The 72,089-nt window shown below is 45.5% G+C and overlaps 2 protein-coding genes across 2 annotated transcripts; both read right to left on the reverse strand.

The window, feature by feature from the left end:
• Nucleotides 1–218: 218 nt before the first annotated feature.
• Nucleotides 219–49,619, reverse strand: LOC135379013 (paramyosin). Its single transcript, XM_064612249.1, has 14 exons — nucleotides 49,390–49,619; nucleotides 29,082–29,138; nucleotides 26,544–26,797; nucleotides 24,590–24,668; nucleotides 23,374–23,619; nucleotides 20,264–20,460; nucleotides 17,770–18,119; nucleotides 16,343–16,583; nucleotides 6,273–6,468; nucleotides 5,581–5,709; nucleotides 4,723–4,887; nucleotides 3,765–3,971; nucleotides 1,987–2,187; nucleotides 219–660 (listed from the first exon to the last, which is right to left on the reverse strand). Exons 1-14 carry the CDS (start codon nucleotides 49,495–49,497, stop codon nucleotides 466–468), a joined length of 2,625 nt encoding a protein of 874 aa, XP_064468319.1. The 5' UTR covers nucleotides 49,498–49,619; the 3' UTR covers nucleotides 219–465.
• On the reverse strand, nucleotides 9,290–10,236 carry LOC135379014 (uncharacterized). The gene has a single exon (XM_064612251.1). It carries the CDS (start codon nucleotides 10,131–10,133, stop codon nucleotides 9,519–9,521), a length of 615 nt encoding a protein of 204 aa, XP_064468321.1. The 5' UTR covers nucleotides 10,134–10,236; the 3' UTR covers nucleotides 9,290–9,518.
• Nucleotides 49,620–72,089: the final 22,470 nt, after the last annotated feature.

The following is a 72,089-nucleotide window of genomic DNA, read 5'->3' on the forward strand; positions in this document are numbered from 1 at the left end:
GTTGTAGTTTGTCTGCGAGTTGGCACAGCAAAAAACGAGAAAACAAGCGTGCCAAACAGCAGTTGGACGAACATCGTCTATGTTCCTCTGTTGACGACATTGCCAGCGAAATGAAGGAATATGAACGCGGAGATAAACCGTCCTTCTACCACCAGATCGAAACAACACGGTAAGGTCGGGTATCGGGGTCGGCTAGGTATTAATGCCAAAAAGATCGATTGCACTTCCACTTTCATTTTAATGCACTCTCCAGTTTGTTCCGAACAGTTCGTCATGTCTTCTCCGTTGTCCAGTCGCTGGAACGTCACACGAGGATCAGACGGGGTGTGGAGATGACGGCTTTGTCAAGTACAACTCGAAGACCGGTAGATTAGGTGTGTGTGTGTGTGTTTTTTTTCTTTGTTTTTTTTTAAGGTAGGCCGTTGTGCGGGTAGGTGCTTCGGCAGTTGTTGTGGTAGACGTCTCTTAGTAGCCGGAAGTCTCTTCGGTGACGAAGATCTGCCTGGTTCCACCGGGGACCTGGCTGGTGGTGACCCAGGAGCGGTGCTTGGCGCGGATCATGGACAGGTTGCCCTCTGCGGAGTCGGCACGGTCTTCAGCGGCCTCCAGTTCGCGTTGGAAGCGGCGCACGCGGGTCAGGTTCTGCTGGCTCAAGCCCTCCTGGAATTGGGGAGACGCAACAGAAAGAGGCGGTGAGTTGTGTGACCAAATGAGAAGGAGTTACCGTAAATAACGGAATATCCGTTGAATCAACCTACAGCCCAGTTAACCTATATCCTACCAACGCGCGCTACAGTAAGCTCAACACTACAGAAACACGAGCAAAACACGAAGATCACAATGTTTTCCACACACTATATCACGAGGATAGCAGATTTTCTGTCAATGACGAATATAGAGGATCGGTGAATTTCTAAAACATACTTTCTGGTTTGTAAGAACAGTGTGTTTGACATACGGAAAGACACTCGCAGTTTCGCAAAGAAAAGACCATTACTGCAAAGGAGGTGTACAGAGTTGTAAGATTTCGCGACAAAATACAACATGAATTACGAGCCAGCTTGTTCATTTCGTACACATTACATATGCATCGCCATCTGCCTGTGTTTGTACACAGCCCTGTATACATTGCTGACTCGCAGCGCTAACACCGGATCAAGAAACGTACCAAAATAGTTCATCTCATTATCGATGTTCATACAAGACATGTCAATATATTGCTGATCACCTGACAAGGTGTGGGACAAGCACTAGCACTGGGCTCGACGTAACCACAACTTTCACTCCGCAAAGGGAAATGCTTAAATTAGGCGATGAAGTGTCGTCTAGAGTCACTGAATTGCTTCGCTCAGAGTATTGCATTCCTTTTCCCCGGCACTATGCCGACAGCCGTCCTGCAACATTGAGAGCGCCGCTCTCCCATTGGGCAAAATCTGCAACTCGGCGGCATTTCGTTGACACGCCAGTGGAACCGCATACTCTTCAAAAAATGAACTTCGCCGCAAAAGCACGCTCCTAGCCAACCATCCTCCCGAATGACACCGGTCTCCCCTCTGATTTGTTGAAAACGGGAGGCGCACGCCTTTTTTGTACCGCTTCATAAGTGTCACAAAAAGGCGTACGCCTCCCGTTTTCAACAAATCAGGTCACATAACGGTATCATTCGAGATTATAGTTGGCTAGGAGCGTGCTATGCGACGAAGTTCATTTTTAAGAGTGTATGCTGCGGCAAACTTATTTCACATCGCGAATTGCAGCACGCGCAATTTTCTTTAGAGCGCCTGGATCCATTGTCGTCAGGGAAGGCGCAAAAGCGTGGTAGAATAAAGAAGAAAGAACGAACGTCTACAGACGGGATCCGTCATTAACATAGCAGACGAACTTAATGGAGCCAATATGGCGTCCCCACACGGCGCCCCCTGTCGTAGACCTTGCAGTTTAAGACCTTGCAGAAGCTATTTAGTGACTCTAGTGTCGTCCACTTACCTGTTCGTTGAGTTGCCTCTTGTAGACCTTGACCTTCTCGGTGAGTTTCTCCACAGAGTCGTTGAGCATGGTGACAGTCTTGTGGTCCTCTTCGCTCTGCACCAGGAGTTCCTTGACGCGGTGATCTTTCTTGCGCAAGATCTTCTGGGTCTCGGCATGGCGCTTCTTCTCTTCCTCAAGCTCGATCTCAACGTCACGGATCTGAAACGTGCAATGCGGCATCAGCAACTGACTGGTAACCGCCACGCGGTGGGGGAGAGCCCCGTGAGCTTGGAGGGCGCTCTGAGACATTAGAGTTTGTAATGGGGAATTCGGGTGGTCATTTCGTGGCAATACGGCCTACAACGCTCGGAAATTGCTAGGACGACGCCCGCGTTGGATCACGTGACCTTTGCAACCTAACATGAGTGCCAGGAATCTAGCGGTTTTGGTCGCTCATCTTCGCGTTCCATCGTCTGCTAACCCATCTGGACTTCGACGTGCGGGCCAATGAGGGCCTTCGCCACCCTCACGGTGCGGATGTGACGACGACGCCGGATATGATTGGGCAGTCCGCTGCCCGGTCGCTTCGAGGCCAGGCGGAAAATATGCAAGCTAACAAATACCTGGCGATCGGAAAGCACCACTGGAACACGCGCGTCTGCTACGTTTTGACCAAGAGAGCGGAGTTGCTCTGAATCTCGGGGAAAAAGAAACTGCCAGGAAATGATCACGCGAATTCGTCATTAGTAGACCGTTGATATAGTGTCGCAGTACCGTACCTATAGACGACCTTCTGTTTACAAGCATATGACGCGACGAGAAGACTGGTTCGAGGTTATATTTTGCTGTGGTGGGGAAGAAGAGGGAAAAACGCGTCTGCCGATAGACTGATAAAGCTGACAGTGCCCACCACCATGCATCGCGGGGCGGCGTTACGTAAGCAATGGCGTAGGGGCTCAGGTCGTCTATATCGGAACCAATGATAGCGCGCATGGTCCAGAATCTTATCACTTGATTGCGTATGGTAGACACGGCATTTCGGATTCCACGTTATCGACGGTGTACCAACACTGCCCAGGCAGCACAATGTACTGAAAGTCGAGTGCAATGGGGGTGGACGATGTGCGTCTTATCAATGTTCTTTAGTTTTCACAGATCTGTTCAAGGCCTTCCACCTACCCGTCCATCCCCATTGCACTCGACTTTCAGTACATTGTGCTGCTTGGGTCACTATTGAGTTTCGTGGCTAATACGATAATTTCTCTCTAAAATCGCACTGAACGTGCGCGCCACTGCGTCAATGTCGAGCTTTTAGGGTGTTTTTCAAAGCGTTACAGATTTGTTAATAAAAACGTTATCAGAGTAACACAGTTGCCGCTTTCGCAGGGGAGTTGTACGCCTAGGCGGACATTTTGACAGAAGAAGTATGTAACTACTAGATGACTAATTACCAAAAGTGATTCACTAGCCGTTTTATTGGATTTTTTTTCGCGACATGTAAGGTATCAAAATTCGATTTTATTTATTTATTTATTTATCGCCGCACGTACTTCGAGTATTTTTATCAATCCCTCTCGTCATCGAGCGATTCCATTGATCTTCGGAGATTATGTAACACTGTGTCCTAGAAGATACCCCAACCACTCAGAAAAGAAAAGAAAAATCCTGGCTATGTTCTTGCACTGAACAACCTTTGTTGCTTCGGCAACGCTCTCCTCTCCGTTAAGTATTGAGTACACGTTCTCCACTAAGCCGTCTCCTTCGATACCGTGGCGATAGCACAGGATGGGACTTACCCTGGCTTCCAGCTTGGCAATAACTCGCTTTCCACCAGCAAGTGCGTTCGCCTCAACCTCCTCGATGCGGACCTGGAGGCTGCGGACTTCCACTTCCAGGGACTTCTTGATAGACTCCACCTTGATGTAGCGTTCCTGTTCCTCCACAAGCAGGTCCTTGGTGCTCTTGAGTTCAACGATGGTGCGCTGGCAGCGTTCATCAACCACCTGCGGGACGACGGGCAGGGTAAAAGTCAAAAATAGGGCGGGGCAAAAATAACGTAGCGCGTATAAGGCCCTGTCCACACACACGGCAACGGCGTAGACAAGTAGCAGAGACAAAAGCAAAAAATAGGGCAAGGTTTACGTTATCATTGAACACTTCTTGCCACCGTTTTGCTGCGAATGTACGCTGGGATATTTCCGCTTACTGCGCCATGGCACCGCCTACTCCTTCAGCTATTGCAATATATATATTTTTTTAATATCACCTAACAGTTTGTATGTTCTCTGTCTTGTGATTCACGTTTGTTCTAGTCGAATACCTACACACATCGCGTTTGCTCGCGCTGTGTGCACTAAAATATATTGCACCGAGAGCGTACTATATACATTTTATAATGTAGAGATATATTAGCTGTAATATATGAATATATATTTGCGTCCATGTGCCACCACATAACTCTGACGTCACTATAGTTGATTGCCAGACTGTCTTTGCAGTAAGCTGAAAGAGCTTAACGACAGTTGAAACACAAAAAGAACGGAAAAGGGATATTTTACAAAGCAATAAAAGGCTTTCAATAAATATTTCCTAGCTTTTAGAAAGAGTTTACAACTTACTGCCGACAATGTCTCTGTAAATCTACCGCATCTTAGCGCAGCAGGCACAAAGCCCAAATATAGGCCGTCAAGTTAACAGGAGCGTTATTTTTCGCATCAATGTTTTAGATCAAAGTCAAGCTTCATGCAATTGTACCCTGAGTTCCTTGTGCAGCTCGTCGTAGTCGGACTGCAGGGCAGAGAGCTCGCTCTCCAACTTGTTCTTGGCAGCAGCAATGTTGACGTTGATGGTGGTCAGCTCGTTTACCCTTGTCTGGCTTTCTTCCAGGCTCTGTTCCGCGACGCGCTTCGAGCGAAGGGCCTAAAACACATCGCAGTATAAAATATGCGCTCAAACTATTGTGTTACATCACGCGGAAATTCATTGAATCGACAGTCGTGTTCGACGAATTGCAGTGTTGGCATGCGGCAAATCCAATAGTGAGGGATACTTCAGCGCAATCTTGAGAGCGAAAGCTTAAACAGACAGACGATGTTTCCTGTGTGCGCTCACACAGCTTTCGGTCCCTTCTTGGTTTTCGTTTACTAATTCGTAGTGTTGCAATTAATTTTGTTTATTAATTAGTCCTGTATTATTGTTCTTTTTTTATTGTAGCGACATTCTCCTTCTCTGGAACTGAAGTATACTACTACTACTAACAATAATAATAATGATAATTATGATTATTATTAATATTATCTGTATGTTTGTACTGTATGTATCAATATGAATATCTTCCTGTTATGTTCTGCCTAATCTGTATATGTATATATATGTGTAAGTACTGCATCGTCTACGTGCGTCAATACCAAGGCTCTGGCTGTTCTTGGGCACGTCAATAAAGTTGTTGTATTATATATTATATTATATTATTACTATAATAAAGCTTTTATCTGCTATCACACGCACTTGTTTTCCGGATCCCAACCGGCATTCGCCAAATTATTGCTCCTTTAGGTGCCTATTCCAGTATTTTCTTCCGTTTTCCTACTCTCATTTTTTTTTCGCACTTACAGATTCGAGAGCAACGCGCTGTTCGTCGAGTTCGGCCTGGAGACCCTGGCAACGCCTCTGGGACACGCTGAGCTGATCGGCGCACTGCTGGAGCTGGCGGTGCACTTCGTCGTAGTGGGACTGGAGCTCCTGTGGGCAGAAAATCAGAATGTATAAGAGGATTACACACCATCTAGCAGCATAGTTTTATTTGTACAGTTGCCACGGCCAGGCCACGGCCAGGAAAAGCTCTTTTCTCTTCTGTAAGTTCCTATGAATAACCAATGCGGTCGAAAACTAATGCAACAGTTCTTTCACGGCCATGCTTCTGGGCTGCTTGGAACCCACATGCTGCTATTAGGTACGTGAGAGCGAAAGTATTTAAAATTTACCGGGTGCATCAAACAAATAGCTTGCGCTGTCTTTGCTGGCGCTCATCCTCAATAAGAACCTCCCGAACACGATAAGGAGCAGCATGGCAACACAGAAGGTGTTATGTTTTCGTCCTATTTCTCATTCTAAAGGAACATTTTAGGCATACGGTGTACTTCCAAAGTTCCCGTTCTGTACACTTTGTCCTTTCATTGTTCAGGATTCATTTATCACGTCAGTCGTTGATCAACTCTCTAATCAACTCTATGATGAACACTATCAGACCAACTACCTTGTCGCTTCGGACGATCTGTTAGAATGTCAGAATGTCAAAAACGTACGGTGATCTGGAGGGCCTGCTTCTTGATGACCTTCTGGAGATCAATGTTCTGCTTGTTGGCAGCGTCCAGGGACATCTCCAGCTCGGTGATCTGGACCTGGAACTTCTTCTTGAGACGGGCAACCTCGGTCTTGAGCTTAGCCTCAGCTTCGGCAAGGCGCAGGCTGAGCTGCTCAACCTCGAGCTGGTGCTGTTTGCTGCACAACGGAGAGGAAGAAATAATTTTACAACATGCGATTGAAGGCCTTACTATGCTGTATTTAGAAGGACCCAACAAGAGCTCTACCTGAATGCGCACAATGACGTCTACGCGGTAGCCCGCAAGAATAACAGACACTAGGAGACCGGGACAAGCACGATGTGACTATGGTTTAACCCGATAACTGATTCACTTCGCAGCTGTGATAATGCATATGGGCCTATTTCACTACAGTGCCTACACATCTATTTTTTGTTTCGGAACTTTGTTCTTGATCCAGACAATCACGCGAGAGGGATGCATTAGTGGCATGGAGAGAGCTGCAAAGTGCAGAAAAGGTGCCACTGTCGCATAAGGGTTTGGGAATCCGTTTTAAATCGTTCTACACTGTTAAAACAGAACTTCACCACATAGCACGCTCCTAGCCAACCATCATACCGAATGCTATCATTCTACGTAATGATTTGTTCAAAACAGGGGGGAGGCGCCTATCTGGGACAAGATAATCTGTCCCAGATAGGCGCCTCCTCCCATTTTCAACAAATCGATGCACAGAATGATATCATTCGGAATGATGGTTGGCTAGGAGCGTGCTATGTGGTGAAGTTCTGTTTTAACAGTGTAGAGACGTAAAAGGCGGTTTCTAAACATGATTGGTCACGCCCATTGGGCGATGCAACACCCCAGTCATCATCTTGTTATAAAGTTGTTGCTTGTCACGCTCTTCCTGGCTCCCAGGTCGAGTGCTCTCCCCATTGCCCGACGAGCGCGGAACTGCTCATCCTTCTTTTGTCTGTTTCCTTTCCGTTTTCGAACAGCTGTACTCTTCGCTGAGGCGTATACACTGCGTTGGACACATCCAAATGCTGCTCGCATTTACTAAGCAGGAAGTATAGATAAACTGTTGCTCAGCCTCATCAGCAACATGAACCTGAGCACTGTCCTTTGAGGAACACTTTCTGAGGCCAGGGAATATCTTCCAAGCCACTACAGCTCATTGGATTCGTGCAGAAGAACAGATTGGTGTGTAAGACGCCACTAGACGGCGGAATCGCAGCAAAGTCATTGTCAACACGTTAAAAACCTCGTGTAGAAAACGAAGAAGCGCAAATTCCTGCTTTACTTAGAAAACGAAGGCCCATGAGTTCTTGTGATCTAGTTCACAATGTATGGGATCGACTGCAGGACTCAGTCTGTTTTGTTCGATAGATATTTTCCAGCAACACATGTCAATGCATTCAGGGCTGTACGTCTCAGCATGAGCCATATGTATGTAAGGTGAGTAAGCGTTCCAAATTAGGCGGGACGTATCCAACCCTTACTGCCGTAGTTCATCGCTCCCATTAGCGAGATTGACGGAGACGGCGTTGTGCCACGCTTTCGCTGCACCGAAATGAAACAGCGAACAGATGCGGGCAGAAAAAGGAAGCGCTTTGGAGTTCCTGAGCAGATCAACGGCGACTGGTTACGGACCACTCCAGACTCGCATCTTTCCTCCGTCTAGCCAATGGAACTACTCGACGAATTTTAAATTTGGTACTGGCGAATTTTCGCGGTGTCCCCTCTACAAGTCCCCATTCCCGTCGGCCTACATTCCTAATTCTTGTGAGTCAGTCCTATCGAGCACTACCTATCGAACTCGGAGATAACCCTGTCCAGCGTCCCCATGGCCATGCGCGCCGCAGTGCATGTCCATAAGCAGTTGTGAAAAATCTCCATTCTATCGTGTGTTGAGGATGCCACCTGTCCAAAGTGCCTGTTCCAAAAACTCGTCGTCTGTCGGGCACAGTCTTATTTTACGCAGGTCTGCCATTGCGTCACATCATCGTGCACATAACGCTGGGAGTGAGGAGGTGCGATTGCGCTTAGGCCAGCATGCGAAATGTACATTATCAACCAGATGTGTCTTAGCTGCCATTTACATGGAGCTCGCCGGAAAAAGCACGTTTGCTAAAACCCTCAGCAGTTACAATATATTAATTTATGTCGGCATTTGCCATTTAAAGTGGTTCCTAGAATATTTTAGGTTACGAAGAAGGCGGGATATCCGCCAAATTATAAATAATAATGCGAATTCGAATCAGCTGCACAGTAATTTCTGTTGTGTTTCTTTTCGGTAAGAACGGACAGAAAGTGGCAGACAAGAAGAGTGCACAGTTTAAAGCCAGATAATCCTTGTTTAAGAAGCCTGTGAGCAGCTTAAGATTTCAATTCCATTCTTCTTGCTATCAGGCACATCGTTCACCGGATGACGTAAGCTACGCGACAGAAATAGTGCCATAGCGAAGAAGGTGGTTCTGTGCCTTTTGAAGTGTTACATCTCAAGCTCCCCGCCCTATTTCAGGGTTGTACGAAGAAGGGTTTTTTTGTTGGTACGTCAGAAGCGACAGCCCATAGTGCAAGGACGAAATAGTCTGCAAAATCACCATTGTTCTTCTTTGAAATACGATCAGCTGTGCGGTTAGCCTTCGCGATAGTTCCCGAGTTAGCGCTCGACATTTCAGCAGCTTCAGCAGCAGCAAACACAGTTAGAGCCAGGGCACGTCGGTTGCCAGATGTCGGTGCAGGTGTCACCTTCACGCACGCGTGATTCAGCGAGCCGTTTAAAGCAGCCATTAATTCCACTCCAAGCACCAACTGCACATTAGGGTTACCCGTAAGCGATACCGTATGCCACCTTCCGAAAAGACCAGCCATGTTAACTTTCAGAAAGTAATGAAAGCTTCAGTAAAACGTAACGATCAGCTCACCCATGACGGACGAAGTACGAAGCCTGTCCACCGTTCCCTCCTTCGCGTAAAACACACAATCACACAACCTTCCGTGAGGAGGAGAGAAACCAGCTTCGACGATTTATTTGGAATAGCAAGTGTTCACGTAGGATACAGACCATCCAGCTATTTTGCCGATCAAAATAAAATGAAACTAAGCAGCTACGTTGCAGACAGGGTTTTTAACAAAAGCTTAGGCAGCCACACATATGTAACAGTCCACAGCAACATATGACATACGGACGCTGCAGAACACTTTCGAGGGTTCGTCGTCAATCTACCACCACCACCCTAATCCAGGACCGTAGCCGAAGCCGTAGTCAAGGTCATAGATAGAGCTCAAGGGCCTTCTGCGACGATACACATCCACAAGAGGAGCAGAAGCAGACGCAGGAAGATCCCGTTTGATAAGGTCGGGGTGGAACCACTTGCGGTTGTGCTCTCGAGAGAAAAGTGCCTCATCCTCTTGCCTCTGAAGCTCAGCCATTAGTGCACGGTGGTCGTCGATCAAACGTCGGTGCCGGTCATGAAACGAGTGGACGTGGATCTTGTTCTGCGGTCCGAACCTCTTCGGCCCGTGCAGGGGCGACGACATAACATCGTGGGCGTATTCGTCAAACCATTTGCTGGAGTCCAAGTCAGACCACGATACACTTCGCCTCAGTCCTTCGGATCGGTCGTGTCTTTTCGAAAGTCGGTACAGTGAGGGAGCCCTGGCGTACCGGTTGTAGAAGTAGGTATCGTCGAACTTGTTCCTCGTCGCCAGACGAACACGGGGAGGCAGGATGCCCTCGCGTCGGTACAGGTCGTCAACCACATCCCTGTAGAGGCTGTCACCGTATCTCTGGTTGAGATCGTACACCGCGTGAAGGTAAGGTTGGCGTCGTCGCATCCTGTAGCGGTGGAGGCAACAGCTTCGCCGGAGCTTCGGAGTTGCGACTGAGGGGAGGGAGGCTCCCCGGTGTATTTCGGCCGCTGCCCAACAAGGTTGTGGTGGCAGCAGGCGCGCTCGCTCGGTGGGAAGGAGAGAGGGGGGGAAGAGGGCTATTTATGGCCCACCCCGCCACGAAGGTGGGGAGTCAAGGCTAGGGTATTTTGCCTCGTGCCTTTTTTATTATTCACGGTGCGGATCAAGTTTCTCGCGGTAGGGGGGAGAGGTGTGCAGTGATCGCAGTGCGACCTGCATGTCCTCTGAGGCTTAGCAACGCCGCCGAGAATGTGTCTTTTTTCTCACTTTTCAATGTGAACTGTGCATTTTGGCGGTATCCCCCAACATGAGATGGTATCCGACAGTAATTCTGGCGGTTACGTGTGCATCAGGTACGTCGTACGTGATCTCGCAGTATAGCTCGCATATCTCAGCACCATATGCAGTATGGCAGCGACGTTCACGAAGGCAGGTGTGGAACAATAGTGGACTTCGTGGGAGCTCTGCTGCAGAAACTTACAGCGCTTGTGTGCTTCAAAAAGCATTTTCCACTGGATGTGAGGAGTTCTTTTTTTCGCACTGTATGGTTTTCCTCGTTCACAGCGGTTACGCATCCATTGTATCCTCATAACATTGCGAAACCGCAAAAGCTGCTTGCGGTCCAGTCGAAAACATTATGCTCATGTGGAGCCTCTTAAGCATCCAACGGTTGTTCGTAGCGTTGCTGTTCAAGTAAAAGCATTGTTCCCTAAAAGACCTCACTATCTTTGAGTGCGTTCCTTCTTGTTCTCCTCCTTTTGTTGCTTTAAGCACCTCGTGGGTCACGTGCATTGGTATGAACCTTAATGCGAAGCGGTGGTGGTTGTGGAAGGGCACGCCGTTGTCGGCCTCACAGAGGTGGGCAACGCCACGGACTGACGCGCTGGGGGAATGTGCGTCCTGGGCGGACTTCTAGGGGAACTGTGCCGACATATGTCTGAAAGCGTCCGATGAAAACCTAGGAAAAAACCCAGACAGCACAGCCGGCACCGGGATTCGAACCCTGGTACCTCCCAGTCTCGACATGGCCAGCACGCTAACCACTGAACCGCGCGAGCTAGTGAGCCAAGCTAGCTGCTGCAGCAACGAATTATCTGGCATGTGAAGCGCCATTTTGTTTAGTGACCTTGACATTGACCATTGTGCGACATCGTGACTATGCTATTTTGTTTCTTGTCGCGCGCCACAGGTCGCACAAAATCTCTTTCGCTAGACTGAACTGCCTAGTTAAAATAGCGTCCAAATGTGTCAGTTAAGGTCGCGAGGCCCTGCAACCGCGGGAAGACAAATTGCAGAGCTTTGCCAAATGTTGGCACTTGCAGCAGCGGACACTATATCGTGACGTCGAATGCGCATACGTAAGCGTCTACACCGTGCGACAGAGTTTCAAGGATTTTGATCTGGCAGCAACCTTCTTGGATGAGATCCAAAAAACATCCCAAATTACGTCTTTTGCGTTCTCTTGTAAAAAAGCAAATTGACGAAAATAAACAAAATATCCAGTACACAATTTTGATATAGCTTTTTCGCTACGTGGAGGTTTACTTCAAGTTTCTTTGCTACACTTTGCACTACACTTTCTTTGCACTACAGAGTTACGCGGCCTGACCTTAATCTCATTGCAGCTGGACCATAAAAGGAAGCCATCAGAGAAGCCTTGATTCTCTGAGAGACGTCTGTTGTCCCGTAGTAGACGCCCCATGTATCCTTGAAGGCTATGTGCCAGACATTAGATTGTTGACGTAACAGAGAAAGACAGGTCCTGTGCCAAGAATTCGATAAACAATGGAAAGCCTCGGTTGTTGAAAGCAGTGCCAAAGGACATTCTTTTTGTTTCGTTGGTAGAGTAGAACACCGAAGTTCAGCAAATGGAGCCCAGATGCAACAGACCCTGTGCTTTCACATACTCAGGGCGTGGTACCACAGGGTTTTGTGGATCAGGTTGGGAACACCCCATGCGTTCGGGTGGGATAAAAGTGAAGCACGCTTATGCGCTTTATCTCGTGCGGAATATTATAACCGCTTCAGCGCGGGTTTCGATTTGCTGCTGATTTTGTGCTTCGGATTTCCCCAAACGGAGCAAAAACGTGCTGGACACGAACGGGATTTCACCTCCGAAGCAATCAAATATGCCACCAATGCCCCCGACAGTGTCTCATAGGCTCCCGTTCCTTGAGAACCCAAACCATTTCTAGTTCATTGCGCATGCATGCTGGCGACCAGAAAATCATTGAACAAAATGAAACATTTTGTACTACCATTTTGAGTGTTAGTCTCGATGAAGGTGTAGGCTGACACACGGCTGTCCAACCCTCTAGTTCCGTATATCCTAGAAAATGCAGACTTGTAATCTACACTCTTAGAAATGAACTTCACCACATTGCACGCTCCTAGCCAACCATCATCTCGAATGATATCGTTATGTGCCCTGATTTGCTGAAAACGGGAGGCGTACGCCATTTTTGTGACAATTATGAACCGCATAAGTGTCACAGAAAAGGCGTACGCCTACCGTTTTGAACAAATCATGGCACATAGCGATATCATTCGTGATAATGGTTGGCTAAAAGCGTGCTATGCGGTGAAGTTCATTTTTAAGAGTGTAGGTGACTCGCACATGCATTGTTCTCCACCCCTGAAGCCCACATTGCATTTTTTTTTATATGTGTATAACATTTCCAAGTATTTTTGTTAAAGTTTGGTTTGACGACGTTCCAATTTTTGGCGGATGCCGTGCGCTAATGCTACTCCCTAGCATAATTTAAAATTCATCGCAACATCACTCCTGGCACTCTGCTTCTTTGTTGGATGAATCTGAATTCACGCAGTTCCTAATGCTTGCGATGCATTGGAAAAGACTAGCATCCTTTCAGTCGTCAAATGGGGCAGCGAAAGAATGAAAGGCCTTGAAAAAAAAATACATGCCAGGAGGAGCACCGCGATATAAGCCCCGCGATAGATATTCGCACTAAAAGTGCGAGTGTAGGACGCAGTCCTAGTGCGCGAGAGTGCTTTCAAAAGGACAAGTCGCTTCCTTCGGCAGGCAGTGTGTGACACCACATCAGTTGCCCAATAGGGTTTGTTAGATGACGTCGTCCACAGTAGGGCACTACTGTCGCTAGTGGATTTACCGCCATAATGTAGATCCTCGAGTTTTGACTCTCCACGCCTTCACCAACATCCCACTCGCCGTACATTTCGTGTTTCGAAGTTACTGCAACGTGTGATGATTATTTGTACCATATCTAAGTAATTTCAACGTTTTCAACGTTAATAGTCTTGTAAATAAAATATGGTAGCGAACGAAAACCGGAACCAAGCTGCGAGTGTCCTACAAGATGGCAGCGATTTCGCCTTTTCGATGCTAGTGACCTCTGGAGGGATGACGTCAGTGAATAAACTCTATAATGGCGCGCCTTCTTTTCCTTTCTTTCTGCTTGCGATTGTGTTTGGCGCACCCCGTCCCGCGGACGAAGCAGAGCACTCCACTCCTCGCTTCGCTTCTTTCGGCACCAATAAAAGTGCTGCGCTGGTATGACGTCACAGCATGCCAGAAGACGCTCGGAGAGATCGCCGCCGCTGCGCGCACTCTCGTACATTAATTTTCCCAAGGCATGCGAGATCCTCAAAAGAAAAACTTTGCTGAACAGTCCTGAAGGTGTTGCCCTATCTCCATACAACGCGCTAAAAAAAGATGCGCGATGTGCCTTTCAAGCTCCACTCAAAATGGGGGCGTTTTATACCGCGCACGCGCGGCCTTTATTGATCATTGAAACACGTTACCATTGAACCAGTGCCGTGTATTAAAAGGGAGTCCGGCCATTGGGAGGAGCCTAAAAAGGGGGCTCGACCTATCAATGAAACTTAGGCGCATTTCATTGGTTGCCTTTTTCCATGGCGGCCGCCATGACACCAAAGTTTCTCCAAAATGGAGGACGGTGCTTGGAACGGCGAAGCGGAGATTTCATGATAAAAAATTTTCACAGACTACTTTAATTTCATACTGTGAGCACCTATATATCCTCATGTACGCATCTGCAAAATCAGCTTCAGCTTTCACTCCGCCATCATTGCTTACGCGAAAATGAGACGTTTCGTCGTTAACGTTAGGCCTAGTTAACAACGTGATTCCAAGATAATAGCAAGAAAGACGCCCCTGATGTGTAGGATTTTGCATTATGTCATTGAATTTTTTTTATATATACATCTTTGCTCATTTTTGATTCGATGTACTTACGTTACGTGATTTAAGAGTTCATACCGGCAGTCGTCTGCTACGAAGAGGCGGTTGTACCGCTCTCCTGGCCAATCACTTCTGCCAGCAACCATTTCTGCAATTCTGAGCTTTCCCAACATGCCTCTCTCCATGCAGATGGCGCTGATAAAAGTGGGCGCAAAATCCGCCGTTTTGGTCTGTCACCAGTTATATCCGTTTCAATCCAAATCCATCCAGTTTCTCCAAAATGGTGGCACCCAGTAAATAAGGGTGAAGTATAAGTACTGGATGGATATAATAATAGAGAACTATACTTCGACTTGTGATTGGAAGGAGAGCTCAAAAAGTGGGTGGAGCTTCAGGTATAGGCAGGTCCCATTAATGGCCAGACTCCGTTTTAGTACACGGCACTGCATTGAACATGCGCCTGGCGCCACCAAGCGTGCAACCTGTCAACCTATCAGGGAGCATTGGATACAACGTTCTTTGAGAAGTTGACACTTTATACGCATGGTGGCCCTACGCGCATCTTCAATGACCATTCGTTTCATTGAACGTTGAAGACTGCCTGTGTGACAAGTGTATTACGCCTCCAGCAAGTCATGTAAGAAGGCATGTTTTCTTCTAAAACGCATTTCTGCGGAGATGCTGTCGCTCTTGCGATACAGATTTCCATCCAAAGTAGCGCACTAACTGGAGCTCATCACGCATAGAAGGGGAACTTCAGCATTTCAGCCTATAGCAGCAAAGTTTACGGAGGTAAAATAACGGAACTTTCTCCATGGCCTTCATCAGTTCTTGTTTCATTCGAATCTGGGGTCCAATCTTGAACTATCACGTAGCGAGCGTTAGCATTATTTTTTTCAAGTTCGCGTTGTCCAAACGCCACGCGATGGCACGTAACAAAACATTTTCATAGGCCGGGGTTTCAAACAAACCTTGCGATTGGCTCTCGCACGTAAGCTTCTTAACAATCACGGGCAAAGGATGCATTTAACGCGTGTTCCCGGATATGGACAAGGTCAAGCTTTGCTCCGGGTCCCATCGAGGAGCCCCCCTAATAGACTTCGCTTGCACGTCCCTCTCCCAACGCTCTCTCCCCGAGAACACTACAAAGTGCAAAAGAAAGCAGCAGATGACATAATATTTCTTACATCGTTCGTCTTTTCTTTTCGGTATTTAATAGTCTAGCCCTACACGATAGCTCTCTAGCGTCTACATCGGAAGACTTCCTAAACACGATATTTTAAATTATAACTCTTATCCGTGACTTTGCGACTCCCCGCGTAGCCCGGGAGTTTTGAATCATTAGGTGACCTAGCAATAGGGCTGTCACCTGAAGGTAGCTTGCCAACGACTACTGGGAAGCCCATAGGACGACTGTCCTAAGGTCTCTCCGCTTTTCCCATTGATCGCTACTCCCTTTACGTCATAGGACTCTTACCCAGAAACCAACGCGCCTAGGCGGACATCTCAACAACTGAGCCGTCATGATAGATACGATATCCCTTACGAGTTTACGAACGGTATCTCCTGCAAGACCCGTATACTGTTCTCACATGTCGGTGCAGTAGGTATACACGGTATACAATGCCCCTCTCTTGCGGATTAGGAAGGAACCCCAGGACACCCAGTGACAGCACACTAGGCGAACGCGCTTCACCCACTGAGGTCAGAGGACAAACAAGGCATAAAGTGTATGGGATATCAGGAACGCCTAAGCAGAGCGGCGTCGAAAGGCATTTTAAAGGTCGTGGCCTTATCTCTCGTGGCAGCTTCAGGACTGGACGATGGGTGACAGCATCGCCTCCTTACAAAACCTTTGCTTTCCCCCATTTTTCTACCTCGCAGCATTTCTTCTAGCCTCTCCCTCTACGATTTACACGGTATGTCTTACGTAAAGTCATGCTTCACTCACCGCAGTGCCTCAAATTCTTCTTCCTTGATCTGCAGGCGACGTTCGTACTCGTGACGAACCTGGGCGAGTTCAGCGGTGAGACGTTGGCACTTGGCTTCCTCCTGGCGACGCAGGGTCTCGGCCTCCTTGTAAGCGGCAGCCAGTTCGTCCCGTTCGTTCTCCAGACGCTTGATCTCAATCTCGTACTCGTGCAGGCGACGGTTGGCGTCGGCGAGCAGGCTCTTGGCCTCGCCGAGGTCCTCTGCGATGTTAAGGAGAGACGAGAGACGCTATAGCCCGTAGATAGCACATCGCCCATCAGCCAACTTCCTTCGCTGCTCAAGGGGACGCTTCGCCTTCTAACTTAGCGAAGAGTGCACCCAAAGCAGGAGCGACTGCATCTTCTCCTATTTTGAGTGTTCGTAGGCCAGACTGCCTTGTGAAGGGGAGCTACAGCGATGGAATACTAAGTAGGACGCGTCTTATCATGACATCTTGTACCACATGCCCTCAAACTATTTAAAGACGTTAAGTACCGCGATCAGGGGGTGGGGATCGGGACAGCGAGGTTACCTATAGACTGGGGCCTGCAAGCAGAAAACCGTATCAGCCAGAGAAATAACGTGGTAACGACGAAGTCTGACCGCCTCAATGGTTGGGGTTGGAACGAATTCAAACAGCTTAGGGAACGGTTTCTAAAGATTAACGTCAATATTATTTAAAATACTAGAACAGACACTTCTCCACGGAGGAGAAAGGAAAGAAGAGCCTCTGCATCTGAGTAGCCACTTGGCTTCAACGAAACGGCGGCAGTGCCGTGTAGTACTCAAGGATTACTTCATGCAGTACGACGTTTCGAGCTCACTTGGAACGTGTAGTGAAATTTCGTTTCAGAATACGGTTTCTACGTTACGGCTAAGTTACTTGAAGCGGCATAAAGGTAGAAAAACTTCACCTGAAATGAAAGATACAGGTACCATCGCATCAACGCAAAAGGAGCGGAACTCATCGGTTGCATCTTTCCTGATTTATGAGCGAGAGAAACCGCAATTCACACTTTCCTTCTCCCTCTCTAGGAGTATGTTCTTTATCCTGTGGCAGGGGAAGCAAACGCCGTTAGGAAGGGTGTCCTTCTCTGGAATGGCCTTTAGGGTGCCAATGTGTCAGCGTATTAGATTCGTAACATTAACGTTAAACCACGATATACACTTGCGCCTGCAGTTCCAAGTGTGCTCAACAATACTTCGCGAAGGGTGCCCTGAAAGCAGTTAGAGTTCGCGCTCAACTAGTGCCGGAAGAAATACACGACAAAATGAATACATCTAAGCAAGGAGATTGCCCTTCTGTTTTTCCTAATACACCATGGTCCTTCCACCACGATATTACCAATACCACACGTTCTGATATTCCCCTGCAGGACCCCAGTACACCGCAACAAGGTAATTTACCAGCGAGCTTCTTGTTCTCCCGGGTGAGAGCATCCCTCTGTTCGCGCAGTTTCTCGTATTCGTGTTGCAGCTTCTGCAAGTCAGCCACCTTCTGCCTGAGTTCCCTCTGGCTCTGCTCCAGCAGAACGGACAGTTCCTCGACCTTGGACTTGAGGTCGAGGTTCAGTTTCTCCAGCTGGGCAACGCGCTTCTCCAGGTTCTGGGCGTGGGCGGTAGCCTTCTCCAGGTCCATGATGAGGACCTCGACCTCGCTCTGCAGACGGGACTTCTGCTTCTCGAGGTTGCTGCATCGCGTCAGCAGGGACTCGAGCTGCTCTTCGTATTCAGAGACCTTCTGGGCGAACTTGCGCCTGGAGAAGAGAAAGGCAAGCTGTAGTGTTGTAAATGAGACCATAAACGTCGTAACAGAGCTCGTGAGTATTAGGGTTGTGCATTCACGCGGAAAAGTAAGTGTAAAAGTGTAAAGTGTAAATGTAAGTGTAAAATGTAAGTGAGTTTGTTGTATACTAGAATAGATATAAAGACAGCCGCAGGAGCAGACACAGAGAATTAGAGAGCGCAATAAGGGTGTCTTTTTGGGGGGATAAAGGAAATATTAACTATACAAAAGATCAGCTTGCTATTCCTAAAAAAAAAACTCGATTAACCATAATTAAAGTTAGGTGGGGCAAGCAAAGAAAAGTATGTAAGCGAATGAAACCTCGTTCGCCACTGTTCCCCTACAGCGTTCACTGTTCACATGACTGTTCATGGTTCAATGCTTCTCAATACCCAACTGTTGTAGAGAATGACGGCAGTTGAAATATGTAAGTGGTAGTGAGGCTTCTGTTGTGTTTGTCCTTCTCCGTTCAGTTGTCTGATCCACTACAACGCTGTAGAGGACTCAGACAGACTGCTAGCAGTACGCCTAAAATATTAATGCTTAAGAACGTCGAGATGTACGGTGCAATGACAATGTGCGTCAATATGTTTTGTGCTAACTCCTTCGACTGGGATGAAGTTTGCAATAATGAGAGTTAGTACGGAATACAATAAAACAAAGTTGAGTATTGCAGTACTACAGTGCAGTTTGCTTCAACTACGTGCGCCCACTCTGCGGAATTTTGCTTTGACGTGCAGATACGTGCAAAACTTATTGCACCCCGTGGTTTTACTTCCACGGATTTGTGCCTTCAATTTTTTTTGCGAGGCATTCGAAAGCGAAAACGAAGAATTGCTAATTGCTATCTACATTAAAGGGATGATTCGCTCTTTAACGAAACTTGAAAAAAAAAAAAAAAAAAGAAGTGTTGGACGTGGGAAATAGAGAACGAACAACTCCCCGTCAATTCCTTTCGTTCAAAATTGGCGTATTTACCGAGTTTTTAGTATTTTCCTGTCAGCATCAGCAGCGTGACCAATCGCCGGGGAGGAGCATATTACGGGACGGGGCGCTCGGCTCGCGTAACGTTTCGTCAGGTTTGTCGGGGCTCGCGAGAGGCTGGGTATAGAAAGGGGCGGGGCTTGATGCCTGGAGATATCAGAAAAGGGACCGCCCTCTTCAATTCTGAGAGTGCAGCTCTACCGGGTGTTTCAGTTAAATCCCCGGGCTAAATAATTCGCGAACCGGTGCACCAATCGAATAACTTTCTTTTTTACAAGTATCTGTCCAATACCGCCTACAAGATGCGCACCGCGTGAACGAGCGGGAGGCGCTCATTATTTCAATAAAAATTCAAATGAGTTTCGTGAAAAAAGCTAATTTCTAAAGCAGGGCGCCGCCGGCATTAAAATGGGTACTACTCCTTTCGGGACCTTCAGTGGACACCTTTTAGAGAAAAATCTGCCACCGAAGCGGGTCATTTATTGCAGTAATTAATTGGTTTCGGTTTACGTATTTTTGTCGCGGCTGGTCGCGGCGAAGCGCAAAAGGACGTAATTCATTGGTGTAATTCATTGGTGTAAGGATGTAATTCATTGGTGGACATGGGAGTGAAAGAGCGTCCTTTTGCGTTTCACCGCGACCAGCCGCGACAAAAATATGTAAACCGAAACCAACTAATTACTGCAACAAATGACCCGCTTCGGTTGCAGATTTTTCTCTAAAAGGTATCTACTGAAGGTCCCAGAAGGGATAGTACCCATTTTAATGCCGACGGCGCCCTGTTTTAGAAGTTATCTTTTTTCGCGAAACTCATTTGAATTTTTATTTAAATAATGAGCGCCTCCCGCTCATTCACGCGGTGCGCATCTTGTAGGCGGTATTGGACAGATGCTTGTAAAAAAGAAAGTTATTCGATTGGTGCACCGGTTCGCGAATTATTTAGCCCGGGGATTTAACTAAAACACCCGGTATACTGCTGGGCTGTACCTATAATGTCCCCCTGATACTTAATTTGTTTGAGTGCAAGTGATTTGAGTGCAAGTGATTTTTTTTTTTTTTTTACTGGTCGCCTTAAGAATGATAAGTGCTCGTGCACTCTTACTTGTACATTCGTATGCGCCTTCGGCTTACCTGAGTTCCTCGACCTCATCGGCGTGGGACTGGCACTCAGCCTCGTACTTGCTCTTGAAGGAAGCGGCGTCAGTGTTGGCCTTGGCCAGTTGCCGTTCAACCTCGAGCCTAAGCTCGGCCTCTTCGTCCAACTGAGCCCTCAGGGACTCGACTTCGACTTCCAGGGTGTGGACGCTGCTCTCCAGGGTAGAGCGTTTCTGTCGGGGCGATAGAAAAATTAAAGGTAAACATAATTTCCTGCCCTTATCTCATTTATCTTTGTTATCGGATCTGCCGTTTTCTCTGTGGATCACACGATAATTCCCGGGAAAACTTTACTGCTGTGTACGCTAGTCTATGTTCCAAAGCGTGTGATAGAGCTTTGGCGCCACTGCACATGCGCCGTACGCAAAGTGATTTGCGTGCATGCTGCACAGACTTTATTTTGTCTTTTAATTTTGCGTGCTTGCGGTGTGCCGCCATCCTGCCGCATACTCGATAACGTGACGCCCCGGGACCTGGGGCGATATCACGTAGTAAGCGTGAATTGTGTCGCTTCGCCCGTCATACGGCACGAGGTTGCGCTCCAAGGCCAAGCGCAATGTTTGTTTAGTATGCCACCTTATCAAAACGCCCTTCACTTGCAGTCGCATAACGTCTGTGGCGCGCTAACGAGCTAAAACGCGCGCTAACGAGCGCTAAAAACGAGACAACACTGGCATGTTGTTTGACACGTCATGTTAAGAAACGAGGTGTTACTTGGGTGCTTAGTATATCGTGAGAGGGGTCAGCCTTGGAAAAGGCTTGCTAGGAGGTGTGTCATCTTGCTCTGTACGCGCTCAAGATTCGTGCCTTGGCCCTTTTCTTATTAACCTTGACACTGCAACGATGATAGTTTGCTCGCCGTCTTTCAACCGCAATGCTTCGCGTACACCTGCCCCAACGTGCACTAAAACCATACACTAGTATCGCAGGGCACATGTCACGAAGCGCTAACGCATAAAGTACCTAAGGGACGAGATCGCTATACTAAACCTCTTTATTGGCAGCTTTCCTGGCACGTCGGCATGGTGTATAGATGATGGCTGAATGGCTGGATTCGAAGGTGATCACAAATATCGTTGCTGAATTTTGGTAAGCTAAACGATGCGCGTTTAAGATGGCATACGTGCGGGCTAGCTGGTGGGCGGACTCCATCGTGGCGAAGAGCCTGAGTCTGGGTAACGCAGAAACACACGCACAAACACACATGAGTCTAATGTGTGTTTGCCTTTCTACGCTTTCCCAGCTCAGGCTTTTGTCCATGGTGCGTTTCTTTTACTTGTTCTTTTTGTGGTTATAGACATCCATATAAGTTATACATAAGTCCTCGTTAGGGTGCCTCCAATTTCCCATTTCCCAGAAATAGCAGACGCCCACGTTCCTGCGTATGTGCAGTGACTACCCCTATTTCATCGTGGCGTAAGCGCTTGGGTACCCTATATGACACCCCCCCTACCAGCAGGCCCTGTACATGTTATGCTGCTCACTACTCCGAGAGCCCGAACATCGATCGAAAAGCAGACTCCCCATATTTTCGCCATCAGAATCTCTGCCCTATAGTCCGACCTTGAGAAAGGACACGGACACTGTCCACTAAGTCACGAAGGCCCAACGGTTTCGCCAACGCTGGTTAATTTAGAACTGAGATCAAGGGTTGCTAAAACTTCAACTGAACACTCAATTCTTTTTTACAAGTGTTAGTTGGTGACGTGATGGATGTTTCAGTGACAATAACTCCCTTTAGTGAAGCGGGGTTAAGCGCTAAGTTCAAATTAAAGGGGCAATAAACAGGTATGCAAGGTGCACTTCTTTTCTAATGCAGTGTGATTCATTTCCTACAGTGACGTTTAGCAAACATTTTTGTGGCAAAAAGTAAATAACCGACCGAATATTCACTGCACTCTTTCGCGCTCATGCCCCGCCCCGCAATGCCCTTGCGACAATAGCCACACGTCACTCTGACGTTGTGCACCATCAACCATTCAAAATGCCTGACTCCTATACATTGATTTTGTTGTAGTATCGAGAAATGAGGTCAATTCTAAATATATTTACACTTGTCACAAGGCAGCCAAATCAAAGGGTACCAAAAGCCCACAATATTCCATTTCATGTGCGCACTATGTTTTCAGCGCTGTATTGCTCCGCGAGATCACAGCCATGTTCGCACAACCGGTTCTCCTCGCACGCCGCTGCTTGTGTCAACGAGGCCATTCATTGGCTAGGAGTCCGAAATCTCCCCCATCTCCAGTGACTGGAATGCAGCTTCGCTACACGCGCGAGACGTATGACGTAGGTGCTCTCCGAGTAGGAAGGAGAGACTCACTCGGATTATGCTCTCTGAACGGCATTGTTTCGCGGTAAGGACGCTCGCTAGAAGTAAATGAATTTCATAATTGGATATCGTGAGCCACGTTCTTTCATAGAGCGTAATAATTGGAGAATATTCGTGCAGCTGTTCGGTTCCCCTTTAAAGGAGCATGGAAGTGACCCCAAAAATATTTTGTTTTTCGCTGCAACGTCTTCTACAACAAATAAAATGAGCTGCTGCGAAAGAACGATGAGCGCAGACAACCCAGACAGCACGCGCAAGGCTCTGTTCCGCACACCTTTAAACAACCCTCTCCACATCCGAAGAGCGCCGAAGGGAAGCCGAAGACGGCGTGACGTATCACGGGCTACGGCACGTGACCAGTTACGTCCAACGGCACAGCTGAAACATGTGTTAGCGGCACGTGAGCCGAGATGAAAAGACAAAGAAAAAAGGAACCGAGCAGCTTCTACGTCACGCGGGGCTCGTGTCTCTCGCCCGCGACTGCCGTTCTCCGACTGTCTTTTGTAAATTTTATTGCGCAGTGACAATACGCCGCAGATCGGAAATATTTTGCATGATGACTCCTTGTGGACAGCTGCAAAAAAATGAAGCAGGATCTCGAGTCATGTTAATTGTCACTTCCATGCTCCTTTAAGGGACCGTTGACCTCGGTTCAAATGTTAATCGGCTTCGGTCAAACCGGACCAACGACTCGCGACTTCAGAGTTTAGTTGACCAGAGCTCACGCCTATAGAAAGAGGGAAAAAACACTTACGCGTTCTTCATCCTCAAGCCTACGCCTGGTGTCCTCCAGCTGGGTAGCCAGCTGTCCCTTGAGGTGGTTGACATTGTCCAGGGAGACCTTGAGTTCGTGAACTTCCTTGATGTACTCTGCGTTCTCAGCGCTGAGGCGGCTTCGCTGGGCGGTCACCTCAGTCACGGTGCGGTTGATTTCCTCGATGCGGATGTTCAGTTCGTAGACGGTGTGTTCCAGCTTCTCAACGGTCTTCTGGGCAATAAGCTGCGCAAAAACACGGGAGCTTGTCATCAACTCCATTTCCTCTTACTCGGGGATGACGCCATGAAGTTTTGGTATTCACATCTTCATTTTTTTTTTGTCCAGTTCTGATAAGCAGCATATCAAAACCTGTCAAGACCACGCGACATCAGGTGCGCTTCGCCTGATGATATGTAGACTTTACGTTGAAACAAGGTGCTCCTAATCGTTTGAACTCTGTTGCGAGTAAACTCCAATGCGCAATACCAACATGTGTTCGAAACTTTTTTGTTTTACAAAAAGGTGCCAGAAAATGTTGTCCCGTGTCTGACACGCCTGGCATTCACAGAGAAAGGTATGGCTCGCGTAAAACTTAACTGGAACGTCGTTCCAGCCCGCGAATCGGGAAGAGAGCCACCCTGGCAGCGCCTAGCAGAAAACAACGCTTCCATAACCGATAGTCAGTCCTCTACCCGTAAATAGAATCACCCTGAGAGGTTATTTCTACTAAGCGCCACCCGGGTTCGCAGGCCGGGATGGTGTTCAAGTTAACTCTGACACGTGCTGTACAATGTTCAAGACAGTGGGCAGCGGACGCCTCTTGCTTGTTGTACTGTTTGCCCCATTCTCATATGAATTACCGAGGTAAGGGTGTATGTTTAGCGGAGAAAAAAAAGCTTTTTCCTATCTTTTAAGAAAAATTGTTTCTGGTCGACATGTATATTATTCCGGTTCATACGGGAAATACTGATAATATTTTTATCTAGATAGTTATGGTGTTTAGCTATAATTATAGTGTTAATTAATCAAATACTGCGTATAAAGAAGCACATTCTCAATATCGCCTATGCAAGGTTCGGGGTTCCCACCTGTATCGTGACTTTCTTACCCATAGTGCTATAAAACAGCATGCTCGAGTACTCTATGTCAATAATGGTAACAGGAAAATAATAAGAAAAAAAATTCAGCATAGGTAAGCAAAGAGAAACATTACCTTTTCCTTGTTGACATTTTCGACTTGGGCGAGCAGCTCGTAGACCTCAGCCTGGAACTTCTGCCTCTCCTTCTCAGACCTTGAGGGAGAGGAATGCCGCTATGAGACTTAAGGAAAATATTCTGCGAGTGGCAGCTTATGTACAGAGATGATCACAGGTCGCTGGATAATTGCATTAAAGAAAAGAGAGTACGCGACAGAGCAGAAATGCTTCCAGCACCGCCTGTAGGAGATTTCCGGAGCGTGTTGCAAAAACCTTTGGTGGTCGAAATTATCAGCAGTCCTACACTGCGGCACGTGAAGCATTTCGCCACGCAAAAAGGCGGACACACCTTACGTGTGAATGTACTCCAATTACCAATTAGCAGAAATGCTATCACAAAATTGCCTATTACGAAGTTTTCGTTCTGCCTACTCGAAAGTAAAAGTTGCACTATTCGTCCCCGATACCGAAGAGTAGCGATGCGGCCGCGAAGCAATTATGCGGAATATGTTTCTGACACATTGGTTAGTTCGCTACCGGGATGGAACCCGACCTCAAAGGACCTCAAAGACCCAGTGACATGGTGCAGGTTTTTTTGAAAAAGTCGTGTTCCTGGATTAATCCTGTTCCAGGCGCTGTGTAAGTGTAATTTTGGGTTCGATCTATTCATTTTCGGCAAACAGGAAAGCTAAATGATTCATCGAAGCAATTCGACGTGAGATCCCAGGCCGCAACCCGTAGGACGAGAACAAGGGCTTTTTTTATACGGTGCCCGTTTACGCATTTCACACTTAATTCTCGTTGTTTACGTCGTTTACACCTAATCGACCTGCTTCGTGTATGAATGAGTGAATGGGAATAGCGTGAGTGGTTGTTCGTCCCCCCTGTACTTGAGCCACTCTAGCTCGAGGAAAGTCTGCTGTCGTGGTGGAGCGATAGCATATTTGACCGGAAATCAGAAGACCCAGGTTCTATTCCTGGCGTCAGCACCTTTTCCTTGAGTTGCTTAATGCCACAGATTGAGAAGTTACCCGTCAAAAAGAACTCGTTACGGGTCAAGTTAAGGCTGGTTTAGAGTCCGACGGAGCGGGGCGTAACGACGCGCAGCGCACCGCCGCGCATCGCGAACCGCCGTCGGTGAGTTCATAGTTCGGCGACACTCGGCAAAGCGCGGCGTGGCGGCAACGCGCGTTTCGTCAGCCGCCGTCGGGGGAGTAGAGCAGTGTTCTACATCTGGCGGTGGCCAGCGAGCTGTGCACGGCGTGGGCTCCGGTGGACTCGCAATTCCAAACATGACTCTAAACCAGCCTTTACCGTGTGAAAAATGTAACTAAGTTAATAACGAAGTTCTTCAGCCTGAAGTGTAACTCCCAGTTACGGAGTTACTTGAAGAAAAAAAAAAGAACGAGATACTTCCAAGTTACTTCGGACACAAAATAGCAGTACACAGGTGCAGCGCGCGTGAGCAGTTGAGTTCGACTTTGAGTTGCCTGCGGGGGAGTCCAACACGCTTAGATCATTTTTGTTTATGTCCAACAACTCGAACGCTTTGCATCTTAGTCCCTGTGAGCGCACAATGGTTAAATGGCAGCGGTTCTTACTTCCTGAATAGAATACTGTCATTGGTTCAATATCACGTTTTATGGCATGAAATGCCACTGAATGAACCGGGAAGAAAGCAAGAAAATAAGTAATTAAAGGTAACTTGTAACTTAGCTCAAGTTACTTTGGCAAAGTTACCCGAAAAAGAAAAAGAAAGTTCCCCTGAAAGTCACCACGGCGCAAAAGTACCGAGTTAAGTTACAAGTTACCCAAAAAGGAGCTTAGTTACAGTAACGAGTTACCTCGAACTCTGCTTAATTCCCTAATTTCGTTGCGGTTTTGAGTTCGGAACAGGAATTCGGCCGGTTTTCGTGCCGTGCGGTTTGTGCTTTACTTCAGTCGCAGTTGAAGGCGCGCTGCAGTACTCACTTAGCCTTAAGCTTGGTGGCAGTGTCCAACTGCTCCTGGAACTCGGCGATGGCTTCCTGGTGCTTCTTGCGGAGGTGGTGTGCAGTCTCCTCGCTCTCCAGGTGCACATCTTCCAAGAGCTTCCTGAGCTTGGACAGTTCAGCGTCCCTCTTCTTGTTCAACTCAACGTGGCTCTCGGACGAACCTTCGGCTTCTTCCAGCCGGTCGCTCAGCTGGATGAGCTGGACCGTCAGGTCGCTCCTCTCACGTTCGATCTGTTAACATAGACAATGCAATCAGCAAGGAAACAACAAGAAAGTGTGGTCATAACGGAGGTATCCGCATGCGACTCTACAGCATCCTAATGGGGGTACACCGATATCACACAGTTAGGAAACCACTGGTTCAAAATCCCCGTCGTTTAAAATCACAGATCGGCAGAGTGTACTTCCGGCACCGGCTATAGAACACGAGCGGGGACATGTAGTCAAGAAAAGTAACCTATGTCTCACCATATGCAATATACAGGTTGCCTTTTTACTGGTACCACAGATTTTTTATTCAAAATCTTTGAGAGCCCCAGGCATGCCGTTTGGACGTGTAAAATACCTGGCCTGGCGGACCTCTTTCCTAGCCGGTCGCATCAGTGTTCGATGACTAATTAACTAAAATCCGATAATTAACTTATTAATTAACGAGTTTTAGGAAAAACTGATGTGGCAGGATTTATTACCGTCGTAGTCTAAAGCTATTCCTGCTGTCAGCGATTTCGAAATGTTTTCGCGCTTCAAGACACGCGCAGTTTTTGCTTGCTATGCAAATGAGCCCAAACAGAATCTGTGCGCTCAAATTGCGCCGGAAGGGACGTTCCCATTTTTGCTTCGGGGGCCAAAAGCTTTTTTTGCGTTTTTATTTTTTTTATTATTATTTTTTTTTTCTGATAGCGGAACACAACACGGATCATATCTACAACGCCGACCTGTTTATCTCTTCAGTGCTGTTAAACCCTCACCCAAGGTCTCGATGTCATCTGTATCAGAGTTGTTACAGCGTTTTGCCGCCGAACGAAAAATGGGAACCTCCCTTCCGGCATAACTTTCGGTTTCGGCTCATTTGCATAGCAAAAAAAAAACTGGTATTAGCTCGAAGCACAAAACCATTTCGAAAGCGTTCACAGCTGGGATAGCTTTCGATTGCGACGCTCTTTAATCCTGCCATCTGAGTTTTTCCTAAAACTCGTTAATTATTAAGTTAATTATCGGATTTTAGTTGATTAGTGATCGAACAGTGATGCGAACGGCTAGGAAAGATGTCCACCGGGCCCGGTATGTTAGACGCCCAAACGGCCGGCATATCTGGGACTCTCATAGATTTCGCGAATGTAATGCGAAATGGTTTCCTTAAGCAGCTAATTATTTCGCCGGATCTGCGAAGGAAAACGGGATCAACCTGATAGACCGCCATCAATTTTATACGACGGCTTTCTTTTAGAAAGGTTATGGTTGCAGCTAACGACTCAAGTAGTTGCCTACTGTTTTGTAACTTGGCCTCAAAATTATGCACAACGCAACACACGGTTGCACTGGACAACGGAAAACAGACCCAATAAGACCCTTTTATTTCTTAGTTTTACCCCTTCCCACACTCTTTCAAAGAGTGTACGTCGATTTTGAGGTGAACTTCCTGCCGTACTCAATTTCCCTCTTTCTCTTCAAAGGTTGCGGTGCTAGATGCGATTATTCGCTTGTTGAAGTTCCAAAAATAATATAAATAAAACGAAAGCGGCTCCTGTTTTTCCAAATCCACTAAAATTATAGAGATAAAATGGTTGAAAAGCAAGCGAGCTAGCTGGTGGCTAAGATCCATGGCGAAAACCCGAGACTGGGAAAAAGACGAAAAACAGACGACACAACACAAGTCTCAAACACAGCTCAAAGCTGAGCTGTGTTTGAGACTTGTGTTGTGTCGTCTGTTTTTCGTCTTTTTCCCAGTCTCGGGTTTTCGTCATGGACACTAAAATTATCCGTGGCCTGTTGTCACCCTATAAGATTACCCTTCCCTACCGACACCTTTTCGCAGTTATGTGCCCCAGTTAGCTGTTCTAGAAATTACCACTTCCAAATAATGTTTTGGCTATCCACTCTTATTAGCAGCTTTAGAGCTTAGCCGGGCAAATTAGGGCATGAGGTCCCCCAATTATGAATATTTAATAGTTATCATCCTCTATTTACGATCTTTCAAGATTATCCGCCCGAATTAATACATTTTACAGTTCAGTAGTTATCCGTCACTATCTTTACTTTTCCTGGTATGCACCGCCTTCCGCCTTCTTTGGCCAATAAAAAAGAACCAACCTCTTTCCTCTTTAAAATATCGCTTTCGAACGCGGGTAACCCTAAAAGGCGCGACGGCGGTAGAAGAGCATCCACCGCAAGAGGGCAGCTTCCGCGGCGCGAGCGCCCGCCGTCTATCACACGCGGGGTGGAAGGCTTATTTCCGTATCACCCTTTTTTTTATTTGCGAGCGCATATTTTTGGCGACGCTGTTGGAGACACTCACCCTCTGCCTGAGCTCGCGCTCGGATTCCAGGTCTTCTTGCAGCAGGCGGAGCTTGTCCTAGAAAGAGAAAAAGAAAGAGAAAAACAAGAAACGATCAGTGTCATGAGCCGTGAAACTTGCTATTTCGAGGGATGCGACAGCGAGTTTTAATACGTCTACGGTTTCACACAGCAAGTACGACAACAAGTAGGACGGAGACGACGTGAAATGAAATAACAATAATAATAATAAATAAATGGCGGTATTCAAAAATAAGATTGCATGCAAAGGTACACTCTTAAAAATGAACTTCACCGCATAGCACGCTCTAAGCCAGCGATCATCTCGAATGATATCGTTACCTGCCCCGATTTGTTGAAAACATGAGGCGTCCGCCTTTTTTTGTGACACTTATGCTGATCATAACTGTCACACAACAGGCGTACGCCTCCCGTTTTCAACAAATCAGGGCAGATAACGATATCGTTTGGGATGATGGTTGGCTATAGGAGCCTGCTATGCGGTGAAGTTCATTTTTAAGAGTGTTATCCGTCCTCAGATTGATGCAGACTGCTCAGGAAATACGAGTAAATACCGCAAAAAAAAGAAAAAGTACGGGTCTTGTAGAGCACTTTTCATTTCACATTTTCTTCTTAGCTTGATATTATTTTGCTCCCTGAACCTTTATTAGCGGCTTGAGTGGCTCAGCAGGCAGCGTGGTCTTCTACTGTCTGTCTTCTACTTCTACTTCCCAAGTATGCGGGTTCGAACCGGGCCGAGGACGCCAGCAACTTGGTGGCAGGTTACGAGTTGCTTACACACGCTGTCTTCTGCGACGGGATGTAAATATGGTGTGCCGTGTGTTGAGATTTGAGCTCACGTTAAAGAAACCCTCCGGTGCGCAAAATTAATCCACGCGCCGACAACTGTGGCGTTGCTCATAATCGCAGTTGCCTCACGACGGATAGCCACGAATTATTATGATTTTTTTTTATTTCTAATTTCTCGAAGAGAATCTTTTATAATTCATGAAATTGTTATAGTGTCGCATATCTCATTAGTATGTGCTTCTGAGACAGTGCGAGATACGCATATTGATCATGTTAGTACACCAGGCTTTTCCTCTACACAATGAAACATCGGTTTCCCGTTCCACTGCAATCACCCCCTACTTCCCCCGTTTTCTTTCCTTTATTTCGTTTTCTCCCTTTTTTTTTCGCTTTCTTTCTTTCGTTTTTTTTCGTTTTCTTTCTTGCCGCCTTCTTTCCTTTTTTCGTTTTCTTCCTATCTTTTCGTCCCCTTTCCTTTTCCGTTCCTCTTTACGAAAGGAATAGCAAGTCGGCCTTTGCCTGACTAACCTTTCCTTGTTTTTTTTTTTTTCTCAATAAACATATCCCCCCCTACTTCTCCCCCCTCACGCTATACTCTCTCCATATGTCTACGTCTGCACACCGGTCATAGCGGTCATAGCGCTCACAGGAAACAATTTTTAAAAAAGTAACGAGAAACACCCGGTCGATCCGTCTCGAACAAGGGACGCTTTGTGAAGCGTCCTCCTCTCTCTCTCTCTCTCTCTTCTTTTCTTTTTTTTTTTTTCGGAAAAGAAAGCCATCCAAAAAGCAAAAGAAACATACAAAGCAAGTATCTTTCTGGAAAGCGTTCAGCGGCGTTCGGGTCTTCGTCTGTGTGTGTCTGCTACTGCAAATTGTCGCTAAACTTCGCGAATGGTCTCCTGAATGCATGAGTCTACGTAAATATGTGCCCTTGGTCAATTTGAACGACATAAGGCTGTATAACTCAGACAACGTAGCAATTTTCCAGACACACAAAGTAAGAAACAGTAAGAGCATCTTTCTACGCAAAAAACAAACGAAATAAGACTTCTTTTTTTTTTTCTTTCATCAAATGAGAACACCACCCACATTTTGTAGTTCTTCCCATTGCAATCCCATGTAACCAGTGCATGTTTTCGATTACGTGAGCGTTTCGAACATGATTTCACCATGTTTTGCCAATTTTTAAGGGGTTGACCCTATTCGCGGGTATTTACTTCTGGCAATTTCACTCGCAAGATCGCTTGCTCTTTTTCTTTTTTTTTTAATTGTATATGATCGTCAAAGTAAAAATGAAAATATCCGCGAAATATATAAAAAATGACCACTAACTAAAATAACGTTACGCTCACGTACCGCGATTGGGGCGCTATCCACGCGTGCTCGCAAACGGAGACCACATGACCTGCGAAGCCTTGTCACTTTTTATTAAACATCGCTGTTCATCTTTTTTAAAAAAAAAAAAATAATAGTAATAATAAAACGCAACTAGCTTGTTTGAAACACGTCGGCCAGATGTTTCGCGACGTTACTTCGCTACGAGACGCTTCCCAATTGGCATCCCTACCCTTAAAAAAGCGAGTAAAAGGTTAGCTTATTCGCAGCGTCTGAAAAGGCTCAAGGCACAAAATAAAAAAAAGAAAAGGAAAGAAAGACACGGGCGACTAGGGGGGGGGGGGAATATGTTTATTAAGAAAAAGAAAGGAAAGGGGGGCGACTAGGGTACATCGCTGCCAACAACATACAGGTTGTTTCACTATCATAGACCTTCCCCGGGTTTTTTTTTTCTTTTTTTTTTCTTTTTTTTTTCTTCCTTCTCCCTTCTGAGTCAGCTTTCAGCTGCGTTTAAAACTTTGTGGGTTTCTGTTCTCGGGTTCTTACCGCAATTTATTTTTAGGTCGGAAGAAAAAGGCCACACAGAGCTAACGTTGTCGCAAACACTTAAGTTTCTCGCGCAATTCAATCGTAATTGGCAACTCGACGCTTTGATTCAACATTTTACAAGCTAGCTCATGCTTAGTCATGCGTAATTAATTATGCACAACACAAGAAACACTGGGGGCTATGATATGCGTCCGCTGACAAGACTAGTTTGAATCACGTAGATAGCTCAATCCGTATCATGTTATTCGTGCACGGTAGGTGGGACACCCTGTGTACCTTAAAGGGACAGTGAAGTGCGGAAATTTTTGCACTCACAGAATGGAAGGTGGCGTTACCTTGACACCAACACAAATGAACGGAATTGATCAGGCGCGTCGTTCGTGATTTATGATCGATAGAAAAAAGAAAAAGAAACGCAATGTACACTTTACCTCTCCTACTCCATCTGAAGGAGGCCCACATACGGAGCATGCTCTCATTGGTCTCCTCAAACCATTTGTCCAATCATCGCAGGATATCGTTTGAGGATACAAGAGGCCTCTCTGCGTTTCTTGAGAAGTAGAGGGAAAGCGGCAACCGCGGTTTCTTTCGCTCGTAAACCGCGAACGAATCCGGTTCCTTTGGCGTTGGTGTAAACGTAACGCCATCTTTCATACCGCGAAAAGAAATGTTTGCGCTTTAGTGAGCCTTTAGGGTGAACATATTCCGAACCTATCAAGAAAAGGGAAGAAGTACGCGAAAACATTTAACGACAGGTTGTCATGGAAACGGTTCCGAACGGTGAAAGGGCGCAGACTATAGCTAGTTCATCAAGAAAATGAGGAAAGACTTGTCGAGTTTTGTCGAGAAATGGTTGTCTGTTAATTTTCCCCTTTCTCGGGTCTTCTCATTTTCATGGAAACGGTTATTTTGTTATGTCCACTTGTTGCGTTGCAATGTCTATCGTGTACGTACTGCTACCTATATGCACGTTGTCATGCGTAGCTTTGCTAATCTGCTATGTTATGATGCCCGACGTAACTCAGCCTAACGCTAACTTACTATACAGGGTGTCCCAGAAAATTCAGTCATTTAATTATAATAAAAAAACTACACCACCTAGAGTCCTGCGGTCAATGGCGTTTGTTCTTACTGGGTTTTTGCCACCTCCTCATGTGAATGTCGTGCAACGTAAGTTTAATTATGTAAATTTTTGCGAGCTTAAGTCGGAAATTTGCCTAGTAAAGGTTACTTTTTTACCCCACCGATGTGAAGAGAGTGTCTAATTTAGTCAATTTAATGATAATTGACAGGGGTATTCAGGAGCTATCCCATTGGAAAAAATAGCCGAACATCATGCTCTACGGAGGTCGCACAGAATAGCGCACGATGAATTTTTCAGCGCATTCTTTGTTAGTCCAACGAAAGGAGGTTGGAAACCCAGCCCTCTCCGACATCGCAGAAAGAGATAACACAGGCACGGCTTATCACGTCCGACTTTCGCTGGAATAATGCTTTCCCTCTCCCAATTTTAGGAACTGTTACTTTTTCTACTATCACTCTGTGGGCTGGCTTCGGAACCTCCTTTCGTCGCACTAAGAGCGATTGCGCTCAAAAAGTCATCGCGCGCTATGGTCCGGTGCTCCGATAAGCATGATATTCGGCTATTTTTTCCGAAGGGATAGCTCGTGAATATCACTGTGAATGATCATGAATTTGGGTGAATTCGGCACGCTCTTCATATTGGTGGGGTAAAAAAGTCACCTTTACTTGGCAAATTTCTGAGTTCAGTTCACAAAGATTTACATAATAAAACTTGGAGTACATGACATTCACATTAGGAGGTGACAAAAACCTAATAAGAACAAATGCTGTTGACCGCATGATTCTAGGTGGCGTAGTTTTTTTTTATCGTAATTCAATTGACACGTTTTCTGGGACACCCTGTATATAATACATAATCGGGGTTTTACGAAACACAAATTTTAAATGGTAAGCGCTACCGCACTCGAACATTACAACATAGATATCCGTATCGCCATACCACAGATAGCATTCGCTGCCAGCCGTGTCACTCTGAGGGAGGAAGTGCCCCGGAGGGTCTTCCGTAAACTTTTGTCCAGCACTGTACATACATGGTGAAGCAGGAGTTGCGCTGGGTTATCACATTTGATTCGAGGAGAGAGGGAGGCGTACGCCTTTTTGTGGCAATCACCATATACACAAATTGCCGCAAAAAGGGCGTACGCCCCCTTCTCTCCTCGAATCGGACAGCGATAAGCCCTATTATTCGTGGCAATCGTTGGCGCACAGCGTGCTATGCGGTGAAGCTCGGTTTTTAGAGTGTAGGTTCTCCAGACTCGCAAGCACGGGGGGGGGGGGGGGTGCAAAAAACGGGAGGAACATTATTACTGCTACGTTGTGAGAGCTTAATGTGTCACTGGGGAAATGTACGTGTTTAGAGCTAAAGTAACAGAGCCCCCCGCAGAAGGTACACATGAAAAAAAGTTGGGGGTACTGCGAAACATTTGGGTTTGTGGACCAGTGTGTCGAACCGAAAGCTTTTTGGTTCTGGCGTTCGTTTCGCTTCAAGGAAGGCTGTTCAGTTCGGATTCAACTCTGGAGTGCAAAAATATCCGTTCGAAACCGGTTCGAACCGGTTCAGTTTCACACGGTGCAAGTATAATTGATTGCAGCGAAAATAATCCCCCTTATTCTTTCCAATAGAGAGAGAAAACAAGAGACAGGTTACAAGCTCCTACAATGTGACTTATACACACACACAAAAAAAAGGAGCCCGTTTTGTGCCCTGGCACGTTGTTGTAATGTGACGTTTCTAGAGTTTTATTCCCAAACACCTATGGATGCCCATGTACGTATTGTGCCCTTGAGGTCTTGCGTTACGTACCCTTCAGGGCAAAATAGTTCCATTTGAACCGAAAATCGAAAACATATTTCCGGTTTCCTTCCGGAGCATGAAATTTTGTTTCGCTGCTCGTTCCGTTCCGGTTCGCCCAAAAATAACGTTTTTTTTTTTTCCGGTTCTCTCCAGAAACCTGGACTGCGTAAGTCATTTCTTGTATATGCTCCCTGAGTATGTTCAAAAATTACTCCCAGTCTTTCTGGCGTTGTTGCCCCATGTTTCACCACTGGCGTGCTTCCTGGCTTGATACCCGCATTCAAGGCAGACATGGTGCTCTTGCCCAAATGTGAGTCACATATCCGGGCTCTAACTTTAGCTCCACCTAGTCATGACGCCTCTTTCATGTCTCACCTTTTCGCTCTCTTCGGAACAAAAATAGTGAGCTATGAGTCACTAAAGGTAAAAACCGGTTGTTTACAGTGATAACACCTGTCCTATTACGTCACGGATGACTTCATTGCGGAGATCATTTGGCAATGGCGTGTTACTTTCGTGTTTCTATTTCTCTGTGTTGAAGATAAACAAAATCCTATTCGTGTGCTCGGAGTCGTGACGTCATCCGCTACAAGGTGGAATTATGCAGAGGTAAACGATATCTTCCGGGTTTATCGCTCTTCTTGCATTCTGTTGTGAATTCAACCTATGCGTGCGTTGGTTTGGTATTCGTATTTCCTGCTCCTTTTAGGTTTCCTGTTTTTGCACAGTAGACTTCGCAGACATCTTCTTCGTGCGTTTCCAACCTTCTTGCCTGTGCTCCCTTGCTACAGCTTCTACACTCTTAAAAATGAACTGCACCGCATAGCACACTCCTAGCCAACTGTTATCTCGAATGATATCGTTATCTGCTCTGATTTGTTGAAAACGGGAGGCGTACGCCATTTTTGTGACACTTATGCTGTTCATAATTGTCACAAAAAGGCGTACGCCTCCCGTTTTCAACAAATCAGAGCAGATAATGATATCATTCGAGATAGTGGTTGGTTAGGAGCGTGCTATGCGGTGAAGTTCATTTCTAAGAGTGTGCTAACCCTAACCGTCGGTAAAATATGCATTTCATTCGCTAAAACGACTTCGATAGACGTCGAAAACACGCGAAGCTGGTACCTTGCTTCCTACTTCGAAACACGGTCATTATCAAACCCAGGAGTTATGACCTTTGATTTTGCCAACTTTCGTAAATTGTGAATTTTGATATGTGAGACGTTTAACGCTGGGATATCGTGACATATCCCTGACAACCAGCGTCTTTACCGTTTGGGTAATTGCAGTTCAATTGATTTCAATGATGATTAAGAACCCCTTGTTATAGGGGTATTAAATCCTGTGTGATATTTTAATACTCCACCAGCTCCCGTGGCATAGTGGTTAGGATGATCGCTTTCCACGCCGAGACTGGGAGGTGACACTGGTTCGAATCCTGTCACCGGCTGTGCTGTCTGAGGTTTTCCCTGGGTTTTCCCAGGACTTTCCAGACGAATGTCGGCACAGTTCCCCTGAAGTCGGCCCAGGACGCATACTAACCCCCCTGTCCCCCACTCCTTCCTGCTATCCTCTCTCCATCTGTCCACATCTGTACGCCGCTCATAGCCACAGTTGCTTCGCGACGCTAACACGGAATTAAAAAAAAATTAATACTCGTTTAAATCAAGCACAAAGTAACACATTTGAGACAGGTTGCTAGTTTCCACTTGTCCTGTTTCGAAGAACAACAGTAGGTCTTAACGTCGTTTGGTGTTAACGGTAGTAACCTGCGGGGCCCGTCCCTGCGAGAAATATCTGCGCGATATGCGCCAGCTGTAGGCCTTTCTCTCTCTCTCTCTCTCTCTCCTCGTCTCCGTGTCCGGGATACACAAGCGATGCAAACCGTGCACATTCTACGATGAAAGGTGCACTACACTCGCGACAAGCGCCGCGAGTTCTCCTGATGGCTCGCCTACTTGCTTGCGTTTTCAATAGATGGCGCGCGAGTCGTCTCAGGGTTAGCGTTCGCAAGCTTTGCTTGGCGCAACAATCTTGGAAATTCGATCGGTGAAAAGATGCTCAACGTACAGCAGGGGTGGTACGTATCTGAAGCGTCCAAGTTACAAACTTTCAGAAAAGCATAGAGTTTCTACAGGTTTGTCTTTCACCGTACAGTTTCATCAAACGACCTGAGAAGCGAACGTACCTGGAGATATAAATTGCAAAATTTATTGCAAAATACATATAAATTGCCAAACTGCCAAAATTGCACAACGACACGACCCTCGCCCCGTCTGGGCCGGAGAGCAGTCGTGGCGATGGTGATCATGTAGCTGCTTCCGGTAGGCGGCCAACGTCACGGCCATCGCGCAGGTAACAAGTAAATGATGCTAGACGTGTTTAAAATTCAAACACGTCTAGCATCATTTACTTGTTTCTTTAATGGCTTTTTCCCCTCTTTGTAATTCACTGGCGTGCACTGTGGCATTGAGGAGTGCTCAGTCACCCTCCCAGGTGTATATCGCACGCTGAGCGACCCCTGGTTTGCGAATTCCGAACGATGCGCAGCTACCCAGGGCTGACGAGCCGCAAACACGGCGAAACACGTGTCCTCTGGTGCTGTTGCATCGTTCCATGAGTATCTGTTTCACTACGTGCAGCCATAGAAGCCATCTTAATCTGTAAGTTTGAATTTCAAACACGTCTAGCATCATTTACTTGTTTCTTTAATGGCTTTTTTCCCCTCTTTGTAATTCACTGGCTTGCACTGTGGCATTGAGGAGTGCTCAGTCACCCTCCCAGGTGTATATCGCCCGATGAGCGACCCCTGGTTTGCGAATTCCGAACGATGCGCAGCTACCCAGGGCTGACGAGCCACAAACACGGCGAAACACGTGTCCTCTGGTGCTGTCGCATCGTTCAATGAGTATCTGTTTCTCTACGTGCAGCCATAGAAGCCATTTTAATCTGTAAGTTTGAATTTCAAACACGTCTAGCATCATTTACTTATTTTTTTAATGGCTTTTCGCCCTCTTTATATATATATATAGCTGAAATGAAAATTGAAACACAGACTACGAAGGTACGGGAAATAAGAAAAAAGGGATAATTTATTTACATTTAAGATACTTGGAATGCTAAAAGGGTTGTCTACATTACGGCGGAAGCTCCGCCTTCGTCAGGACGTCAGGACTTCGTCCGAACCCCATTCACCAAGTATATATATATATATATATATATATATATATATATATATATATATATATATAAACAAAGCTCTGGCGAATAAAATATAAGCACCCTGTATGTACACGACTCCGGGAAAATTACGCAAGCAATGCCTCGTCTACACAAATACGCATTACAGAACCAGTGGCGTACACTCTTAGAAATGAACTTCACCGCATAGCACGCTCCTAGCCAACCGTGATCCGAGCGATATCGCTCGTTCCTCTGATTTTCTGAAAGAGGGGGCGTGGCGAACGTCATTTTCGTGATATTATGCGGTTCATACTTGCCACAAAAATGGCGTACGCCCCTGTTTCATCAAGTCATGGGACAAAAACGCTGCCATTCGGGATGGTGGTTGGCTAGAAGCGTGGTATGCGGTGAAGCTTTGATTTTAGAGTGTACGGTCTAGAAACAGAGCTTCACCACATAGCACGCTGTTCGCCAACGAATCATAGGGCTACCATTTCTGATTTGAATGGAGAAAAGGCGTACGCTTTCTCGTAGAAATTACCGTATTATCAAATTGCCAAGAAAAGGGCGTACACGCACCTCTTTCTTCGAATCCGGAAGAGCTAACCCTATCATTTGTGGCAGTGGTATCATTTCGGGAAGGGGGGGGGTTGAACGCCCAGAACCCCCCACTCCCCCTCGCGTCTGGCTAGGCCAGTGTACATAGCCACCTGCATGTACACTCTTAGAAATGAACTTCACCACATAGCACGATCCTAGCCAACCATCATCCCGAATGACAACGCTCTCGCCCCTGATTTGTTGAAAACGGGAGGAGGAGCCTATTTTGTGCTCATTATGCACGGCACAAAATAGGCTCCTCCTCCCGTTTTCAACAAATCTAGGGCGAGAACGTTGTCATTCGGGGTGATGGTTGGCTAGGAGCGTGCTATGTGGTGAACTTCATTTTTAAGAGTGTAGTTTCCTACCAATAATGGATGCACTCGATGTGAAAATCGGTTGTGGACTTAGGCTTGGCACTGTTCTTTCACAGCAGCGTTCAAGAGAGCGCCCGCTTAAATATAGCTGGCGTGAGCAGAGAAGAGCGAAGCGCTCGTCCAAATTTAGTGTCGTCCATTCGGGCCAGTCGTAGAAGGAGTGAAGCATGAGCTCACCACTGCTGTATGTGGAAAGGGAGGTTACTGTGCCGCTGTCGGCGGTTTTGTTCCCCTTAGGCCACGTTGAGAGTGATAATTCAGAGTTGTACGTAACGCGTTACTAGTAATTGCGTTACTAGTAATCAATTACCTTTTTCAGTATTTGTTAACGTAATCAATTAATTTTGTGAGCAAGTAATTTTCGATAATCAATTACTGAGTCATCGATTACCTTTTTAACCTTCTGTCAACAATGGCAACTCTTTCCAGCAAGCCAATCTGTTCTTCTGTTCTACCACGAGTTCAACTGAAGCAATGACGCAGAGGTCACTGTGACGCCCGTCTCTAGTCCACACGTGTTCCATGCACACCACAGTAATATGATAATCCCTTATACCGCGACCTACTGGAGCAACAGTAAAATAGGTGACCGTATTGATAAATTGTGCGGGTTGAACATCACGATAGTAATAAAATGAAGCGGATGTTTCGATGTTGTTTTAAATGTGTACATAAATCTGTAATAAACCCGTGTATGCGTTTTGTATGTTGCTTTCAAATGTATTTGTGAATTTCACTTATCATGTATGTTTGTGCCTCATATTAGAATTTGCAACAAGAGCTGCATGATTGCATTCACTGCAGGCTTGTTGGCTTTGCTATGGCCCACAATTTAAAAGTAACGGGGAAAGTAACGCGTTATATTTTTAAATCGGTAACGTATTACATTTTCGACGAAGTAATTTGTAACGGTAAAGAATTACTTTACGCGCAGTAGTAACAGTAATTGTAATCAATTACCTTTTTCGAGTAACGTGTACAACTCTGCGATAATTACGTGCTCTGCGATTACCCCCAGTGAGTAAGTACACTCTTAGAAATGAACTTCACCACATAGCACCCTCGTAGCCAACCATCATCCCGAATGACAACGTTCTCGCCCCTGATTTGTTGAAAACGGGAGGTGGAGCCTATTTTGTGCTCATTATGCACGGCACAAAATAGGCTCCTCCTCCCGTTTTCAACAAATCAGGGGCGAGAACGTTGTCATTCGCTGTGCTGGTTGGCTAGGAGCGTGCTATGAGGTGAAGCTCATTTTTAAGAGTGTAGGGTAAGTGAGTATACAAAGTCGTAAGCAATGAGGTGTCGATAAACATAGGGAGGGGGGATCATTGTTGCGATCGCCTTGTAAGGACCTAACTTATTATTGCGGAAATGTGTCTAACACTGCAGTAACAAACACCCCCGGATGGGGGTAGCAATTTGGGGGCGTGCGGATGGGGTGCATGGGATAGAAAGGGAGGGACTGTGGACAAACATTGGGAAGAGGAGTGTGGGGGGTTTGGATGGTGTACGGAGTGTTGAAATCATTGCCCACAATAGAAAACGTCGAAATAAGATATAGATGCTTCATTCTACTCTGATGGTTCATTTCCACTTGATTTCGTTTCTTTCTTTCTTTCTTTTTAATGTCACTGTTCTTTTGTTTTGTTTTTTTAACTATGGTGGGGTGATACCAATAGCGCCGTAGTTAGAAACATTACTCAGCCACGCCTCTATGTCATGAATGTCGACATTTGTAACAGCGAACGTTTCGGCTTTTGTCGCCTTCGTCAAGCTCCGTTTAATTTCTCCTCTGCCTCTACGTCTAATCGCAGGTATCACTATCAGGAAATATGACAACATAATTCGAACAGAAATGGGACCCACACGTTGGAATTTTGTGGGTGTGACAAGTTTTGTCTCCTACATATGGATCTTCTGCTTTCTGTGTTACTCTTGAACACGATGCTTCTAAAATAACACCCATCGCTGGTTATGCGAGCTTGTTCCGTGTTTTCTCGCTCAGCTGTACGAATGTTTGCTTACCATTTGTGTCGAGTGCAACAGCTATAGCGCGTATTCTGTTCTGGCGAACAGTACAATGTGTACACTCTCAGAAAAAAAACGGGTGGAGCAGTTACACCTTTTAGGAGGTAATAGTTGTCGCATATGTTGCGCCTAAAAGGTTGCAATGTTCTACCTGCTACCTTACTCTCTGCCACGAATGATAGGGTTATCGCTTCTGATTCGGTGAGCGAGGGAGGCGTACGCCTTTTTGTAGCAATTTGGGTATAAGATAATTGCTTTTGCCACTCTGTTACACCCTTTATCAGACGCTACGTTGACCTTATAGGTGGTAACTATAGAAGTTACCACCTCTTCACACCTTTTTTTCTTAGAGTGTAGAGCGATATAACGAGCTACATGCAGTACGTGAAACCGTCGCAAGCGTTTTCAGTGAGCAGTAAAGCGCAAAAAAAAGGGTCGGTCTCTTTGATGTTTGTGTGTGTGTGTGTTAGCGCCGCGAAGCAACTGTGGCTATAAACGAATTACGGACGTGCACACACACAGGGGTGGCATCCAATGTATTGCTCCGTAGACGAAAGCGTGCTGGGCGAACGCAATGCATCCTGGACAGGTCCTGGTCGCACGTCACAGCAAACGTCAAGGCACACGCGACCTTAACGATGGCGGCGCCCGTGATCGGCGGCCAAACCGTTTGTAAACAATGCGGTTGTTGTTTCTGGACGACGTTTTGGATGTTTTTCGATCACGGTAATTATTTTTATCCGATAATCTCGCAATAAAACGCGCAGTTTTACACATACAGCCTCGTATTGTTGACAACTTCCAAAGATGTGATGACGACCGCGCGTTAAGACTTACCGAGCCGATGCGATGTACTTAAACTAAGGTGAAATGGGCTACCATGTTGCAGAAGAAACAGCGCATAGTTTACGCTGGCAAAATACGGTCATCTCTTGGTGTTATGACGGCGAAAATATGTCGGTAAGCGGCAAAACGCCATGTAAACAAAGTCACATGACCTCAAAATGACGTTTTCTATGACGTGCGACCAGGACAAGATGGCAGTTTTGCCAAAAGCACCCGCTTGAGGGTAGTTACAACAATGGCGGGTTTGTGTCACCCCTGTGTGCACACAGATCAAGAGGAAGAACAGCGTGAAGGAGTGGAAGAAGAGGGGTCGAGTATGCGTTCGGGGCCGCCTTCTGTGGGAAATGTGCCCACACTCTAAGAAAATAGGGTGTGAAAAGGTGGTAACTTTTATAGTTACCACCTAGGTCAACATTGCGTCTGACAGTTGGTGTAAAAGGGTGGTAAAAGCATTTATCATATATCCCAAATGCTATAAAAAGGCGTACGCCCACCTCGCTCACCGAATAGGAAGCGGCAACCCTATCATTCCTATAACTTTTGCAACTTTTTTGGCACAATATATTTGCGACAAGTATTACCTCCTAAAAGGTGTAACTACTCAACCCTTTTTTCTGAGAGTGCGCATCTGTCTGGAAAGTCTCCGGGACAATCCTGAGCAAAAAAAAAAAACGTCATAAGCGTGGTAGGGAGCATCTTAGACTGAGAATTTCGAGTCGGTGTACTGGTAAAATATAAGCGGAAATTATGTCACTATAAAAGAGAGAGAAGGAAGAATGACAGGCCTTGTATCAGAAAAAGGAGTGTCTCAAAGTGTTTTCTGCCTAACGGCTCCGCTGCCTTTTCGGGTGATGGAGTATATATTTAGGTACGGTTCTACCGCGTCTCCCTGGAAGCCTGGCCGCAGTCTGCCGCTCTAGGTTACTGCCGTGTTAGAGGTTCAGTACAGTTGAAAATTGTATTCATTAATGAATGACATTGACACATGCATTCGATATTTTTTGTCGACAAATTTGTCGCACATTCATCAGCACAGATGCGATACGGTTCGTTAATGTAATTTGGCGAGATTACCAACAGCACAGCCCAATTGCTTGGTTGATTGGCTTCGAGTAAGAAATATTCAATTATGTTTTGTATTTTTATGGTGCCCATGAAAAACCGTCTTAAGTTGGTGCACAACATTAAAGGAAAAAAATCATAAATATGAAAAAATAACAACATCATTCTAGCACAAAGGCAAGCTAATGATGATGTTACAATTATAGTGGCAGACGAGATATCTCAGAAAGTTACCAAAATACCGACATTAGGTTGTCGACAAGCGTCATTAATGTCAGTCCTAATACGTGTTACGGGACTCTGATCACGATACACCCCAACCAGACTTGTACGTATTTGGAGTATTGTATTTAAAATACTGTATTTTAAATACAATTTGCGGTATTTTGGTACTCTACTCAATACTTTTTGTTTTGTGTATTTGTACTCTATTTAAAATACATTTTATGGCATTTTCTACTCAATACTCTAATTGCATATTTTGGATCTCCCTCTCAGACTTTCTGTGTCTTGTCTTTCCATTATCTTGCTTGTTCAGCGGAAATTTCCCGAGTCCCTTGGACTTGACCCGGACATTAGCCCTTCTTGAAAGTCCCCATTTAGAGATCTTGCCCCGTGTGTACTAATCCTTGGCCGGTCAGGGTTCTATTATGTGTGCCCTGACATGGTGATGCCGAATTCTGAACTCGCCGAGCAAGGACTTGCTAGAAATTTGCTTTGTTCTGGGTCACGTATACTCAGTGGTGTTATGTGGTATCTCTCTGTCATCTTTTTGGGACTTGTGTTTAGATGACTCCTATCACACAGCGGCGGTTAGCCGGCGTTCACACGGGGCAACTTTTCCCAGCAACTCGAAGCAACTCAAACCAACGTCTCTTAAGCAATTTCGAGTCCGCGTTCACACGCAGCAACTCGGTAGCTCCACCCACAAGCAACCTTATGGCGACCGGACAATGTGAGTTCGAATCGAACTGGTGGAATTAGCTGCTGTTTATCAGATTTCAGTCAGTTTTATTGCCACAATAGATCATTATTGCCTTCCAGAAGTGGCAACTGATATGTTTCCGTGGAGTTCGTAAAAAAAGAAAAAGTTATTTTTCAGCTGCACCTGCAGGATTTGAACCCATGAATCCACGAACGAAATCCACAACGCCATCGGGAGTCACGTGTCAATGCTCCCCTCGCTGATTGGCCGATGCACGAGCAACTTCTCAAGTTTTCGGTCGGGGTGCGATTCACAGCAACTCTGAGCAACTCGAGTTGCTGGAGGTTGCCGGCTGACAGCAACTCCAAAGTTGCTCATAGTTGCTGCAAAACGTTGCCCCGTGTGAACGCTGCCTTAGCGTAGTGCGCGGGGTTTAGGTGATTTATGTCACATAGCGGCGACTTGCCGCATTTGACCAGTGACCGGTGACTTTTTGCGATTAAGGATAAATAGTATCTTAATTGTATTTCAAATACTTTTTGTAGTATTTGCTACTCTATCTTAATGACATTAATTTAATTTTCATGTATTTATACTCTATCTTAATTACATTCTAACGTCAGTATTTATTATCTTATCTTAAATACATTTTTGAGTATCTTGTACATGTCTGACCCCAACACACACAAAAAAAACGGGAAAATGGGGGTAGATGCGAGGCTTTGGGAAAACAAACGAAATAAAACTTTTTTTTTCCTTTCATCAAATGAGAACACCACCCACATTTTGTAGTTCTTCCCATTGCAATCCCATGTAACCAGTGCATGTTTTCGATTACGTGAGCATTTGGAACATCATTTTACCATGTTTTGCCCATTTTTAAGGTCGTCTCATACGATATCATTTTTGCATAATAGCAGTCTTGTCTTTGTTGCGTAACAACGGTGTATAATTGCGCTTCCATCGTGCTTTGAAACGCAAGCTATCTGCAAATCATAGTCGAACATGCCGCGTATTTTTGCATTGGTTTCTCCTGTAATAATGTGGCGTTGTTTTGTGGTATTCGGTTGACGTTAGGTAGACTAGAACTTAGAGGAAACGGGATAGTTTATCTCAGGCGTTTGTTTGTTTCTTAAGTCTTTGTTAAGTTTCTTCTTTCTGTCAAGGATTGTTTCTTAATTTCAAGTGATTGAATTATATGGTTTCAAGTTTAGCTTTCGCGAAAATTTCGACCTAAAAATTTACACTTCAAAAATGATGCTGTTGTCAGCTGGTTGCGCAATTTCCTGGTAAGATTCTGCGCTTTCGGGTACATGTGTGCGGAATGCCGCTCTTATCAGATACAGTCCGGCCAATCTCGGGCTCGTTATGTGGCAAACCCTTCACTATAGATAATTTGCAAAATTTAGTGCACATGGGTATCTCTGGTCAGTTCGATTTGGGAAAACTTGCAGCCGCGTAATCAAATTGTATTACACTATTTTCCACCTTCAACTTCAAATTGTAGTTTTTGATTTTATTTACATATGTTTTTCTCAATAAATTTTTTCGTCGTAGCTCTTATTCAAATTTGTTCTTGTCTTTGCGTTCTTGTCAACGTGCTTGTGTCAAGTACAGCTCCCGTCAACCATAATCATAACACTGAAAAAAAAATCCGTCTCATTTTCGACTGCGATAAAAGCCACTCCCGGGGGGGGGGGGGCACTGGGGGAATATAAGGAGAACAAAATCCTTGAGTTAAACTAAGAGAATATTTTTGGTCACCTAAGATTTTCGTATGGCCCCAAGCTGCTGTAATCACGCTCGAGAACGAGGCCATATTTTTTTCCAGTGATAATATTAAGGTTAACTGGAGCTAACTGTGCAAGGCTTTCATGCGTTTTATATTTCAAACTAGGTAGCACGCAGAGTAAAATGTTAATATATTTCCAAGTACAGCTTGTGTCGTTTTCAATTGTTTTCAACAATATTATTACTTTGTTCCGACTTCCCACATACACAGTTTCCAGCATTACCTAACTAAGAATTCCGTAACATATAAAAATATTTCAGTAACCGACAGGGGAAGTAATTATTATAACACACATTACATGAAAACAAGGCGTGATATTCATTGACGACGTGCACATGCCATAGACACTTTCCCGTAGCGGTTGCTAACAGTGTCATGGCGTATCACCACTATGAACAGCGATGTTAGTTCAACGTTTCGGTTAGAAATTTTTTAATGGAATCCTAATAGAATTTTAATGGAATGGAAGTTGGTACATCCTAACACTACTAGCGAAACAGGAAAAAGGAAAAAAAAAACATTTTGAGATTACAGTCGTAGGCATTGAAACATCGTCGGAGATACGATAGCAAAGCGTGCGCTACGGTCAACGTAACGTGACATAAAATGAACGTTTTTGTTATTATAAACGAATAATATAGACTTGAACATAGACTTTAATACACAATGGCGAAATACAACAAACTCTATTTTTCGTATTGAAACAGTTACATCGACTGTACTTTGCATTGAAATTATCACAAGGAGAGTCATTACAATCAAAACAAAGAAGAGCGTATGTGCAAGTTTAAGCAAATAAACTTACGCTGAACACCTACATTTTCCAACACACCATAGAAGCAGTACTATTCGGCAATATTCTTTAACTCAAATAAGCTATGTTCTTGTTGTTGGCACTGATAGAGACACGATATTCGACCACCTGTGGCAGACGCTTTTTCTGGACAATGCTTATTGGAATGTACCCTCACGTTAAAGTCTCCCGTCTCCTATTATTGACCAGGACAAAGCTGCGATCGACTTCCAGGAAAGGTATCGGCACTATGGTATCGGTAAGTTACATGGCTGTCCTCGCAAGAACGCCCTCCCATATTGCAAAAGAAGCACACCAGTCGCAAGTTGGCGCAGATGAAAAAGGGTAACTCAGGGGGGGGGGGGGGGCTGTATTTGGAAGAGGAAAACGGTGATGAAATCCTTTTCCGCCATGTAAAGTCCCTATACAACCGCTCCAGACTTTTTTTTTTCTTCTGTCTATACGCCACTGGGCTAGCTACTCCTATATGTCAGGATGGCATGAAACATGTAACCGGGTCTTCGTACGCCTACAATGCGCATGTTTGAAGGAATACGCGTATCGAGAAGGGAAGGGGAGACGTCACGCTACAGATCACCAAAAGGCTGCACAAGAACAGAACGCCATGCCGAAAGTAGCAGTGCTACATAGCACAAATTCCGCGTAGCTGGCAGCCCTCCTTCTTTGGCTGTCCTTGAGATATGTCCTAAAGATTGGCTTTCACCTATTTTTAAACGGAAGGCCCGTCAACAGATGGCGCTGTTCTGCAGTGTAGTACCATGCGTCCCCGTGTTAAGCCTAACGGGGTAAGCCCATTTGTGGCTGCTTGCACTGCAGTGATGACTTGCGGAATCTCGCCCTCATTAGTGTGCATTAAATCAATCCCGAAGTGAATGTCTGCGTTATGTTCTATTACATACTGCGCCTGTACTCAATAAACGCAGTAATTCTCATCTGTTGCGTGTACCGTATTTTCACGCGTATTAGCCGCGGCTTATGCGCGATTTTTTTTTCTCACGGGCGCCCTGCGGCTTATCCACCGGTGCGGCTAATCTGATGACTATTTTTTCCTGATATTTTCCCCATACGCCGATTTTAACGAAAGGGCCGACAGTGTCTCTCGAACAGCACTGCCCTGCCGATGCACGAACAGTGCGTAACAGGGACGGGTCCACATTCGAGTAGATTAATCTTCCTGGTGCATTCCCCCAAGCAGCTTTAAGGAAAGTGGTGACAGTGATTCACGTCTTCTGGAAGATCACTGACCCATCAGTCCACGAAAAACACCCGACAAGGGCACAATCCGATCTTGGTACTCCAGAACTGATCTCCTCTGTTGTACACTGTGCCGATCCTGGAGTATGGACTATAGGGTTTATGGACTTCTCTATAGTCTCCTTTGTCGCACAAATCAGTCGTCTCGTATTGCCCCGCGGCTTATCTGCGGGTGCGGCTTATCTGCCAGAAAATTTTCAAAACGTCCCAAAAAACGCGTCCTGCGGCCTATCTGCGGTGCGGCTTATACGCGTGAAATTACGGTATTTGTTTTTCATGTGCTCTTTTGTGACACGGGCGTTGCTCTATGTATCCTACCGCCATTACCCCACATTACTCACCCTGAACGCATTGGTCGAAAGTGCGAGGGAATTTTCAGGTGGGATACAACAAGGAAGTTGGAAATAGTTCATATTGAAATGCAGCACGGAGGCAGAACTAAAGGGTGGGGAGTGGGGGGTTAAAATATGCACGGGGACGTTGCAAGATCGTGTCCGTGGATGTCTCCGTGCTGTATTTCACTAGGAATTTTCAAGGTCTGTCCTGGCTTCTAACGCGCACATATGGATTGCTTGCAACTTATATAGCTTAGGGAACTAGTGGCAAACTGTCGCATTCGTTTTCATCGTGAGCAATAAACCACGTCCCCTAACCGTGACTAACCTTATTATTCCTAATGACAAATGGTCTGATTAGTACCGAGAACGTGTTGGTGGTTGCTACTTTCCTTATCGACTTGCGCATTATTTTTGTTATCTTCACTATCCCTCTACATGTCAGTAAACTTCAGCAGCGCTTCTGCGCTGGTGCTTTCACCTAGATAGCACAAACAACGTAGCAACCGCGGAACGGTTATAATAATTTTCTCGCGCACAGCATGTTAACCATATTCATGGTTATAGCTGGTACGCGATGTCGGTTTGTGCGCACAACAATGTTAGACGGTCGCGTGAGTGTCACATTCTTGTTGACGGTTTGGCCTACACGTCACAGTCAGGTTTTTTTTAGAAAAAAGTTTTGTGCCTGTCATTTGACTATTGGCCGGTGGAAGCAAGCCCCTTAAATAACCACCGCCGGATAAACCACGACTTCCTGCCTCTTCATAGGGGCGGTTCACAGTTTTACTCATACGATTCCGGCAAGCGTGAGATTAATCAGCTGCTTTTGATATCCTTACGTACAGTCGAATTGTTGTACTGCAAAACTTACTTTGATACTGTAATCCACTCTGATAACCGGACTCCTTTCGGTATACGCGTAGCTCAAGGCTCGCGTTGAACAGTAATCGCCTGCGCACTTATTATTTCTCGTAGTCCACGGTCTATTTATTTACGCGCCTGTGCCCAAACCCTTGTCGTTCGAATCTCTCAAAAATTCCAATAGGGATAGAATCCTTAGACGTCACCAACATAGAAGGGCCATAGCTCATACCGTACATTACAACGTGTCCTGCATAAGCGCCCTTCCCCCTCTTTTTTTTTTCCTTGCTTTCTCTTAGCGCAATAAAAATTCCAACGCATTCCTCTACTTCTTGAAATAACTATAATAATAAGCTACGCCACTGGTTGGTCTGTGGATTAGTTTTGCCGACGTGACACTTTTTTAATGTGCGCCGAGATCTTAGCTCACGTCCTTAACACATTCCACACGGATTTAACGTCCTTCCCGAAGGACACCTTGTCTGAGCAACTTGTACCCTGCCGCCTAGCTGCTGTCGTCCCTGGCCAGGATCGGACGCGTAACTTTGGGCTGAATAGGCAGACGCGCATCTAAGGAATTTACCGGGGCCGGTACTCTCGAACTCCCCTCACGATAAAGTGCGCTGATAGCGATGCACATTGTCCTACCTCAAGCCTGGTGAGAGCTCCGAGATCGGTTCCATACTCGATGGAAATATCACCGCCTCCACCACTGGTACTCTTGTACATGTACTTGCTGGTCCTCGTCGAAGACATGGTCGTTCAACTCAGTTGTCGGATTCTGTCGAGAAGGTAAGAAGAACTTCGCGCACCGGGGATACCAGAGCCCGCACCACACACCGGCTGGAGAAACCCTCGACGTCGAAGTGAAGCTCAGGAGGTCGCCAGGACTTGAAGCCTCGTCCGAGCTAGGGGGCGCTGGCGCCGGATGAGTTGCTGGTTTCGGTTTTCCCGCACGCTCCTGGTTCTGAGGAGACGTTTTTGGCCACTGACTCCGAAGCTCGGGTTTCGAAGCGCGAGGAGAATCCTTTTTGGGAAGGTAGCTGTGTTCGGAAGGGGGGGTGGGGGGTGGGCGCGGTGGCAGGGCGAGTGGACGCATCGTTCACGAAACAAGGGCTGTGGAGGTGTTGAGCGGGGCGATGGTAGATCATGAGAGGCGGGGATAGGGTATGAATGAGAGTGTCTTATCTTGGTTGCAAGAAAACGTGTAGGTTTACAAGCCGGAGAAACATCGAGGCCGTTTGCCGTACAGTGACGTTGCGGATAGAATAGATATTATGACTGTCAGAATAATAATAATAATATTTATTTCCACGATATTGTTGGGGAGCCAGAGACAAAAAGCTCCAATGGAGCTTGCCAAAAAGTCTCTGGCACCTACAGCATGACAGCAATCACTTTATCAGAAACACTAATTGACATGAGAAAAAAAAACAAGCACAACTGAAAATCACATAACCATTAGGCAAAACTGAAAAAAAAAAAGACAATCATATAGTCACATAGGCAAAAACACAGCAAGAACCACAGCCGAAAATCGCGTAACCAGTTCATTAGAATCGATTCATGGACGCCTAAAAAAACGACGCTTTTAGATGACGGTTGGACGGCATAACATCGGAGCTTGTAGAATAGCGAAGCGAACAGTTGTGTATATACCATTTGGATTCCGCCACGAATACGCCAGTGCTTCCCGAACTCTGCTACCCTGGAAACCATCAAAAATATAAAATGGCGCGTCGCGAACCCCCCCCCCCCCCCCCCCCCCCCTCCGTTACTTGATTGTTTCGGATGCCATAAGTATTCCGATTTCAGTGCATGAGCCGTAATACGCAAGGTTGGCGCTGATATTTTATTTGGCACTTAATTGTGATAGTGAATCAGCTGTGCTGGGGTAGAAACCATCGCAAAGAGAAAGAAAGAGAGCAAGCAAGAGTATGCCACCAGGAGTGACTGTTCCTAATGACTGACGTGAGCTTGTGAGCTTGTTTGTTGCTTGTAGAGTTTGTCAAAACGACGGCGGAGCTTGAACACAGTGCCAGTTCGATGTTCAGGTGAGGTGTGATCTGTACTTTGTTTTCATTGACGACGACGCCAAGTTCGCAGAAGCATGTCGTGGCAATGCGAAGGAGAATCTTCATGGCTTTAATATTCAAGAGCGTGTACCTTCCTACTAACCCTACCCAGAATACGAGATGAGATTTCAGCTGAGACTGTTACTGTTCCTTTGTCAAGTTTCCGGTACGCTTTGCGACTCCCAGTTTCGAAGGAACTGCAATACGGACACGACACGCAGCGACTTAAAATCAGCAAAATGTATGACGCAATACCACAGGTAAAGTAACAGAACCAGTGCAAAGAAAGGAGGCTCAAAATCGACGGAAAGCACGTTACGTATATTGTTGTTTGTGGCAATAATTGTTCTGCTATTTCTGAGTCTATATACGGTACAGGGATGGGCATAAATATATTTTTTGAGTATTTATGTACATATAAATATAAAATACTTTGTTGAAAGGGGTATTTAAATACTCTTCATAACTACTTTTCAACAAGAGTATTTGAATACAAAATATAAATACAATATTTAAATACCGTGACTACTACCATAAATACTGCGAGGTAGATGTCATCTGGAACTGCAGAAATAATGATGATCATAACAACAAATCAGCAAGGAACAATAGCACTTATTTGTTAGATTATCATTGCGATTTTAACATTAGAAGTTTCTCAAAGACTGCATCTTTTAGGCATCTTCTGTTCGGTCGTACAATCAGATTCTCAAAGGAGAATAGCATCTCCACAGGTGCCGATGAACAAATGCTTGTATTAAATTCGACGAAGGTGCTTCGTACAACGACGCAGTCGCTACCGTTGTCCGCAACAACAGTGATAAACTTGCCATCTAAAATGGTTTGTCGCATGCGCATGCTAGCGAAAACATTTCCTTTTCTTTTTCGTTTCTTTCTTTTTTTTCGTATCTTTCTCTTTTTTCCTTTTTTCCTTTTTTCTCTTTTTTTTTCGTTTTCTTTCCCCTTTTTTTTCCTGCTTTCTTTCTTTTGCTTTTTTTCGTTTTCTTTCTTGCCGCCTTCTTTCCTTTTTTCGTTTTCTTCCTATCTTTTCGTCCCCTTTCCTTTTCCGTTCCTCTTTACGAAAGGAATAGCAAGTCGGCCTTTGCATGACTAACCTTTCCTTGGTTTTTTCCTCGATAAACATATTCCCCTCCCCTAGCGCAAACACGGCATAACTCCGCCCCAAATTCGCCCTTCTTCCCGAAAGGTACAAATGCCGGAAACCTTTAAGCTACGAATCAGTATATTCTTTATTTAGGAATATTTACAAAGTATTTACAAGAATAAAGTACCAGAAAATTGGTATATCAATATAATTATAAATAGATTTGTCGACTGTGTATTTAAATACGAAATATAAGTACATGTATGTATATTTTAAATAGTATTTTAATTACAATGTATTTAAATACTGCCCATTCCTCCTGGTACGGTGTGTATGTGACAAGGATATGACACATACAGGAAGTACGCACAAACTGTCTAGCATATTTTTGCTTTATATATGCAAATTCCAAATGGAACCGATGTTTCGTCCAAACCGAATGTACATACGAGCAGTTCAGAAGCGGGGCACGTCGGGCCCAAAACGGCACAAGACAGCGGCATCAAACTCAGCTGGCTAGGGCGCCTCAATACTGACTAGCATTCAGGCACAGCTGGCACACGTCATATTCTGAATCGCACGAATGCGTCACGCAAGCTGCGCACGTCTTCGCATCCGCGTGTATGTTGTATACAGGGTGTTCATTTTTATCCGTTACGGATTTTTTTAATAAAAGAGCTACGCATAGGTTTTTTTTTTAATGTAGTTGAGTTATACGGCCAGGGGGACACCCCCTCGTACTACATTTTGACTAATTACCTAACGTAGGCTAATTAGTTTCACACGTATTAGCCGCGCGCTCTGCGGCTTATCCACCGGTGCGGCTTATCTGATGACTATTTTTCTCTGGTACTTTCCCCATACGCCGGTTTTAAGAAAGGGCCGACAAAGTGTATGGAGCAGAAACGCCCAGTCAATGCTCGAACAATGCGTAACAGGGGCGCGTCCATATACGAGTAGACGACCTTCCTGGTGCCTGCACTGTTAAAACAGAACTTCACCACATAGCACACTCCTAGCCAACCATCATTACGAATGATATCATTCTGTGCAGTGATTTGGTGAAAATTGGAGGAGGCGCCTATCTGGGACAGATTATCTTGTCCCAGATAGGCGGCTCCCCCCTGTTTTGAACAAATCATGACACGGAATGATATCATTCGGTATGATGGTTGGCTAGAAGCGTGCTATGTGGTGAAGTTCTGTTTTAACAATGTGGTACCCGCAAGCAGCTTTAGCGAAAGTGGTGACAGTGATTCACGTCTTCTGGAAGGCCGCTGACCCGTCGATCCATGAAGAACGCACAACAAGGGCACAATCCGACCTTGGTATGACACTAGAACTGACGTCCTTCGTTGTGCACGATGCCGACCCCTGAGTATGGACAACAGGGTTTATGGCTTTCTCTATGGTCTCCTTTGTCGCATAAATCAGTCGCCTCGTATTGCCCGTGGCTTATCTGCGAGCGCGGCTTATCTCCCAGAAAATTTTCAAAACGTTCCTAAAAACGCGTCCCGCGGCTTGTATGCGTGAAATTACGGTAACGAAATTATTGGGGGATTAAGGGTAAAAGTGGGATAGCAGAATGGGAAGACAATCCTCTTTGAAATCCATTCAATTTTTAAAAGAGCTCGTGTGTTGAAACATGTACCGGCGACTTCTGGTATGCAAATGAGCCGAAATCAAAACTGCGCCGATCGGGACCGCTGGGATAATAGCATTCTTTTGCCTCACGGCCATAAGGAGCATTGTTATTCTTGTATATCACGGTACGCGTCGTTACAGGATTCTTAAAAAGACCTAATACGTTTCAATGAGGATTGTCTTCCATTGTGCTATCTCGCTTTCGCCCGAAATCCCTTAATTAATAATAAGAATAATGCCGTCAAGATGCCGCATTAGTTCATTGAATGAGCCTCGATGTGGCTTTCATGGTGCAGTGGCGGTACCGCTTGAGACAAGTTCACTCTCCCCAATGCAATCACTGCGGTGCTGTAGAAGACCTAGAGCACATTCTTCTCCGTTGCCCACACGACCGACCTTCCCGAACCGTACTCTCCGGATCGCTTAACAAGCTAGACTCTCGCCCCCTCTCTCTCACAAAATTAATTGGTCCCTGGCCACATCCAGCCCACCAACGCTCTGCCCTCAAAGCTCTGTTCACCTTTCTGGACACCACAGAACTTCGATCCTTATTGTGAAGGGGCTCATTATTTCATTCCCCGCATCACCACCAGCAATGGGGTAGAGTATCGCAACCTGGCGATGAAACTCCCCATTCATCACCTCGTAATAAAGTTATTTAATAATAACAATAATAATAATAATTTTCGTTGTGCCCAAGAACACCCATAAGGGCCTTAGTGTGCACATCACGACATATTACAAAACACGTCATTAACAAACAAACAAACAATCACACACAAAAAAACATACATTAAAAGAAAACATACACTGAACATGAATCAAAAACAACATTCAGAAATAGCGCGGTGTATGCGATATGAAACGACGCTATATAACGATACATGGTCAATATGAGTATCATTCCCAGGAAATAATTACGTAGAATTCAGAATCATACCAAGTGAGAAGTAACCTCACGCTTGAAGGATACACTGCAGTTGGAGAAAGGGTCACAAGACGAAGAAAGTGAGTTTAATAGAGTTTGACAACGAGTAATAGAATCAGATGGATAGATTTTTTCGACAACTTTTTTCAAGATTCTGAAGTGCAGGACGTACATTGAGGGCACAAATTTAAAACGACTTAAAAAAAATCAAGAATCCAACTGTGAATGGACACACACTTGTGAAGAAACATGGCGTCTGCTACTTAGCGTCGTGAAGCCAACGTGTGTAGGCGTAAAAAGCTATTTAATTAATTTTTGGTAACGAGACGCCTTGAAGCTACATACTCTCATCAAGACGATGTGTTCCTGGCCATATAGAACCCACCTGCAAAGACGGCATCAGTGAAGCCTTCGTAGCTTTATTTTTATTAAAAATATGTAAGGAATAAAAATGAACGCCCTGTATATTCAGTTTGGGCATTCAACTTCTGGCTCCGAATTAGGTTCGATTACATAACTCTTCGCAAGGTGTTCGTTTACGTTTTAAAATAGCTATTCGCACATGGCTATATTACACTTTGGTGGCCGAAGCACAGATAATGCTGGGTGCAAAATCGGCACCGCTGACTGCTGCAGTGCATGCATACAACAACAACAACAACAAACAACAACAACAAGACAACTGTAACAAAAACTGTTTACTTAGAGGCACCTGTCAAAACATGTTCGTGGTTACTTTAAAAAAGGCAAGAATTAAACAGAGCGATATAAAGTGAAGGTGACCAGTGAAAGGGTTCCCGTTGCAAAACTATGCAGAAAGAGTTTAGCCTCTCCCATGGACTCAGACGCTCTATGCTTGACAGGGACATTAAGCAAGTTACCGTTCTTGAAATTGTTCTCATGATTAGTTTAAAGCAGCAGTAATTGAAGTTTTTAGCATGCCACGTGAATCTATCAAAATGGCAAATCCGACGAAGAGTCTGGCACCATCCACCCGAGTAGTGTTTACGAAGTATAGTCAGAGTTTTAGTTTTTGTTTGTTTCCGCGCACAATACGTCTTGCGTCAGCAACGCTTGAAGAGACGAGACGTTGAAAAAAGAAAACAGCGACAGGCTGCCTGCAAGTAAGGCAGCACGATGTCCTAAAACAAAGAAAGGCAGATAGGAATAAAGAAGGAAAAACATACATAACTCATACAGAAATGCTCCGTACAAGACAATGAACTGCTCACACGTTTTTCTTTTTTCTTAACTGACCTGGAGTAGCTTGTCCCCCAGTGAGCGGGCTCACATCTCCATTTTTTGTTCTTCGAACATCATCATCATCATCTTGTTCTGTGACTACTGAAATTTTCGTCTTCGTCGTTACAGTACTCCAATGGAGAGTTCTTTCCGTCCAGTAGAATCCTTTGGATTTTCGCCGCGTCGGCACTGTAGTGCTTTGAGGGAAATTAGGGGTTCCAGAAACCCTTGATAAAAAAATATTTTTTTTAAACGATTGCGAAGCGACGATTGTCGGAACGTGGTGTTTCCCCATGAAAGGAGCTGGAGTATATCACTCCACATAGAGTCTTGGAGTCGAGAGTAAATGGACCCGGATGTTTGTTCATAATGCGCTATGTTTTCTTTGTTTCATTTCTTTTGAATAAAATGTTTTAAGAGAAATATATCTTTCTTTGTTTTCTGTTGAGGAAAACAAAGGGCGCTATCAACAAACATCCGGGTCCTTTGCTTGGCTGCTACATACCCCTAGTGCATATACAGGGTGTCCCAGAAAACGGGTCCCAGTCCCAGAATGGGAGGTTCACGAACACGGGGACGAAACGGGACAACAGGCAGGAATTGGCGAGCATTCCGAATGATAAGGAGGTTAGTGGTTACGTGGGGAAAATTCCAGAGCGAGCAAAGCATTTTTTTTTTTCTCTAAGATACACAGGGTGTCCCAGAAAACGCGTCATTGAATTATATTTTAAAAAACTACGCCACCTACAATGATGCGGTCAACGGCATTTGTTCTTCCTAGGTTTTTGCCACATCCTGATGTGCATGTCATGTAACCTAACTTTAATTATGTAAATTTTTGCTAAGTGAACCCGGAAATTTGCCAAGCAAGGGTCACTTTTTACCCCACCCACATGAACAGCGTGCCGAATTTACTCAAATTCATGATAATTGACCGTGATAATCAGGATCTATCCTGTCGGGAAAAATAGCCGAACATCATACTTCTCGGGCCACCAGAGTATAACACGAGAGGACTTTTTGAGCGCAATCGCTGTCAGCCCGACGAAAGGGGGCTGGAAACGGGGGGGGGGGGCAGCCCACAGACACAGAGTGATGGAAGAAAAGGTGACAGTTCCTGAAATTGGGAAAGGAAAGGTTTGGTCCCAGCCGAGGCCGGACGCGATAAGCTATGTCTGTGTTATCTCTCTCTGCCGTGCTGGTGTGGGCTGGGTTTCCAACCTCCTTTCGTCGGACTGACAATGATTTCGCTGAAAAATTCGTCGCGCGTTATCCTGTGCGAGCTCCGTACAGCATGATTTTCGGCAATTTTTTCTGGTGCTGTAGCTCCTCAATATTCCTGTCAATTATCATGAATTTGAGTAAATTCGGCACGCTCTTCACATTGGTGGGGTAAAAAAGTGACCTCAACTTGGAAAATTTCCGAGTTCAGTTCGCAAAAATTTACATAATTAAACTTACGATACATGACACTCACATCAGAAGGTGGCAAAAACCTAGTAAGAACAAATGCCGTTGACCGCATGATTCTATGTGGCGTAGTTTTTTTTAATTAAAATTCAATGACACGTTTTCTGGGACACTCGCCTGTATAGTTTGGAGCCGACCACGTTGCCTCATTCTGAGTATGGGGCACATATGGAACCCAAAACGTCAAGTTTAATTGTTCCTGTATACGTTTTTGACCTGGGCCAATTATTAAAGAGATATAACTCCGTAGACCAGAAATTCCACTACACCAGTAATTCCCAACCTTCTGGCTCGCAGCACAATATTTTCCCCACTGATCAAAGTGTTTTTAAGCCTACATTGACCTAAAAGTAGCACACACACACAGATATAATGTACTTATTGTCTACTCTGTGACGGCGCCATTTGAAGTACACGAATACTATACAGGGTGTCTTTTTTTAGGCGATACAGATTTTTCATAAAAAAACTATAAAGGCTATAGACATGCTGTTTTCACTTCTATCATCTCTGGGCCGGCGCACGTTCTTGGCCATATGTTGCTCGACCGTCAAATGACTAAACCTAAAAATCGTTAATTAACTGTTTAATTATAAAAGCTAGGAAGTTGTCCCAATGAGAACATCTGTTCCTTTCGGTGATCTGATATCGTAACCGTTTTCAGAACCAAAAACCGTTCGGTAGACCATCCGCAAAAATTCGTGAAGGAACACCTTTTTTTTTTTTTTTTGTTCATTGCGCATCTTCGGAGACGCGTCTTTCCTTCACCCCCAATGTGAGATGGTGAAGGAGCCTCATCCCAAGCAGCACAATGTACTGAAAGTCGAGTGCAATAGGGGGTTGATAGGGGGTGATAGGGAACGTTGATAAGACACATACCGTCCACCCCTATTGCACTCGACTTTAAGTACATTGTGCTGCTTGGAATGCGTCGAAAATGAGGTGACGCTATCGGAACTGCCGTTATCTCGTGTTGCATTTTCTGTTAATCTTTTTCCAGGACGCAAGAGGCGACAGTGTGCTGTATCACCCTCTCCTATTAGGGGCAAAGGAAAGACGGGTCCCCGAAGATTCGCAATGAGCAAAATAAAGAAAAAAATTGTGTTCCTTCACGAATTTTTTGCGGACGAACTAGCGAACGAATTTTTATTCTGAAAACGGCTACGACATCGGGTCACCGAAAGGAACAGATGCTCTCACTGGGACAACTTCGTAGCTTTTATAATTAAAAAGTTAATTAATGATTTTTAGGTAATTAGTCATTTGATGGTCGAGCAACATATGGACAAGAACGTCCGCCGGCCCAGTGATGATAGAAGTGAAAACAGCATGTCTATAGCCCTTATAGTTTGTTTTATAAAAAAATCTGAATCGCATAAAAAAAAAGGCACCCTGTATATGTCTTATCGTTGTTACTGACACTATTACTACTATCAGCACATTGAGGACCTGTTCAAGTCCGTATTCTGAGTACCACCGCACCTACCTATCTATTATCTCACCTTGCGCATTTGCGTATGTTTTGTGCTTTTCATTAGGAAATTTTCCTTTCCGTCGCGAATAACAGGCAATTACCGGCTATACGCAGTAAATTTGCGTTGGCTGATGTGATTGTCCATAACATTTACGTAATGGAGGCAACTATTGTGCATAACATTGTTCAGACACAAGGTTACCTTTCAGGCTACTACGTTTCGCACCAGAGGTGAATTGCACGAACACAGTACCACAACCTAGTTATTTAAATGCGATGTTTCTTCGCGGCATACAGGCTGTCGTCCTCAGCGGCTTGAAGGCCAAAATGTAGCTTGGTGCGGAAGAGTGATAAAACTGAACAACGCAACGTTTCCAGTTTGGATTCGAAAGGACTGTTATGAGGCCTGCTGCTATGGGGAGCCCACAGTGCCCGCTGACGAAGTTACAGTCGCATTACGTGTCAAGTACGGCGCGAAGACAACATTGCATGAGCATAACATTGAGTGTAAAAAAAAAAAAAGAAGAAGAAAAAGTCTCCTGCGTAGCCGTGACGAGCAACAGAGAATGCTCGGGGACATACAAGGTGTTTATTTTTAGCCCTTACGTAATTTTTCTTAAAAAGCTACGAGGGCAGCAGAGATGTCCTTTTTGCAAGGCACGGCCAGGCAGACATGCTCTCGAAGAAAGTGTGCAACTACCAGATGATTAATTACTCGAAATTAATTAACTCATTAATTATGAAATTTAGGGCAAAAGCGAGATAGCGGATTGAGAGACTGTCCTCGTTGAACGCCATTCCCGGCTTTAATTATCCCGAAACACGCACGTGCGTTAAAATATCCATCCCCGACTTTTGGTATGCAAATTAGCCGAAACAAAACAAAGAAAAACAGAAGAAACGAGCGCATCACCATCGCCGGAAGAGGCTTATCTGGGCCAGAAAGCAATTATCCATCCAGCAGATCGGCACCTCCTCCAATCATCTCCACCGCGGTTTCGGCTCATTTGCATATCAAAATTCGGAAATACGCTGTGCAAGTGCGTCTCTGCGCATGAGAGGAGGCAGTGAGAGGGAAGAGGGAGGGCGCCGCCGTAGTCAATGGAGCTTCCCGAGTGGAGTAACCGGGAGAGGAGATATGCGCAGAACGCTCAGTTACTTGCAGAGCGTATTGATATTTTAACCAACGTGAGTGTTTCAGGATTTCTTAGACGTGAACGGCTTGCAACTAGAATATAGTCCCTTAATCTGCCATCTCGCTTTTGCCCGAAATCTCTTAATTCAAAACCTAATTAATGAAGTTTAGGTAATTACTCAGTTTTATGTAATTTTATATAGTAATATTAATGCTATACTGTACAATACACAATTCTAATATACTTCTGTGTACTAGGCGAATACTAGTAATACGGGGTTCGTCATAATAAACTACCGGGTTTGTTATGAAGATAAAATGTGAAAAACGTGCGCTTAGAAGCTCAGCTACATTATCTGCTAAAATTTTATATGATAATTGCAACTTTGTACAGTGCTTTGTGAGAAAAAAAAATGTGAAAATTAAACACAAAAAGCTGCCCATTTAGCATTTCCAATGGTCTATTCCTCCTGCTAAGCCATGCAGTGTGTAAGCGCGCTTCCGAGGCTTCGTAGGAGCCCAACTTTACGATTTTAATTTGCTGTTTTTACAGTTGCCAAGCATAATATGCATTTTTATTGCACCGCTATTAGTAAATATGCTTTCCAGAGTTAATTACAAAGCCCGAAAGATTCATGTCCGAGAAAGAAAATGGCAGAATAGAGTAATGGGCAATGTGTAAGAACCGAACGGTTTTACATTTTTCATAATGTAGATGAACAAATCTGTAGGCTGAAATTTTGGAGATGGTTTTGACAAAACTTGCTCTGCCCGCCGTGCCAGTGGGATTTTGGTTTTCCTCATTCTTAAGCTAACGTTATCACTCTCCATCGGTATCCTTTGCGAAACGGACGAAATAAGAAATTTAGTCTCGGCTAAACCTGTACAGTGACGCGCAATCCGCGGTGAAAAGAAGAAAACCTCAAACAGTAGTATTTCCAATAACATTTTAATTTAAGCGAACACATTGTTTGCAACCAAACATTCGCGGGGTATGCATGAGGGGAACATTCGGAAAATCGGCGATCGCATGCATTGATGGAATTCGACAGGTAGGCCTTGCGCGATCCCTCAGTAACCAATGCATCATGTAGGGTTTTATAATACGTGTAATACTTCAAATTTGAGTATTGTAGTACAGATACAGATGCAGCCGTGCAACGTAGATTACAATATACATATTAGAAACACTCAAAATATTACAGAAATAGCGTTATAATACAAATATTACTATTACTGCCCAGCACAGCTCGTACAAAGATAGACGCTTGGAGCGGATCAAAAGTATTAGAAGGCCATCGCGCTGTTTATGGACGAGCAATATAAAAGCCACATGTGGCGGAAGGCCCGTGAGCTGCGTGCTATGAAATGATCACTTCTATGCGATGCCTCGTGTTTTCCATTCAGCGCTTTCCGCGAAAGCCAGTGCTTCATGAGGATAACGCGTGATGTCCAATTCAACACAAACACATCAATGGCTGTATTGGAATCGCAACGCTTATCATAACTTAATCTTGATGTGGACACGGAGTGAACTGTGTGCTGGGGTCAGCGGCCAGGTTCTCCGGATGATGACAGTTAAAAAAAAAAAAAAAAAAGAAATACCAGCAGTGGGATTCCAGCCCACACTGATTGCGAATCATAGATACTACTTGCCGACACTGAGTGAATGTTGCTATGTGAGTGCTTTTGCTATGTGTACTTTGAATTCAGACTGCTCTGAAGACTATTCAAGCGGGTCACAAACCAAGGAGACACCGCTCACCAGCCCTGGGATTCTTCACCTGAGGGTTTTTTTCAGAAACATCCGGTGAATGCTATTATGCCCAGCTACCGTGGCATAGTGGTTAAGATGATCGCTTTCCACGCCGAGAGTGGGAGGTGACACGGGTTCGAATCCTGTCATCGGCTGTGCTGTCTGAGGTTTTCCCTGGGTTTTCCGAAGACTTTCCAGACGAATGTCGGCACAGTTCCCCCTGAAGTCGGCCCAGGACGCATACTAACCCCCCTGTCCCCCACTCCTTCCAGATGTCCTCTCTCCATCCGTCCACATCTGTACGCCGCTCATAGCCAGAGTTGCTTCGGGCGTTAACACGGAATTTAAAAAAAATAATGCTATTATGATAATAAGGCGGGGTTCTCAAAGCACCGAATAGGCTTAATGCTTTATGAAATCGGGCGCTCGAATATGTTATCGGACTTATCTTGATCTTTGAGGAGAAACTAAGTGCGTGAGAGGACTGACGTTCTGAGGCTGAAACAACATAGAAAGGACAAACACATACAAAGCCTCAAATTGCCTAAGAAATTAACGACGGCAGATTAATTAAACAATGATTAAACGATTAAAAATTAAATTAATGATAACAATTGCCGCTTGCGTCGATCCCGTTGTATGAATGCGTGTATGAGTGAGCAAAAATGTAAGAATGAAAGGAGGATGAGTGAGAGAGAGTGGCTGGTTCGTCCCTTCAGATGACGCACCCTGGAAGTCGCTGAGAAGGTGTGTTAGCTTAGCTCAATTGGTAGAGGCCTGGACCGGTAATCCAGAAGATGTGGGTTCCACTCCTACAGCTGGCTAACCTTTAGAGTGACTTCAATCTTTCATCATCAAAACTAAGTGCCCGTAAACAGTAAGTTTCACGAGACCGTAGTCACACAATCACACGCCCGAGGATTGCATACCCCGGTTGCCACTGCTCGGGAACGTCACCAAAAAGTTTCTTCTCTGTTTCTTCTTTTTCTTTTTTTTTTCTTTTTTTTTTTGTCTCGTATCCGTCGCAACGAAACTGCAAGTGAGACCTTTCCCCCTCTTTTCAGTTTTTTAAGCTCTCTCGCACGCCGCTTGCAAGAAAGAGCAAGAACACCTATTCTCGCCGCGTCGTCTCGTTAACTTCGCTGCTTGAGCGCACGGAACCAAAGTTCCGCACCGCGGGCCTCGAACTCCCCCTCCACAACCGCAACCCCCGTCCTTAGAAGTGCGCTTACGCACCGATATGGAAGCACCTTCATTCGTGCCACCGGTGTGGAATGCAGACCGGAGCTGTAAGCGCTCGTGCTTTGCTCCTCTACCAACGTTAGGCCTAGCTGCATACTGTTGGGATTTGTGGACGTGCCAGAAATAACCGCCGCGGGGGAGGCCGTTTTCGCGCGGAAGAGAAGCAACAAAAAAAAAAAAAAAACGAGCCACCCCGCGTTCGTTCGGTTATTTCAAAGTAAGCGAACTTTGGATGGGTAACGGAGCAAAATTATTAAACCTTCTCGGCTAGACGCTCGTTCAAAGTCCTCTCTCCGCGAAGTGTTTGTGCGTGCGAGCGGGTACACTTCCACCTTGTGGTTAACATAGAACGGAAGGGTTATGATGTTGATGGACTATCTGGCGCGCGCTGCTCGGGGGCAAGAGGAATTGTGCGTCTTGGGCCGAATTCATCCTAGTGTGTGTCAATGTTTTCCCCTTGTGAGCCGGACGAAACGTCACTGAAAGTGTGACCGCGAACTAGAAAAAGTGAGAATTGAACCTCTGTATGCAATAAGGGGATAAGTCGCCACATCCCAAACCGCGAAAATAGGCCTGATCCGACTGTCCGTCCATTGACACACATGCATTTCCCATTTTTTACCCTCCTGTAGCAGGCCAATAAATTGCACTACGGTCCTATATTTTCTTTGGCACGTACATACTGCATGGTATGTAGATGTCATTGAAGTAAATATAGTAAAAAGGGGATATATGGACTTATACCCTTATGGCATACAGAGGTTCAATTATACTGTTTGGTGTTATAAATCAACCTCGCCCAGTGCGCCTTCACGAATTTTCCGAAGAAGCCGCCGTAGCCAATGTTCGTTACTTGAGTAAAAAGTGTCGAAATGCCGATACCCATACTTCATTTTTCTATTTTTTTACTACCGCTATCGTTACTAAAAAAAGTAAAGTAATACTTTGTCCACTACCTTCCTTGGAAATACGGAGGAAATACAACAGCGAAATTATGACCATTACAGTCCGTTTGGATGATAGCGAACTGGGAGAAGACAGTTTCGCAGAAAAAAAAGACCGTTTATGTTTATGATGCAGCTCCGACACTTTTGCATGACGTTTATCAATAGCGCATTCTCAAACTTTTATTCTGTCATCATCGCAGACCGTTCTCTCCCCCACCAGCGGATGATTATTACGTTACTGGCAGGCTCGGATATGTACCGTGGAGTCCAGTAACCAAGGAAACCTATCCGAAGTTGACAATACCACAGTATATGTCAGCGTGACTCAGTCCGGCACGGCAGTTTTGCCGTGGAACCCATAGCGCACTGTAAAGTTCCCGACCTCTGTTCGTTGACTTCAACTCTTTTGTTGAGCGCAGCGTGGCTACATCCTCCAGGTACGAAGAAAAAAAAACGAACATGCGCTTAGTATAATTCCCGTTACGGAGCACGTAGGCGTGTCCACAGGCTTCTTGTCGAGTGCTAGGCGGACCAATGACGAGTGCATAAGAGTAAGAAATATCGTCGGTGAAGAAAGGATAGGGCACTAAAAAAGTATCGTTATTGGAAGAATACGGAGATCGCGTTATGATACATTTGTAAGGGAAATGCCTTTTCGATACCGATTTAAAAAAGTATCGCGATCAAGTTTACATTATGGTAGCCGCGCTACTTGCAACGGCGTTACGAAAAACAATGCGCAATACTCCACAGTTTGGTATTTCTGCAACAGTCGGTGACGTCAACGCGAGGTTGCGTCTCGAGCGTTTCCACAGCTTTGACCAACGTTGGAAGTTTTGCAGCTGCGGCGAACAGACGGATGGACATCGACGTCGGCGCTGCAGTGTTGCCAGACGCATTGCAGATTGCCTACCATTTGGCCTCATACTTCACAAAATTACAAGTAGTTCCTCGTCACATCGTGAAACGATTGTTTAGGGAGAGCACAGAGAGATACACGTAGGTTGGAATGACATCAAATAAGACAAAGTAAAATCAAAATCAATTCGGTAAGATTCTGAACGCACGAGTCACTATCTGTGTATTCACACGAGCGACATTACCCCAGAAGCGGAAGATGTGAAAAGCGTCATAGCTTTTTTGCTGTCACGTGAGCGCGAGCGCTGAACGTCCTGTCTTCACCTACACTGCTAACCGTAGAGAATATCCTGCTACAGAGCCACAAGATATTCCGTAGCAGACGACAGGAAAACACTCTTACGGTATCGTCTGCTAAGTGTCGTCTGCTAAATGCGCAGTACGCCACTGCCGATAATCCGCACCGTGTGAATGCTCAACGTAACACGGGACGGAACTTGGGCTCTGTGAGCAGTGTTTTCGCTTTTTCTTCCACTAGAATCTTCCGTGAGGATGTCGCTCGTGTGAATACACGGTATCCGCATAGACCGAACGACTCTGAAAGAGAGTGCTCACACCAGGATCTTCAGATTTTGCGGTCAGATACGCTACCGCCACACCGCGACAGCTCCTGTCGTCTGTTCTCTCCGTCGTGGTGTAGCGGTGGCATATCTGGCCTGAAGTCACGAAGGGTCAGGTTCGAATCCCGGCGTCAACGCCTTTTTCCTGAGTTGTTTGATTTTGTTGGTTCTTGGGCGTTGGAGGCTTTACATGTTGGTGTGGTCCATATTTTGTAGCCTGCCCCGTTATGTTAGTGCCCGTGGTGACACTTTCACCATCCAAGCAGCGTAGCCGGCTCGACGACTCGAGGTCCAGTGGCCTTCCAAGCATGGGCGTTCCCAGGATTTTTTTTTCCTGGGGGGGGGGGGGGGGGTCCAGCCCCCTCACATCTTTTCCCGGAGACGGACGCTGCGGACTGTGCGGATGTGATATTCACATTATTATGACATCTGAGAAAAATCATGACAGGCTACTATAAAGAATAAACAATTTTTACGAGTGATCTTGGGGTACAAGAGTGGGGCACAGCTCCTCTTGCCCCCTTCTCGGTACGCCCATGTGTCCAAGCGGGATAAGTTGGAGTTTAAAGACACCTTGCGCCTTTTTTTTTTTTTTCCGAATATTGCTGCCGTTTCAGCGCAACCGGCACATCCCGAAAATTGTTGTCGAAAACTGCGGACATCATGTGAGCACAGCTGCGACGCTATTGGATGAGAAATTGTTGTAAGAAACAGGCGTGAAAAATAAATGAAAAAGGCAAAGGGAGCGGGATTTGCATCTTTTCCCAACAGCATTAGAGGGGTTAGGGAGAGACAGATTTTGCGTTTTTTTTTTCTATATCTCATCACCATCACCGTCACCACACTCTTAAAAATGAACTTCACCACATAGCACGCTCCTAGCCAACCACCATCCCGAATGACAACGTTCTCGCCCCTGATTTGTTTAAAACGGGAGGAGGAGCCTATTTTGTGCCGTGCATACCATCACAAAATAGGCTCCTCCTCCCGTTTTCAACAAATCTAGGGCGAGAACGTTGTCATTCGGGGTGATGGTTGGCTAGGAGCGTGCTATGTGGTGAAGTTCATTTTTAAGAGTGCAATTTTTGTCACCAGGTTAACAGTAAGTTACGTTATACACTTAAACACAAAACTTCCATTACGTATGCTCAAGAGTACACTCTTAAAAATGAACTTCACCGCATAGCACGCTCTTAGCCAACCATAATCTGGAATGATATCGTTATCTGCCTTGATTAGTCGAAAACGGGAGGCGTACGCCTTTTTGTGACACTTATGCTGTTCATAATTGTCACAGAAAAGGCGTACGCCTCCCGTTTTCAACAAATCAGAGCAGATCACGATATCATTCGAGATGACGGTTGGCTAGGAGCGTGCTATGCGGTGAAGTTCATTTTTAAGAGTGTACTACAGTACTACATCCTTATATCGAGAAAGTTATATATTGAGAAATTCCAATTTCTCGCCACTGAAAATTCCCATGTTATGGCAAAAGTTCGCCTAAGATAAACGCCGTTGAGCGGATAATTTTGTGAAACAGGGTGAAACACCCAGCGTAAGGTACACTACTACGCCTTTTAACGAAACAAAAATGATATTACACAAGTCATTGAATGTATGCAAAGAACGAATAAACAGCGATGATGTGAGATACTGTTTCTGCAGCACTTCACTGAAAATGCTACCTATTAGGTTTTCCTTAGAAACCTCGGAGGAAATACATATTCAGCTGAAAGGTTCAGAGCTGCGCATCCTCTAGTCCCTTCTTCCTTCTTTTCTCTCTCTATATATATTTTCTTTCTTTCTTTCTTTTTTTTTTAGTATCGGACGTGGGCGGGCGAAGGGCTTGTATTAATGACTCAGCTGCGTGTCATGTCCATTGTAACCTCAGCGTAACGTGACATACTGGTTCAGACAAGGTAACCCTAAGCTGGCAACAAAAGCAAGCAACAATACCAACTCAGATCTATCGACACGCCTATCTGCATGATGCGCGAGCGATCCTAGGGGTTGGTAGTAGGAATACGTTCGTAAGAAGAAGAAGAGGAAAGAAAAAAAAAGAAAAATTACTTACGACATGCGCATGAGTTGTGTTTGTACGAATTGTTTATTCATAATTTCCATATAGGAAAGGATCGCCTCTACAGTGCACATATATACAAAGCCGTGAGCCATCTGAATATTCGCTTCCGGATCCATGCTGCCCTGCGCTTGTGTAAAGTGTGCTTGTGTAGCCGTGCAGCCCTGCATCGTAACAGCCAGTTATCCTCGTTATGGTGGGCTAGAAATACGGGTGTGCCAATCGGCAAGTTTTTCAGGTACCCAAAAATGAAGGATGCTCCAGGGACGCTGAAGTCCGCGATATTGCCGCGCTCTGGCGGATTTTCCTAAGTCACGTGATGTTCCACACTCTTAAAAATGAACTTCACGGCACAGCACGCTCCCAACCAACCATCATCTTGAATGATATCATTATCTACCCTGATTTGTTGAAAACAGGAGGCGTACGCCTTTTTTGTGACACTTATGCTTTTCATAATTGTCACAGAAAAGGCGTACGCCTCGCGTTTTCAACAAATCAGGGTGATAACGATATCATTCAAGATGATGGTTGGTTGGGAGCGTGCTATGCGGTGAAGTTCATTTTTAAGAGTGCACTACAGTTTGTCCAAGAGCGCTGGTGTGCGAATGTCAGTGCTTGGGATGCGATACGGACAAACAAGGACACGAGTCACTCGTTATCAGTTGTTTTGTTGAACTTGGGAATCAAAGCATGTACACGCCCACACGCTTTACTGATAAGGTGACGAACGAACATCCACAGCATGGCATGTGTTATCACATCGAGACGTTCATGTGTGTGCCATTAGGCACACCCGTCTGCCGTTGTCACGTGACGACTTCGACGTACTGTCCCCTAACTGACAACCATAAATGCAAGCAGAAGGAACAGTTGCCGCTGAAGAAAGCTTCGACATCAAAAATATTTTATTTCTTACACGGAGACACAGGCGGAGACTTAGTTTTCCTTTGTAGTTCGCGGCGAATCCGCATGGTTCGCTGCGAGCGACGACTCGATCTATCCTTCATTTTTGGGGACCCCCCCCCCCCCTTCCCCATGCATTGGATAGGCCGATTGGCACACCCGTATTTCTAGCCCACCATATCCTCGTGTTCAACTTCAGAAGGAAGAGAAATGTAGACCGTCAGCTACATACGCCGTTGTAGATAAGGAGGCTCAATATCGCGTCAGGAGTAACACTGCAGCGCCACTATGCCCCATCAATAGGGGAGCGAACTTTCTCCTGCAGCGTAGTGTCATGCGGCCAGTCTTAACAGCCAATACAGAAGCAGAGTGGGTGCGATGGATTACATAATGTAGCACAGGGAGAGAGCGTAACCTATCGGCGTCCAGCCATCCTATCTGTAGTGCAGTAATATTGTGAGAGCTGACGGACTATATTTTTTTTTCCTTCTTAAGTTGAACACGGCTATAAAGTGTTTTTTTTTTGTTTTTTTTTTTATTTTTTTTTTTTTTTTGCTGAAACAGGAACACAAGCAGGCTCTGCTCGCATCTCAGAGGTGTAGACCACGATTAACACGGAGATGAATGAAATATCTTCAACTGAGAAAAGCTTTCGCCATGATGTCGACCTGGATGCAAGCAGGAATCAATCAGTGATGTAGTGTTTTTGCAGCGTACCCGTTAAAGCCACTCATAGGAAAAATGCGCACAGCTAATCATTTCGTGTATATTTAGCTCTAGCTGATAAATGGCCCTTGAGTGAATCTTCATAAATTGTGAACATCATAGTGCTCCTCTTGCTTGGAGATGTCAACACTCGTCACATATGTACGCATTTCAAATTAACGTTTGTCATTAAACCAGTCGCTGATACGAGTTATTTTGCTTTCTTCTCGTCTGGTAATGTTCTTCATTTTGCATACATAGGTCTGAAAAAGAGAAAGTTTGATTGGGCTCGCGAGCCGACGGCTGTGGAACGTCTGCTTTAGCTGTTCTCCAAGCAACTCAAACAAAGAGCGCGCGCGTGCAAGCGCACCATGGTGAATTATGCACTTCTTATTGTTCATAGTGCTGACGTCATTTCTTGGCAATCGTAGTAGCCCGCGCAACGGATGGATGGCGCTGACGGTGTATGTTAATGGTGTCCTTGTGAAAAGGCAGGGAGTTGCGCTTGCTGTTTACATGCACCTTGGTTTAGGGCCAGAGCCACCAGGACACGGTAATAAGAAATGGAAACAGGTTCCATGAGTTGTTTTTATTGAGTTTGCGAAAAGTCACGAGGTCTTGTGTGCAATATCTGCAAGCGGGCAAACAAACAACTGGGACAGCACCCAATATTAGTGGGAGCCAGTTACGATAATTCTACTGTATGAACCGGACATATTTCGATTTCATTTATATAACTTGAAGCAGGTTTCTACGAACCCATAGGGCTGTTTCAGCGAAGCTTGCACAGCGCCATTTCGGGCCCAAGCGGTCACGAATCTAACCGTTGGTAGTTTCATCAGTGGGTTGTGTTCAAGCGATATGGCGCCAAGGAAAGCTACAAAACCTCTAGGAAAAACACAAAGCTCGCGACCATGTATTTGAAAGCGCGTACCGCGCGTTGCATATTTTCGGCCGCCAAGGAGACCTAAGGGTTTAAGGGTGGTGCTCACACGCGCCACCTTACCCGTAGACACAGGTCTACATGTAAGTGATCATGTAGCGCTGAGCCCATGCAACACATCTCAGCGGAATGTTGCGTTATCAGAATAGCGGGTATTGGTTCCGCGTGCAAAGAGAGACGGTATTTAGTAGACAGCGTGTCATGAGTCGGAAGGCCACGTTCTTACTTACCGGCAAAGGTTGCCAAGAATGAGGTCCAAGGAGGAAGTCTTCATGTGTCACGACGGGAGGTTTGCATTTTATTTGAACACGCTCCGTGCGTAGGCGCACTTTTGCGATTCTGATTTAGCCAATGGCTAAAGTTCCTAGCTTTCTGCGTTGTAAAGATAACGTTTTCGTGAACTGGGACTTGCAGATTCGCAGGGATTCTGCGAGCTGGACAAAACAAAGTTGCAGCTTTCGCCCAATATCGCTTACCTATACTTGTCCCGCACGATTTTCCAGCCTTCCAGTGCGCAATGAAATATTAGACCCCAACTCTGACAATTTCTGTCCGCGACTAGCTGGCGTTAGATTTTCTTTGACGCGCCCAGGCCTCCTAAGTGTCAGCAGCATCAGTGGCATACGCAGGCGTTGCAGTCGCGACTGATGGGGATTAACTCGCGAAAATATCGCAAACCGATTGAAATCCTTACGTATTTCTGTAACGTAGCGAATACTCTATGCGAAAAACATACGATTCCGAGGGTTTCAGAAGGGCTTCCTCAAGACGTGGACAATTGCGAAAGATTTCGCGGATTTGTGGGAGGCGCGGCTCTACCCATGGCTATTGCGCGCATATTGCTTCGACCCAAAGGCAAGACACTAAAGAGGGGGGGGGGGGGGGGACTGTCACCGAAACTCTAGTTATTTCGCTTACACCCAATGCACCTGTTTTATGTGTTTTCACTTTGTATTATTTCTATATTCATCAATTTCTTTCGTTTTACGTGCCACCTGACGATTAATTGACGAATTAGTGTTTCTTTACAGTTCAGTTTTGAATATGAAATGACATGAAAACCGACGCTTGACGGAAATGATTGACATGCACTTCGGCTTCGTCATTATCATTATACCGCTGCGACAATTGACCAATCCTTATATATATATTTTTTTTTACTTTCGTGTTAGCGCCGCGAAGCAACTGTGGCTAAGAGCGGCGTACATATGTGAACAGACGGAGAGAGGACAGCAGGAAGGAGTGGGGGACAGGGGGATTAGTATGCGTCTTGGGACGACTTCAGGGGGAACTGTGCCGACATAAATGCCGACATGAAAGTCGAGTGCAATAGGGGTGGAATGGTAGATGGAAGACCTTGAACAGATTCATGAAACTACAGAACATTGATAAGACACATACCGTCCACCCCTTATGCACTCGACTTCCAGTACATTGTGCTGCTTGGGCTGCTGTTTGGGCAAGCAGCACAATGTACTGAAACTCGAGTGCAATAGGTGCGGGCGGTATGCGTCTTATCAATGTTGCTTAGTTTACCAGTCAGAATGCCAGCCACCCCTATTGCATTCTACTTTCAGTACATTGTGCTGCCTGGGTACGGAACATTGATAAGACACATACCGTCCACCCCTACTGCACTCGACTTTCAGTACATTGTGCTGCTTCGGTGGGCTCTGGATCGTATTCTGGAAGAACGACGTCCTCCGCATCAGTGGAGGGCTGTCCGCACTGCCGCGTTGTCATGTGATGTTCTTCTCCTCTGGTATACAGTGTGTTGAACCTAACGTGATCAAAAAATTCTAACTGGCGACGTAGTTGTCGGAGGATTGTGGGACTTTCGGCAATAACGTCCTGGAAACTTTTGCCACCATTAGGAAAGGCTTTGGACAATTTTTAATTGCGGGAAATTTAGTTTTTCAATTTAACTTTGAAAATTGCCAAACGTCCCTCACTTTTGTTTACAGAAATATGAAGTCCTCCACGGATAACCACAGCCCCAACCCAAATTGTGCACAGTATATCGCAACAGAAATAGCCAAAAGAAATTAGTAGAATTTCCGCTCTAGCCCCGCATGCTCGATTGTCGCAAAGAAGAGCGCACGGGAGATGCGGAGTGAGGAGGAAGTGCTCCCGCATTTTGTTTTAAATTTCTCTCCCTCGCTCTGTCCTTGATGCTGGTGACAACGGCCTTATCACGAAGAAAATAAAAGGCGGCGAC

The sequence above is a fragment of the Ornithodoros turicata genome, chromosome 1, assembly GCF_037126465.1.
Source record: "Ornithodoros turicata isolate Travis chromosome 1, ASM3712646v1, whole genome shotgun sequence".
Classification (NCBI taxonomy): Eukaryota; Metazoa; Arthropoda; class Arachnida; order Ixodida; family Argasidae; genus Ornithodoros; species Ornithodoros turicata.

Excerpts from the sequence above, each read along its gene's own strand:
- LOC135379013 (XM_064612249.1), bottom strand. The coding sequence starts at position 49,497 with ATGTCTTCGACGAGGACCAGCAAGTACATGTACAAGAGTACCAGTGGT. Across the intron at positions 16,584-17,769 it reads GGAGAACAAGAAGCTCGCTG|AGGACCTCGGCGAGGCCAAG; the intron begins GTAAATTACCTT and ends TTAACATCGCAG. Across the intron at positions 4,888-5,580 it reads AGCGCGTTGCTCTCGAATCT|GCCCTTCGCTCGAAGCGCGT; the intron begins GTAAGTGCGAAA and ends GATGTGTTTTAG.
- LOC135379014 (XM_064612251.1), bottom strand. The coding sequence starts at position 10,133 with ATGCGACGACGCCAACCTTACCTTCACGCGGTGTACGATCTCAACCAG.